The sequence below is a fragment of the Sturnus vulgaris genome, chromosome Z (genome assembly GCF_052056855.1).
Source record: "Sturnus vulgaris isolate bStuVul1 chromosome Z, bStuVul1.hap1, whole genome shotgun sequence".
NCBI lineage: Eukaryota > Metazoa > Chordata > Aves > Passeriformes > Sturnidae > Sturnus > Sturnus vulgaris.
The window spans coordinates 57,594,485-57,656,219 of NC_142283.1; the positions used below are offsets into that span (position 1 = coordinate 57,594,485).

The 61,735-nt window shown below is 39.6% G+C and overlaps 3 protein-coding genes across 3 annotated transcripts; 2 read left to right on the plus strand and 1 right to left on the minus strand.

Moving 5' to 3' along the window:
• The first annotated feature begins 16,401 nt into the window (after positions 1-16,401).
• Positions 16,402-33,473, plus strand: HEXB (hexosaminidase subunit beta). Its single transcript, XM_014886143.2, has 14 exons — positions 16,402-16,793; positions 16,887-17,044; positions 20,355-20,420; positions 21,186-21,232; positions 21,428-21,538; positions 24,071-24,172; positions 25,759-25,888; positions 26,559-26,739; positions 27,752-27,838; positions 28,419-28,491; positions 29,087-29,261; positions 30,052-30,142; positions 30,366-30,470; positions 33,287-33,473. The coding sequence occupies exons 1-14, from the start codon at positions 16,501-16,503 to the stop codon at positions 33,348-33,350; spliced, it is 1,683 nt and encodes a 560-aa protein (XP_014741629.2). The 5' UTR covers positions 16,402-16,500; the 3' UTR covers positions 33,351-33,473.
• A 143-nt stretch (positions 33,474-33,616) lies between these two features.
• On the minus strand, positions 33,617-51,884 carry GFM2 (GTP dependent ribosome recycling factor mitochondrial 2). Its single transcript, XM_014886016.2, has 22 exons — positions 51,375-51,884; positions 51,069-51,160; positions 50,693-50,782; positions 50,090-50,174; positions 49,056-49,101; positions 48,008-48,105; positions 46,874-46,999; positions 46,380-46,468; positions 43,988-44,076; positions 43,687-43,747; positions 43,404-43,589; positions 41,528-41,608; positions 40,622-40,770; positions 39,969-40,109; positions 39,789-39,888; positions 39,076-39,265; positions 37,928-38,004; positions 37,289-37,427; positions 36,983-37,168; positions 35,396-35,511; positions 34,971-35,153; positions 33,617-34,503 (listed from the first exon to the last, which is right to left on the minus strand). The coding sequence occupies exons 3-22, from the start codon at positions 50,753-50,755 to the stop codon at positions 34,375-34,377; spliced, it is 2,334 nt and encodes a 777-aa protein (XP_014741502.1). The 5' UTR covers positions 50,756-50,782; positions 51,069-51,160; positions 51,375-51,884; the 3' UTR covers positions 33,617-34,374.
• Positions 51,885-51,900: 16 nt separating this feature from the next.
• On the plus strand, positions 51,901-57,519 carry NSA2 (NSA2 ribosome biogenesis factor). Its single transcript, XM_014886634.2, has 6 exons — positions 51,901-51,970; positions 52,177-52,364; positions 53,936-54,086; positions 54,423-54,602; positions 55,651-55,843; positions 57,251-57,519. Exons 1-6 carry the CDS (start codon positions 51,968-51,970, stop codon positions 57,316-57,318), a joined length of 783 nt encoding a protein of 260 aa, XP_014742120.1. The 5' UTR covers positions 51,901-51,967; the 3' UTR covers positions 57,319-57,519.
• Positions 57,520-61,735: the final 4,216 nt, after the last annotated feature.

Here is a 61,735-nt window from a genome sequence, read left to right on the forward strand (position 1 = left end):
AGGGTTATTTTTGCAGTTATAACAGGCTGCCTACAGCCCTTTTGAAAACAAATTTTGAAATATTTTCAAGAATGGAGAATATTAACTTCCCTTCACCCACTGGTGGTGTTGTTTATACCACTCAGGATGCCTTTCACCATCATTGCTGTGAGGTCATGCTGCTGATCAAGTTCAACCTGCTGTTCACCAAGAGGACCAGTCCTTTTCTACAAAGCTGATCTGACAGTCAGTGCTCAGCTTGTACCAGTGCATGGGGATTTTCTGCCTCAAGTGCAGACCTTTACACTTGTTGAACTTGTTTGTGCTTGTTCCATGGTCGCAAAGTTCCATAAGTTTGTGTATTTCCAGCTCATTTAAGTACATTCTAACTTGAGCCTCCTCTGAGCTATTAAAATTGTATACAATAGAACACAATAGAAAAGCCTAATTCTCTTGAAAGGGACCTACAATGCTAATCCAGTCCAACTGCCTAAGGCCAACCAGAAGTGAAAGCATGTTCTTAAGGGCATAGTTCAGATGCGTCTTAAACACTGTGACAGGCTCAGGGCATTGACCACCTCTCCAGGAAGCCCATTCCTGTGTCTGTTTGCCTTCTCAGTAAAGAAATGCTTCCTCATGTCCAGTTTGACCCTCCCTTGGCACAGCTTTGTACCATTCCCACACATTCCATTACTGGGAGAAGGGAGAAGAGATGGATATCTCCTCTCACTCCCCATGCTCAGGAAGTTGTACAGAGCAAAGAGGTCACCTCTCAGCCTCCCTTTCTCCAAACTAGAGAAGCCCACAGTCCTTAGTGACTTCTTCCAGAACTCTCAGCAGCTTTGTTGCCCTCCTTGGAGCACATTCAAGAACTGTCACATCCTTCTTCTCTGATTCTAAGATTTTTAAATCACAGGGCCTAGAACTACACTCAACACTCCAGAAGAGGCTGCACCAATGCTGAATACAGCAATAATTACCTCTCTTGCACTGGAAGTGCAGTGTTTGATGTATCCTGGGATCCTGTTTGCCTGCCGGGCTGTCAGGGCTCACTGCTGACTCACACTGAGCTGCTGCTCTCCCATGACTTATTTTCCAATTTGTACTTGTGTCCAATCTTATCCTGTCCCAGGAACAGAACCCAGCATTTGTTCTTGAATTTTATGTCCTTGATGTTTGCCTAATGCTCTAATTAGATACCTCTGCATGGCCTCTCATCACTTAAGAGAGTCAAAAGCACCTCCCAGTTCAGTATCATCAACATAATAATAGTACATTCATCTCTTGCATCCAGATCACTGATAAAAAGATCGAACAGAACTGTCAGAACCTGGAAAGCTTAGCAAGAGATTCTGTTAGTAAAGACTGAAAAAAGTGAAGCATTAGGTACATCAGCATCTTTCATGCCCTTCATTAGTAGATCACCTACCTGATTCACCACCAGGTCTCTGATTTCCCTGGTCTTCTTTCTGCTACCAATATACCTGCAGAAGCCCTTCTTGTTGCACTTCACATACCTTGTATGTTTCAACACAAGCCAAACTTTGGTATTGCTAATTTCATCCTTGCATCCCTGTGGGGGCCCAGTCGGGTCGGCAAAGTGGCTAAATAAGTAATAAAGGGACAGGAACGACTAAAGGGCTAGAAACTGCAAGCTTTAATATAAGGAGAAATAAAAAGAGGGTACAAGGGCACAACATCAAGCATAAACCAAAACGCCTGCTCATAGCTACCTCTAAGAAATAAAGTCCTTGCTCCCTAGAAGTCTGATGTTTGCAGGTTATGTAGCTTCCTTAGAAGACCTCGAAATAGGGTTGATCACACAGTTATATAGGCTATGATGGAATGTCATGGCGGGCTCTGGAGCAGTGGTGGAGTGCCGCAATCTTCTAGAGAAGCATCCTGGGGAGGATGCGTCCTGGGGAGGACGTCCTAGAGGCACAGACACATCCTCCATGCTCGCTCCTGGGAAGAGAGTGATTTCAGCTCTTTTGTGAGTTCTCTGCTTTGGCCAGTGCAGGAGGAAGAGACAGGAGCCGCATGTGGTGCTCCAAGGTAAAGCTTTATTCTTCTTTCCTTGAAGGGGTCCAGGCACGAACTGGCTCAAGGGGTCTGAGGGAGCAGGGTTAATATAGGAAAGCCAGGGAGCAGGGTTGAGCATTAAACCAATCATCTGAAGGCCCAGGGGCAGTACAAAGGGGGAAGGGCCAATGGGGTACAGCCAATTTACATGAAACAGGGAGGCATGTTGGGAGTAACTTTATTGTAACCATTAAGAGAGGGAGTGCCTAAGGGCATTACCTTCAGGGGAGAGAGGAAGACTCTTTTGCTGAGAGGCTTTCAGTCTCCACAGTGGAATGTTCTAGAAAGCTTCCAATCAATCACAGACCGTTGTGTAGTCTCTATTTGCAAGGTCACTTCCAGTCATTCCTATAATCCTTTTCTTCTTGACTTCTTGCCATAGCTTGACTGTGTGTTACCTATCTTGGCTTCTCAGTGTCCAGGGTCCAATGTTGTTACTTGCTGTATGGCTGGTTCACAGTCTGTTCTAGGATGGCCTGCTACATACATATCACCATATGGTGTTTCTACTCTTGATGTTGTATCCTATCTTCTGTTTTCCAAGTACTGCTTTCTTGTGTTTGAGCTCAGTCAGATGGTTTCTGTTTGACCACACTGTTTCCTGTGGTGCCTGCTGTATGTATTGAATATTGAGATAATATCAGTAGCCAATAAAGAGTGAGTCAAAGCACGTTGTGTCTACAGGGATGGACAAATTTCTAACAAATTGTTCATATTTGGACTTTGGGAACATTCTAATATTTTGACTTAGAATTATTTTTTCCTGATGAAACCACATGATGTCCCTCATATCTGAATTACACACTAAGGCTGAAATGTGCTATCCCTCTCTGTCAGGGCTATAGACTATGAATAAATCCATATGTGATGGTTTTAATGAAAGGTTGACAGGAACACTGGATCCTGAGCTTGAATGTAAGGCCTTTTTCTTTACAGCATAGTTTTCTTTTGCCTTCATCAATCTTGTTACTGAATGAAGCATGTATACCCACTCTGTTCATCACAGACTCTAAAGTGGAAAATGAAATACAAATCCAGTGAGAATTCTAAAAAGCAGGAATTTAATGCTGAACCTGAATTCAAAGACTGAGGGGACAGATGGATAATATACATGAAAAAGTAATCTAAGCATAGAATTTTGTGTCTCTTGAAGCCTAAAATGATAGGTATTTAGAAGAACTATTTTAAAAAGAGCTGAATAAATTGAGAGAAGAAATTATTCAAGAATTAATAAGAATTTCAGTAGAGCCACAACTGAATCAAGGAAGAAGCCTGGCAGTGCTGTAGGGATTGGGAAATGTCAGTGACACAAAACCAACCTCTATATGGAGGATAGAAATAGATCATGGGAAAGAGGATAGAAGGTTTAGAAATTAGGTCAGACTCAAGGATGGCTTCAAGATTTCTGGTCTCCACTACTACAAAAGATAATTAGGCAAACTATTGCAATAGCTGGAGTCCTTTATAAAGTTTTAAAAACTGGAACATATTTCACAGTTGCCAAACCAGCATCCCTGTGGATTTTTGCTCCCTTTCAATAAAAGTTAATGGAAGGAGGGATGCACTAGTAGAGTTCTGACCCTGACACCTGTCAAGGCTGGCCTTATTGCACTTGCTTTTAAATAACCTGTAACATATTTGGAAATACACATATAGAGGATTTACGTGTTTGAGGAGATTTTGCAGAGTAAAAAGAAAAAAAACAAACTAAAGAAACTGAAAGAGATTGACATTGACAGCTCTTGTACAGATAATAAACATGTAAAAAGACATGGAATAAAGGATTATAGCGAATGTGGAATCTCATGTAAACAAAGCTCAATGTGCTCAACAGCAATGGCAATGGTAAATGAAAGAAAGCTCCAAGTACTGTTTTTGAAAAACAGTGATGTTTCAGAATGAAAATAGTAAAAACCTTAGACAAAGAAAAGATGTAGAGGAGAGAACAGCTCAGTTACCTGCTTTTCAGAGTTGTTTGGAAATTAACAATGGAAAATCAAGGTGGGCATGATTCAGTGGAATCTCTTTTCCACTTGATAGAAGGTCAGTTCACCTTACTTGAAAATGTCATGCAAGATTGTAAAAATGGAGACTTTGCAGCTGGCTTTTATGCAAAGCTGTTGTCCTAATAAGAAAATGTGAAAGGCTGAAAAACAGTAATTTCATAGACCTGTAAATCTAACAGAACACAGTCCTAGAGAAGAAATAAACAACTCTTAGATCAAAGGCTTCATAGATCACCTTCACTGGAGGAATAAGTAGAAATTTATTAGTCGCTTTTTTTGGGGGGGGGGAAGCCAGCTCACGATAAGTATACAGTTTAATGTCAAGTTAAATTACATCTACGGTTTTTTGACAGATTCATTTGCTTTTTGAGGTTTATGTCTAACACACTGACAGTTTCTAATCAATAGGAGACAATTCCCTTTGAGAGTTATTAAAATATACCTTGCATTTAAATGCAATAAAAAGCATGACTGAACATGCCTCTGTTCCTCATAACACATAAATACCACATCTGGCCCATAAAAAACATGCATTATACAAAGGTTGTATGAATGCCAGACACATATTATTGCATGGAACTGTTTTATCCATCTAGCCTAATTTCCAGATGTTTTATTACTTGTAGACAAGAGTATTGTCAAAACTGTTGTTCGAAGTCCATTTATTTCAAGAGGGCAAGGGACAGGAATAGCAAGTTAAGCTACAGGAAATGTTTGTGATACAGTTAATGGCAAATCATGTGACTGAATCATCAGTGCTATCATGTTTAAAGAGATGCACTTAAAAATTCAATTTCAGATTAAGATTTCACTTGCTTACATTTTAAATATGTACTTATTCTTCCAGCACTAAATGGCACATAATTGTAGGTAATATTTACAAAAAACAGAGCAAGCAACTAATGAAAATTAAATGGAAACCATTAGTACAAAAATTGCTGGTAACTGTAACTATATCTGAAAATATATCAAGCAGTTAGCTAAAAATTTTGAAGACATTGAAAACTAATATCCTTTAACTTCTCCAGTTTGAAATTGGGTTGTGGGATTCTTCTTGGGTTTGGAGGGGTTTTTTGTTCATTTGTTGGTTTGTTTTCTGTTTTTTTTTTAATCTCTAAGGAACAGAAATGTGTTTTCAAATATATTTGAAATTAGAGTGGCAGTTCTCAAAGAACCATATGGCATCTGAAAAGCTTGTTTGGGTCCCTCACAAAAGCCAGGTTTCTAGTGCAATAGTAAAAGTATGAGGTAGAGGAGGAGATGAAAAGGCATGTAGGTGAGCACATAAAAGAAAGGAAAAGCAGCAGACGCTATGTCATGAAAATGGTGTTTCACCAAGATGTCTGAAGAGACAGGACATAGAAGACTTTAAGCATAGAAAAGTAGAAATGAAGAATTGTAAGAATGCCAGTAAAAAAAGAGGTACTAAAATAGGGGTTGGGCAGTAACCACTAGTTTTCCTTACAATGAAAGTACATTTTGTTAAATGCAGTGTTTGGTTTAATGAAATACAAGATAGATATACAGATATATGTGACAGATGCAGATATACAAGATACATGTGAAGGTTACCAAGTGAAAACACATTTTTAGTATAATTGATGTATCAGTGTGACACTTCTGATTTTATTCTTGAAAATAAACAAGCAAACTAAAAAGCAACAATCTTAGAATGACTATAGCAAATATACTTCACAATCCTATTCAAAATGGTATCATAACATGATCTCATAACTTCGGTTTCTAAAAAGTAACATTAACCCAGGGTCTTTTCTACCCTGTAGTATTTCCTATACTGGCATTGAAAATGTAAAAGTTCCTCTGCTCAATTCATTGTGAGTCCTGTTTCAAATTACATACTACTTCTCACACCATGACTTTTTTTTTTAGTAAGTCCCAAGCAGGAGACAGCCATTTTAAAAACAATTATTTCAGGTGAAGGGAAGCAGACCTTATAAGGTCTCAGAGAAACCTGAAGGTAACAGTCTAGGATTGACTTCATAGTTAATTATTAATTTGTTTACCTCTCTTCAAATTTACTAAACACAAATATTTAAAACAGGGCTACTCCATACCCGCTAAAAACATTTTAAAAACCAACTTTTTTCAAATACATGATGACTGGGAGAGTATAATTAATTTCAGTCCTGTGAATACCCTGACCCTGTAAATTGCATTTACCTGAAACCCAACAAAGACTACAAAAATGTCCCAAGGTTTTGGACAGGACTTAAAAGATAGGAAAACATGCATCATTCTGTCCATGACAGATCCACCATCACTGATAATTCCTCAGAAGTTGAGCTAAGATGATGATCAATAATTTACCCTACTTCTCAAGGTCAGACCTGTCCTGCTGCAGCCATAATTTCTCTTCTCTAAATACAGCCCCAATGACTGTCTGATTGGTTAGCATTTCAGCAAGCCCCCTAAACCAGTCAGAAAGCTTGGGGCTTAATGTACTGCCAACTACAAGACAAGGACATTTAGAGTTACAGATTGAGTAGCACAGCACAGCAGATTATCCTTAGTAAACATAAAGCTGGCTATTCACTTGCCTTGCTGTGAACAGCCAGCTGAATGGCTTTTCAGTGTGGTTTCAGATCAAAGCCAAAAGACTTCTTTAGACATCCCATGTCTAAAGGTTTTTGTATTATGATTGAGATAGCTGTGACAAGATTAAGGAGGTAATTAATATTTCTCACTGTATGCATTAGCCTAATTGACATTGCATTCCTCTTAGAAACTTTTTTTATTTTATTGTAAACAGGAAGCTATCTGGACCAAGAGCATACCTGATTCTGCTTATACAATGGATTGCTCAAGGAGGACAGTCTACACAGAAATATTATGTGCACAACCAGCAAGAAGAGAGAAACAATGCACTTGTGCAATGCTGGAAGGAAAATAACTTCTACGTTCCCTATGATGTTTCTGAGTTGGATACATAAGTGAATTATTCCTCTTTGGATCTCACAAAGATAGCCTGTTTAGATCAATCTTGAGGCTCTGCATGACTTCTGCTATTGAAAATAAAAACTACTTAGACTATCTGCACTGCTAAATATCTTGTCACCTCTAGGGATCAAATCTGTCATTTAGAATATGTCTATAATGTATCCAACAGAATGAAATTAAAATTTACTGATTACAGCAGTATAAACACATAACAAAAATAAATTCAAAACAAGCAGCTTGTTACACGCATCATAAGATTTACACATTTATCCTCAAATGATTGTTTTCTCCAAAGCTAAGAACACAAAGATAATAAATACTATTAGTAGTATTTATGTTAGGAGATCTCCAAACACTTTGCAAAGGAGACACTGCTCTCTAAATGTAGCCAAACATGCTAGCCCAAACCATGCTAACCAAGCCAGAGACAGAACAATAACAAGCTAAATCAGAACAGATGCAAATTATATGGCAGGTAGAACTGGCCTCATCCTCACTCTTTAGAGTAATGTATTCACCTGTATTCTACTATCAGTTTTTATTGAAAGCATCTGCAAGCTCTCACTGCAACACCCTATTGTCCAGGAGAAAGACAAATGTTGTTAAAAACAAAACAGTATCCTCAAAGTCTTCCTCTCTGGAGATTTTTTAATATACTGTTACCTATATTATTGTCTAAAACAGGGTATTCCTTTCACAGTTCTCATGAAGTCCAAGGGAAAAATGGATATAGATTTATCTTTGATTTTCTAGTCCAGAAAATGCATCTGCCTTGTATGTACTCTGGGTCTTGTTTGCATACATGTTGTAATCCTAACACATGTTCTTGTTTCATTTTATAAGGACCAGTGGAAGAGTTTGTATGCACTGGCTTCTTTAGTGCTCCATAAAGCATAACTCTTGTGTAACCAAAGTTCATGTTAAAAATTAAATGAGTCTAAGGAGGATAATTTATATCTCCTTCCTCCATACTCCCTCATCCATGCCATCCTGCATCAAGAAGACTGTACTTGACACTGCAAAAAAAAAGGGTTATTTTCTTCTTAACAGACTGGATGCAGCTGGTGGCTTTTGGGGATCATAATGCTGTATGAAAATAATTTTTAAAAAAGTAACAAGTTGCCAGCAGTGAACAATGCACCAGATCTAGTTTGGCAATATAGTAGAACGCATTACTGGTCAGCAACTCTATCTGACCTTTTTGGGCCTAAAGATCCCGAATGACAGAATCATAGAATGTTTTGGGCTGAAAGGGGCCTCAAAGATCAACTAGTTCCACCCACTCTGCAACAGGCAGGGACACCTACCACTAGACCAAGTTGCCCAGAGCTCCATCCAATCTGGCCTTGAACACTTCCAGAGATGAGGCATCAACTTGTCCATCAACCTGTTCTAGTGTCTCAGCACCTTTATAGTGAAGGATTTATTTCTAATGTCTAATCTAAACCTAGCCTCTGTCATCTTTCAGCTATTCCCTCTTATCCTATGCCCTTGTAAAAAGTCCCTCTCTGTCTCTCTTGCAGGCCCCCTTTATGTTCTGGATGGCATTCTAAGAGCCTTCTCTTTCCTTCTCTTTTCCAGACTGAATAACCTCAATTCTCTCAGTTTGTCTTCATAGGAGAGGTTCCTGCCTTGTGATCATCTCCATGGCCCTCATCTGGACTAACTCCAACAAGCCCATGCCTTTTTTATGTTGGAGGCCCCAGTGCTCCAGGTGGGGTCTCAACAGAGCAGAGCAGAGGGGCAGAATCCCCATCCTGTTTGGATACAGCCCAGGACAGTTTGGCTCTCTGGGCTATGAGTGCCCGTAGCTGGCTCATGTCCAGCCTCTCAGCCACCAGCACCCCCGAGTCTTTTGACTCAAATCTATTATCAATTATTCTCTAAGCACCCCACCTCCTCCCCCCGCCCAGACTTGTGCTTGGGATTATGAGATGTAGGACCTTGCATTGTTGAACTTTATGAGATTTACACAGACCCAGTTCTCAAGACTAACAAGGTCCCTCTGGATGGCATCCCTGCCCTGCAATACATCAGCTGCCCCACACAGCTTGGTGTTGTTGGCAGCCTTGCTGAGATTGCACTAAATCCTACTGTCTGTGTCACCAACAAATACTTTAAACAGGGACAGTTACAATACTAACCCCTGAGGAATTCCATGCATCACTGGGCCTCCACTTGGACATTGAACCATAGGCTGCAACCCTTTGAGTGTGACCATCCAGCCAATTCTTTATCCACCAAGTGATCCACCCACTCAATCCATGTCTCCCCAGTTTAGAGACAAAGATGTCATGCAGGACAGAGTCCTTTACAACAGAAAGAGCAACACAAGCACCCCATTTTTGGAGCACCTCTTACCTTTTACTAACCCTTTTCTTGCTAGGTCTTACTACCCTTGGGCCAGAACTTGATGTATGCGACTTTATAGAAAAACTCGAGCACTGAGTGACACATGCACTCTTTTTTGTTCTTCTCTTTTGCTCTCCTACAAAACTTACTTTTCTTCCAGGACCACATAATTGCAGTCATAGCTGTGTTCCATGTCCAGATCAGCTTTAATAAACCTTTCCTACCCCAGCACACAACAGTGAAGCTGTAGGGTCCCTCTGTTCAGCTGCAGCAGAGAGAGGCGCAGCATAGCCAGGTGACATAGAGCAGGTGAACCTGGCTTAGAGTATCCAAGGTGAAAAGAAGACAATATCATTAGGTTACTGTTCCTAGAAACATTTATGTCATACAAATTTCCCACATTAATCTGTGTATATTCTTAGGTATAGTGTGTAACATAGATTTACTGCAGCTTGCACTAAGGCAAAGCACCATGGCGGAAGGAATACTAGCAAGAACAGACTTCTGCATAAAATGGTTTAACAGCAACACCAGATGAGGTCAGCTTCAGCCTTACCTGGCCAAGCTCAAATGCCCTATGGATGAAACACCATAGCCTCCCCAGAGAGCTTGTTTCAGTACTGCACTGAAGAAGTTACCAACCAGCCTGTTCTGAAATGCAGGGCACTGAAGTTAATGAGCTTTCTGTTAGTCCAATCCTTAAGTTCCTCAAAGTCTCTCTGAGGTCATGCAGGCATGTCATCCTCTCTGACTAAATTGTACTGTCCATAAATTGGATATTTCAGCACAACAGACCAATGGGTCTCCACTTGAAAACACTGTATGTGTTTGTTTAATGGGGACTTAGTTTTCAGAGCAAAATTAGGAGAAAGAGATGAAAACTTTTCCAAGACCACAAAAATTTAATTCATCTTAAGTTTAACATTTTCAGTGACAGCAAGGAAGGAGGCAGAAATAAAACAAGATCTACTCTGGTTCTGAGAAATAATAATTTTAATTTTTGCCTCTCTAAACATAGATAATTGAGCTTTTTTTTTTGCCACTGGAAAATTCTTCTAGTGTCCCAAACGAGGACACAGACTTATTCCTGTACATTGGGGTTCCTATTATCCTGTAATTTTTAATCACTAGATTTGAATGTTAACTACACAGAATACAAATAGTCATTAAGTAGGCGCCTGATTTGCATGGATTTCTTCATTGACAAAATGCAGTAATATTTATTTTGCTGAATAAGCACAGCACGGAGAAACTCAGCAAAAAACTATGCGCATGGAATGCTGGGATGGTTTGTAATCAGCTAAGATGTACAGAAGAGACTAACTGTTGTTGCCATCACGCCTTCAGTTAGACTTTCAGGGTAAAGTCCCCAGGAATGAGACAGTGATGCAGTGAGAGCATAGCACCATCTGCTGGTGAAGACGTGGCTTCAGAAGGGAGGAAAAGATTTTGTCATCTTTCCCCATAATAGTTAGATATAAATAAACAAATCAATAAAATCTCTCTGTATAGACTTTTTCATCATTGATTATTAAAGAAATCTCCAACATATCAAACTTGCAAGGGCTCTGCACCTTAGACATTGTGTGGACACTCCTAGTGTTTTGTTATAAAAGACAAAAAAAAAAAGAGTGTCTATTAGAGAGGGCGCATAGAGTAGGCTATTCAGGTACCTTCGAAGTACCTCAGCCAATGGGGAAAGGAAGAGGGTGATGTGGCCAGAAACTCAGGATAAAAAGAGGGCTGTGTCTCCCAACAGTTTGAGAGATCCTAGGGGAATGCCCCATGGTGTCTCCTTTTATATAAAGTTATATAAAGTGAATAAAGTTACTGGACTAGTCTGTTTCCTTTCTGGACACAAACCTCTGGTGTTGTGAATTTTTCCACATATTTCTAATCCAGGCCAGCACTCCTATGTCCTACTTGACAAACTTTGTCTGCAGTGATGACCAAAGCACTCTGAGAAATCAGCAGTTAATGAACAGGCATAAATCATTACTCAAAAAACTGTATGACTGTAAAAAAGGCTTTACTTAGCCTTTTTCTCCCTCTGATACCTCATTGCAATTGCTGCAGACCAAAGAACCAGTGCTGATGAAACCAAAGACCCCAGAGCAATCTATTTGTGAGCATCATATCTCTATCAGAATAGGAGGCTCCACGAGTCTGAAGTCCCCAAGCCCAGAGGCAGAGGCAGCACTGCTCCAAGCCTCACTTTCATAGAATTCCCAGACAGCTGTGAAATAAAAAAGACAAATCAGCAAAAGACCATGAAGAGTTTTATAGCCACCCAATAGCCTGGAACCTTTGTGGATCTAGCATATGTTAGCACTTTACCCAACATGTGTTTCACACCTTCTAGGGGTTTAGGCATTGAAGCCACAGACCTATTCAATTGAATTGAATAATTCAAATTTCTTTCTATCCAAACAACATAATAAATACTAAAAGTAGTCAGACAGTAGCATACAATGAGGCTGGCAGCCTAAACCACAGTTCCCTTTACAAAAGAACGTGTGTGTATTATATATGCTGTGTCCACAGTTTGCTTTCTAGCTGGTTCACCTATTTACACTAATCACGCACCTGGCATGTGTATCCATTCATATGTCCTTGCTATTGTTTGAAACATTTTCAGCCTGTGAGTTTCCTTGAAGTTACATCATTTAAACATCCTGTTTTCATCAGTTCTTACCCCTAATTATGTATGTCAACATCAATGCCAACATTCTCAGAGAGTAGCTCACAGACAGCTCATATATTATCTTCCATTTGGAAAGTCTCTTCAGCCAACAAACATACTTAAAGTCAGTTCTAAACCCATCATTCAAATACTCATTGGTCACACACAGGATTTCTAGGCTGTGAGGGTATCCAGCCTTCTAGATGTAATCACTGCCTGGATACTCCTGATATACAAAAGACATCCATTAAAAGATATCTAAAAGGCCAGGATAAAAAAGAACATATATTTGGAAAAATGTGGACATCCAATAACCATACTGTGAGCAAGATAGGTTAGGAACTTACAGTGCAGCAAGTGACTCCCTGCTAGAAGTTTATTACATTTCCAAGCTCCAGCCCCCGATATAAGTTTATTTCATTTCCAAACTGCAGAATCTTCACAATCTTGCCCTATACAAAATTATTGTCAGCAGCTATATGTCGTGTGAAATGATCATCCTACTTCATTCAGTCACAACACTCCCTTGGAGGCAAGACCTTTATCTGAGGTACCCTATGCCATAGCAGGTACCAAACAAGTAATCAGCTGCAAGGAAAAATTCAGTCCCATCTGCAAAGGATATATACTACTTATATGTTCCACTATTCAGATAGTGGAACAGCAAAACTTACTACAACCATGGTAGAAAACATTTACGTGCGATCTGTCATTTACAGGTAACTTAAGAATTTAGCTTAGCTTGGCAATGCAGCAAATAAAGTATCACCTGGTTTCCAAATAACAGGGAAACACTTCTTCATACTTTTCACTAACAGTGATGAATTTCTTTCAAAATTTAATGGATGAACCTTTAACATACTCAAAAAATGTATTTGTGAGACACTACTGTGCAATTCCCAGTCTTGTCTCAATTCACACCCTGGTCTACTGGATAGTAACATTCTCATATGTTGACCAGACTACAGTGGCCACAAAATATTAGTTAGTGGTAGTAAGTCACTGTTTATGTTGCTTTGTTGTTTCTCACATAAGAAGTCAACAGCAGAGACTATATGGAATATTTCTTTACTGGAGTCAACAGCAGAGAACATATGGAACATTTCTTGGCACGCTAGGAAACACTGCTGAGAGATCTCCTATAACTTTGAAATGACTGCTGTAGCTACAGAACAACTGCAAGAACTGAGAGCTACACAAATGGAAGACCTTCATCCTGCAAAAGTTACTGGTGTGTAGCCCAGTTCCACCATTTTGGTTAGCAAGGTGAACTTTTGAGATTCCTAATGTCCAAAACTTCTTCTTCTTCTTCTTCTTCTTCTTCTTCTTCTTCTTCTTCTTCTTCCTATTATTATTATTATTATTATTCCTATTTGACACAGGAATACGTGTGAATAAATATGTGCAATTCTGTTGTAGGAGTCAAGCTCAGCTATATTTACCATGTTTTTCTAATATAGCAATTTTTTTCCCCTTTTCAGAAAGGATTAATCTGCAACTAAATGATGCATAACTTTTACCTTGGGGAAGAGAAAAGCCGTCTCTGGTAGAACCAGAGGATTCAAGTTCCTGATCTGAATAATTCATGATTGCACTTTTCAATTTTTCCACAACAGTGCAAAAGAGCACTTTAGTACTCATTCAATGGGCACGTATAACCTATAAAACCATATAAGTCTTTACAATCTTTACAAGCCTAGATAGGAGTACATTCCCATTCTAACAGTTTACAATCTAGGCCACGTCAACAATAAAGATCAAAATCCATTCCTCTCAGAAGCACAATATCAAACTTACAGAACAGACTAAGGATAAAGTATGGCAAATTTCTTTTAAGATTTTGAGTTGATATTGGTGGGGTTTTTTTGGTTTTTTTTTTAGAAGACCATAGAGCACACCGATGCCTTCTTTGATTGTGCACAATGCTGGAAACAATTACAGTCCTAGCTCTGCAGTTTCATCATTCTGCTGTGTTTGGTGGAAATCCCACTAAAATCACCCGGCCCCTGAAGAGAACAATTACAGCCTGCACTCCAATACTCTTCAATTCTATGCATCCTGCTTATCCTCTACTGTGAGCTTAGAAGCAGTCCTAAGATGCAACATAAAACTGGGTTGCATCATAACACTTCAAGCCTAAGTGTCTAAAAATGCCAATGCAGACTTAGATTGTGGTAATCAAAGACACTACAGCACGGTTTAAGTAGAAAATGAGAATAGCATGTTTATGTCTGAGTACTCTGCCAATAATTGTTAAATCCCAGGGGCCATATTGAAGCAAAACTGGTAGATATATAAATATCTCAAAGATAACCAGTTTCTACAATTTTGTCCAGTGTACCAATGGGAAAAAGAAAAAACTATATTCATGACTTACACAAGGAAAGACTACCTGAGCTTTTTATCGATTATCAGAAAAATACCCAGAGAAGACAAAAAAGCAAAATTAATTATTATTTTGTGCACAGAATAAGTATTTTAAAGCATTACAAAAAAAAGTAATTAGGTGAATATTTATTAGATGACTAACGAATTAGGCACGCTTCATTGGCATAAAACAGACTTTCTCTACAGAAGATACAGCCAACTGAATGAAAAAATTCTCAGAGTGTCTGAGGATTACCTTAGGGGCGGCCAGGCTGGTTAACATTTACCAGTAAACAGAAGATTTAGTTTAGTATCTTACAGTCCCCCCTGCAACTGCAGCTACTTATCCTTACCCTCTCCTTCCCTGAGAGCTTACTGATTTCTCAGATATGTCAAAGAAACCTATGAAATAATCCATAATTTCTAAGTATGTCTAAAAAGATGAACAGAGGTAGGCAGCAGGAAGAGTTGAATCAACACAGTTGAGGAGACAATCACACCAGGCAAAGGAAAGATACGTAAGGTATATGAAACAGGCAGCTGGAAACTTCTGCCACAGCTTGAAGAGTAGAGTGTTACAGTTGCCTCTGAGAGCACCAGAAAAGACAGCACTGCCATTTCCATGTGTCTTCTGGCATGCAGGGGCAGGAGGGTAGCCTTGCAGGTGTCATGTCCTGTTGTGCCTCTTTGATATCACCTAATAAAGAATTCCTTTTACTTATAGCATTACAAGATTAAATAACATTCTGCTATGGACAGCCTGCATCAAATATTTTCTGTTAAGCTTTTGCACTCCACTTGCATAGCTGGGCAGAGAACTAGGATGTTTTGTGATCCATCCCCTTCAGGATGGCTGACCAGCTCCTCAGTTAGTCTGCAGTAGCAGAGTGCAAGTGTCAGCTCCCCCCATCATTGCTGTGGGTTTAGCTGGTGTATCAGCCAAAGCAACAATGGTGACACTTCAGCGTTTGCATTAACCATTCAATTAGAAGTGGCATGAAGACTGAACTCCTCCCCACTGTGACATTAGTCTTGAAACGTTTGATTGACCGTCTTCACAGACACTTCAGAACAACTTTCCCAATCTTGCATTGACTGGCCAAAACACCGGGTTTGTTTCGTTAGAGGCTAAAACACTTCACTGCAACTCAGACTCCTGCTTATTCACTGTATAGCTTGTAACACATTCTGTAGAAAGCCTGTGAAAAAGTAATTTCTGCTGAGACTGAAATTGTTTTGTAGCAGTACAAGAGATGCAGAGTTTCCTTCATGAAAGTGTGGCCTGCATCACACTCTTTCCAAAGAGAAATTAAGCTGGCCCAGCCATGCTCCCTTATTCTGTAGAGTGGTGCCATGTGCAGGACCTCGTGGTGTCAGCTGATGGAAAAAGTCATGGAATATGCTGAGCTGGAAGGGACCCATCAGGATCATTGAAGTACAGCTCCTAGCTCTTAACAGGATAGTCCCAAGAATCATACCATGTGCCTGAAAACATTGTTCAAATGCCTCTTGAAATCTGTGAGGCTTGGTGCCGTGACCACTTACCTGGGGAGCCTGTTCCAGCCCCCAACTACCCTCTGTGTGAAGAACCTTTTCCTGATAATAAAGTGAAGTTCTCCTAACTCAGCCGTGTACTGTTACCTCAAGTCCTGTCACTAGTTACCCGAGTGAAGAGATCGGGACCTGCCCTTCTGCTTCCCCTCACGAGGTTGAAAACCACCATGACGTCTCCCCTCAGTGTCTTCCAGGCTGAACCGACCAAGTGACCTCAGCCGTCCCTCATACGGCTTCCCGCCCAGGTCCTTCACCATCCTCGTGGGTCTCCTTTGGACGCTAACAATATATTTTTTTATGTGAGAAAACCCCTCAGAGGAGCGTGAAGAACCCATTCGCTCCAGCGAAGTTCCCCTCTGGCCCCTCCCCCTGCCGCGCTCCGGCCGAGGGGCCGCCGGCCGGGCGGTGCCGCGGGCGGGCACTGAGGCTCCGAGCCCGCCCTGACCGGCGCCGTGGCGCCAGAGGCGGAGTCGGGCTGCCCTGCGAGTAGAACGGGCGGGCTGAGGCAGCTGCCCCACTATGGGCAGAGCCATGGGGCTGGCTGGGCTGCTGCTGGGGCTCGTCGCGGTGCCCGCCGTGCTGGTGAGCACCAGCCTCCGCCACGGCGCCCCGCGGACCGAGGCCGAGCCGGAGCCGTCCGGCTGGGAGCTGGCGGCAGACGCCGTCCCGGAGGACTCGCTGTGGCCGCTGCCGCAGTGGGTCCGCACGTACCCTCGCCAGCTGCAGCTAGCGCCCAGCCGCTTCCAGCTGGTGCACGGCGCCGGCTCCTCGGCGGGGCCGGGCTGCGGGCTGCTGCAGAACGCCTTCCGCAGGTGAGCGGCGGCGGGGCCGGGGTGCTGCAGCGGCGGCCCGGGGATTGGAGCAGCCTCCTCAGGGCCCCGCCGGCGCCTCTGCTTCCCCGGCAGGTACTACGAGTACATATTCGGGCATTCCCGGCGGCGGACGCGGGGCCGCAGGCCGCTGGCTGCCCGAGGGGAGCCCGAGCTGTTCCAGCTGCAGGTGGTGATCGAGGCGGGGGACCCTGGCTGTGACAGGCACCCGCACCTCACCTCCAGCGAGGCCTGTGAGTACCGCTCGGCCGCCCACCGCGCTCCTCCTTCCCCGGCTTAGGCGGCACCGTTACGCGCTTGTTTTCCGATCACGTGCCCGGTGTAGAAGTCAGCAGGTTTTTGGGTGGTTTTTTTTAAGGAACTGGAAAGCAAGGGCTCTCGGAAGTGCACAAAAACATTTCACAACATTGGCGACCAGAAGATAATTCTTGCTCTTGATGCTGTGGGAAATCTCAGCCCACAGTGAATCATGAAGCTCGTCACCTGTCGCCTGTGATTTTTGCAGGTCAGCTATCATACAGCTCGCTTACCTGCTACTGTCCTTTCTGGCAGCTAGCATTAGGAATCAGAGATACCACAGTGTGCAATAGCCAGTTTTCTGTGATGGGATCTGTGCATACTCAGGAGATGATCCTTTTCAGTACAGGGTATTTACTGAGTGAAGTCTGTCACTGCTTACCCATCTCCTAAGAAATGACTGCATTCGAATTGAAGCTACTTACACTGAGATAAGTGCATGGTATTTCCTGTTTTTCCAGGAAAACCAGAAAGTGCTTGTTGAACTTGTTATTCATCTTGCAGTCCTATAAGTCTACTTCCTTTCTCTCTGTAGATACAAGAAAGGATTTTAAAACATGATGTTTATATTAGATTTATTTTTCTGTGCTTCTTTAGTTCTAGGACTGAAGTCCAAAGTGGAGGAATACTCTATGTAAAGTACTAATCACCAGAGAATTTCCTTAACAGAAATAAGGCTGAGCAATAATACTGCTTTTTGTCTGGGCAGGCTAACACAAAAATCAACATACTCAGTTAATCTAGTCTTGTTTTGAGATAATCTGTTGTTTGGTATCCAGGATACAGATCCTTAGAAAAAAGATCCTTTTAATCTCAAGTCATACATCGGCAGCAGGATTAATGCCACCTGACTTGTGACAGAATGTACTGATACTAAATTTACTTAATCCCTTTTGGGACATATAGCCAAAGAGTTCAGTTTTTATGTGCGAGTTTTTAATACATTTCAATGCAAATGAAATCTAGCAGCAAAAATGCTAATGCTTTTAACATTGTTCTGCCAGTCGGGTTATTGTGCTGCTTTATTATTTTTTGCACTTTGAACTGGTTTGTGAAGCTTTAGATTTTAACCAAAGCTAGTTCTAGTCTTATGTCACGGAATCTGTCAGAGCATGTGATTTTTTAGGTTGCATTCTTTAGAACAGGCAGTTTTTTTCCTTCTGCTTTAAGAAATAAGTTTTCTTTTACAAATAACATGTTTTCATCATGTAATAAGCTGAGCTTTCCAGACTTCAGCAAGTTTTGATTTTCTTGTTTTTAATGGGCTATCTTTTTAAGGGTACAGATTCTGAAAAATTCTGTTATTGGTGACTTGCTGGTTTGGGTGGTCTGGCTTGTTAATAAAGATAGTATGGAGCAGTCAGTGACTATCCTTTAGAAGAGTATTGGATATGTAATCAAACTACAGGTTATCTGCCCTCCTGCCTGCTGAGTTCTTACCTGTTCGTGTAAAATGTTTCAACTAGCTTATTATAAGATTTTTCAAGTTCATTTAAGGTATGATACTTGTTCAGAAAAAACAAAACCCTGCTGTCTGGGAATTAAATCCTTGACAATTTATTGCATTTTCCCTACAGTTTACCTGTGAAGAATGCAGTAGTCTTTTAAATTCTTTTTCTTACCCCAAACTTCCAGTATGTGTAATCAGTGCTTAGGTTAACATGGAAGCTTGAGGTACTTTCTTCATGTCACTGAATGGCTTTTCTTTGGTAGTTTAGATAAATGTTTGAACTGTGTTAATTGTAGCCAACCATTCTTTCATACTGACACAGATCAAATAAGTCATTGTACGGTAATTGAACCCTTTGATTTTTTTCTCTGCTGTTTCAGATGTGCAATTATTGCTTTGATGTTTGAATAATAATATAAATCTATAGATTTATAGATGCAGTATATTTTTATGCATATATGTGTATGTGATTTTTAAAAATACTTAAAATACATTTGTTTCTTCTCTAAAATTTACTGAATCACCTTAAATTCAAAACCAAAATTATTTAGCTTTTTTTTTCACTGGTACTTTGTACTGTACTTCACTACTCAAACTTAAGGGAGGATTGTTACAGATTCCTTCAGGTACCATTATTCATTTTATTTACCATACTTCATCTCCCCATACTGGTCAAGAGGGTGACCTGGCACCCTGTTGGTGCATCTGGCACAGCATCACCAGCCAGGCAAGGGAGGGATTGTCCCGCTCTGCTCTGCACTGGGGCAGCCTCACCTCGAGTGCTGGGGACAGTTCTGGCTGCCACAATATAAGAGAGATAGAAAGCTACTGGAGAGTGTCCAAAGCAAGACCACAAACATGGTGCAGGGTCTGGAGGGGAAGCTCTATGAGGAGCAGCTGAGGTCACTTGGTTTGTTCAGCCTGGAGCAGAGGAAACTGAGGAGAAACCTCACTGCAGTCTGCAGCAGCGTCAGAGGGGAAGCAGAGGGGCGGGCCTTGATCTCTTCACTCTCATGACCAGTGACAGGACTTGAGGTACCAGCACGAAGCTGAGTCAGGGAAGGTTTAGGCTGGATGCCAGGAAAAGGTTCTTCACCTAAGCTGTGGTGGTTGGACACTGGAACAGGCTCCCCAGGGAAGTGGTCACAGCAGCAGCCTGACAGAGTTCAAGAGGCATTGGAACAATGCTTTCAGGCACTTGGTGTGACTCTTGGGGATGTCCTGTGCAGGGCCAAGAGCTGGACTTAATAGTCCATCTCAGCATATTCTGTGATTCTATATTTTGAATAGTACCTTTTTTTCTTTGTAATAAGACCTTAGTAGTAAGCACCTGACAATATTATACGACAAGTTATATCTCTAAAAAAATATGTAACCGTAAACTATACAAAAGGAAGGTAGAAGGAGAAGTGAACTTTTCATGACTTAGGTTTGGTTTAGCCGCCCTTATCACATATGTCTTAAATGCAAAAATATAATGTGTTAGATTTTAAGTCAATTGGTTTACACGTTGCTGGAATTTTGGCTCATGTGCAATATTTTAACATTGCCCTTACTAAGCACCTTACTTCTTTTACCTTCTTTCTGATTAGCTGTTGACTCTCTGAATAGTAGTTTTCTTTATATAAAAGAACAGGTGAAAAATAATTGTATGCTGTCACCATTGAGAGCAGGATTGGTTGGAATTTAATACACAAAGGGAGATGTGGCACTTGAAGAATCTTTTTAATGCCTTTTGGCATTATCCTGTCAATTCATTCTTTCTTGATTAGTAAGCATTTTTTTCTTTTCTTTAGACCATTTAACTGTAACTGAGCCTGTGGCTGTACTGAAAGCTTCTGAGGTATGGGGTGCTTTAAGAGGTAAGCTGATGCTTTTCACATTGACTGTTTGTTTAGGGCATATATAAAGCATGGCAAACCAAGAACCAGCTGGCCATTGAGCCTTGCCCTCATTCAGTACTTCATTGGAAGTATGCTTAGTCAGGCAAGAAGGATACTCAGATGTGTATCCTTGATCCAGACGCTCAGCATCTCAGACCCAGTGGCACACTGTAAGTACATTCTTGCTGTGACTGAAATAAGCCAGACCAAGCAAAAAGCTTTTTAAACTACAGTGTGAACAGATTATTTTCTGACTGCACCTATAGAGTGGAAATGCTGAACACATCACAAAGAATAATAATCCTGACATTTCAGTATGCTGTTCTTACTGGAATGTTTAGTCTATATATTAGTAACCTATAAATGAACAGATTTTTCATGCTGAATTAGGAACTTCACCAGTTCCAGAAATTACAGGAATAGATGTACAACAAGACCAGAAATTCCCACCTTCCTCTCAGTAACTTTTTTACTATTTGGGGATCAATCTGCTACAGCTGAGTGGTAGCACAAGTATTCAGTATCTGTTCATAATAGAGAATTTGAATGGCGCTCTCCAGATTTTTTTTAATGGTGGTGCTTGAGCAATTAAAGGAACTGTGCTAAAGAGAAAGAAACTCATCTACAAAGCATTCTTTCTAGTTATGTGAATGCCTGTAAATAGTTATGGTGTTGTTTGTAACTAAAATTTTAAGGGCAAGTACTGGGTTGTAATTGAGATCCCTTTCTTGGATATTTTTCCAGGTTTGGAAACTTTCAGCCAGTTGGTTCATGAAGATGACTATGGAAGTGTAAGTATGGCTATTAACTAAATCCACTGTCTGGTAACTGGGTGTTTTTCTATAAAGAGCAGACCTACCAGTTTCATTCAGCAACGCTTCAGTTTGTTACGTATTTCCAATAACCATTTTCTGAAAAAGAAAAATTATTTCCTGTTTGAAATAATATTAAAATAAAATTCTAATTTTTAAATTTTGTTCTCATAGTTTCTCATCAATGAATCTGAAATCAATGACTTCCCAAGATTTGCTCATAGAGGAGTCTTATTAGATACTTCAAGGCATTATTTGCCATTGAAATCTATTCTTACAAACCTGGTAAGTATGCAGTTTTGTATCGTTAATAATGAAGGCTTTTTGTTGTTGTGTTTTGGCCCCTGAAGTAGGAAGCAACTGGAGCTGGTATGAAAGAAGAACCCATATCCTCTGTCCGACTTTAAAGAGACAGAGTGAATTTTGCTAAGCAAAGGTCAGAACATAGACTGGAATGAACATAGAGAGGAATTGAGTGGGCAGACACAATGGTTATTGAATCTGTAAAGGGGCTGGTGTTTGTAGTACCTCAGATTTTCTGTATTTTCTGGTGCCTAAACCAGCTTAAGGCATTATTTCTTGGAAGCATGTTTTGAGACATCTGACTGTCATCAAGCAATACAAGAGATGCTTTGCAAATTCTGGCTTCAGTGCCAGTGATTTCAGGAAAACTCCAGTCTTTTGGAGCAGACTTTGGTAGTCCAACAGCAGGCTCTGGTAGTCCTTCCTTAAGCTGCTAAATACAAGCCAGTAATTAAGTATTACAGAACAAGGGAGGAAATTCGAAGTGTTCACTGGAAGCTACTGAAAAATAAGCCCAGACTAACCAATAAAACCAAACAAAATTTCTTCCAAAAAGCTTCAGTAAGCACATTAAGAGTTAATGTGCTTCAGCCATGATGGAAAGATGATGTATTTGTCTAAGTTCAGCAGCCAAACTTGGGGATTTTACTGTTCTGCACTCCCCAGTCTTTTTATTGAAGTCCTTGTAGGAGGGATTATTTAGTTAGTTGAAGTGGAGGAACAGTTTCCTGTCTTGTCTCTGTCTTGCTTCTCCAAGATGAAGTAATCTTTGAAATTTCCCTGCCATGTTGCAGGACTTTGAAAAACAGTTTAAGATAGGCAAAGAGTGCAGACAAAAACAGTTTTTAATTTCTGAGGTCATTCTTGAACTATGCTCAGAACTTGTCCTTTTGGTATTTACCTTGTTTTCACATTCAAGGTCAGTGCCTGTTCAGCAAGTAATGCTTGTGGTAGTGTTACACTTGCAACAGAGGGTGCTTCAAAGTCTCACGTATTTGTGTCAATATTTTTTGTCATGTCTAAAAGAGATGTCCAAAGAGACTTGCATTTCTAACTATTTTTGTATTTCTGTAACTGTTGCTATTCTTCTTTCTTTCCTTAAATTGCGTGTCTGTCTCTAATAGATTATCAGAGCTACAGTTCATGCTGTTTGCTGCTTTAAGAACAAGTATGCCTCTTTTCCCACCTCTGTGCCTGCTTGAATCCAGACTAACAAAAAGCATCAGTAGTTTCTTCTCTGATGTGTGGTGATTAGATACTTAGGGCAGCAGTTCAAGTACGTTTCTTGTTTGTGTTCAACTGCTGCACTGTATTCCAGGAAGGGCATTCTCCTTGAGGAAGGAATAGGTGAACTGAAGGTCCAGAGGTAATTTTCTGTGTAGAAGGATGGTATTTGTAAATAATGCATGAAGACATGGCAATTAAAACTTCTGCAGTGTCATGAAACAGATGAGATAAATTTGGGGAGTGGACAAGATATAAACTTTCCTGTGTATTTGGTGATGAAGAGATTTTATCACCTCTTTAAATGCACCTAAGGGATAAAAAAAAGGGAGGAGTGAGTGGTGAAAACAATTGTATTGTTGCAAGGGATTGGGAGCAGCTGTGTTGCAGTCAGTCATGAATGATGTAAACACTTATTTGGTCTGCTCACAGCACACCCTTCTAGTGACTAAAAAGCCAGCATAACTCAAGGTATATGTTTAACTGTCCAGCTGTTAAAATTGATTATCTTCGAGATCAAAAAAAAGGGAAGTACTGACACTGTTATGAATGAAAACATAAAAGAAACACTGTCTTTTGCAGGAAAAATGCATAGTTTATTTTATATACGTTTGAAATGGATTCTGCAGAAGTCACTAGCAAGAAGCAATGTACTATGTAGCAGGAAACTCTCATGCTGTTCTCTCTTTGAGTACAAGGTATTTAGTTATAAAAGTATGAGCTTTTCAGTAAGCTGAAATAACTTAGGATGCATAGAGAATTACTCACAGAACCGTCTGTGTTGGAAGGGACTCAGAAGGATCGAGCCCAGCTCTTAAGTGAGTGGCCCATATGGGGGTCAAACTTGCAACCTTGGTATTAGGAGCACTGTGCTGTAAGCACCTGAGCTAATCTCAGGGTATGTGTTCTGAAGTGGAAGAAATTCGTAAGTGTTCATAACAGTTCATACTACACAGGCTGGTAGAATGGGGGTCAGATCAAGAGTTTGTTGACAGCAGTGATGAAAATAAAATTGCAGAGGGGTGGAGCAGTAGAGGTATGTGCTTCTAGGTTTTAGTGAAACAGAATGCTTTTTTGGTTTGTTGGTGGGGGAAGGGGTGGGGTTTTATTGGGTTTTGGGGTGATTTGGTTTGGTTGAGGTTTCTTTTCATTTTTAGTTGTTGCTCTAGGCATCCAGGATATGCTGGGACAAGACCACTTTTTTGCATGGATTTTCTATGAGAATGAAGTGTTAGTTAAACTAACTCTATTGACTAAGACTCTAAGACTCTATTGCATTATTTTTTACAGGATGCCATGGCTTTTAATAAGTTCAATGTTCTCCACTGGCATATAGTAGATGATCAGTCCTTCCCTTACCAGAGCATTTATTTCCCTGAATTAAGTGACAAGGTGAGTGAACATCATTGGAGCAGGGTGGAAGGGCTGAAATCTGGCACACATTTCATGAAAATAAAATGCGGAGTTTACCAGTGCTTGAGTACATCTGCTTTGGCTGATTGTAAAACAGTACCATGGCACCAGTAGCCAGCATGTCCACATTTAGGATGATGCCTGAGTTTCTGTGTGGACAATTTTTAAGTCTTCTTTTGGATGCATGATAAATGACCTTTACTCTTTTGTTCAAATTTTCTGTATGATCCTCAGTGTTTGCAGGCTTTTGAACACTAATGGTATGCAAATAAGTAGTGAACACTGCTTGGATTTCTGTTGATGGGTTTCTTTAACTGGTTGACTTCTGCCACTCAAACAAATCTAAGAGATTTTCCTGACAGCTCTTGGCACCACTGCAGTAGTATTTCTGCCCTGTCTGATACCTAGTTAGCTTTACAAAACACACCATGTAAGAGATCCAAAAGTGGAAGGTTGTTTCCTGAAACAAATACAGTGGAATGTGTTTCTTATTCCTAGACACATAGTAAGCCTTGTTACATTAGTGAGAGCCGTCATGAGGTTCTTGCTCAGTCAGATGCAGTAGGAGCCAAATCAAGATTAGTTAAAAACAGTTAAGATAGCTAAGAACAGTTAAATAGACTAAGCCTAAGTACAAGGTTTGTGATTCGTTTTAAAATGCTTGCTAGAATCTGACCCTCATGAAAATTACACTGGCAGTGCTTGAGCAGATGCTATGAAAAATTTTGTAATTCAGAAATTGCATATAATTCAGAAATTCAGATGTTGCATAGTGCAGTCAGATTATTTTGTCTAGTAAAGGCAAACTCTAGTAGAGTTCTGTCATATATATCCCACTGACAGCTAGAGAGAGGGACATGGTCTTTGTCTCAATAAGCTTCTCTTTTAAAGGCTTCTTGTCTACTGTTTTCTTTTTTAAGTAACTCGACTGTGGAAACTGTTTTCAGATAAACAGAAGCTTAAGGTGGTATTAATCATGAAGAGTCATTAGGTATTCTTACATAGTTTGGCTCTTTGGCAAGCATCTGTTTCACCAAAATGTAACCTGGTCATTGTCACATTTGTTGACTGTGTGAGAGTGGAATTATGCTCAAATTTAGTGTCACAAAAAAACACGTCCTGATGCTAAATTGGTCACTGTATCAAAACTAAGTAGAGATGTTGGAACTTTTTGCTTTTTCCATTAGTCTTGTATGTTATGTAGCAAGAGCCCTATGTTTCAGAGCTAATGGGCAAAAATAACTTGCTTCTGTACAGAAGAATGGAAAAGTGTATCTTTCAAAATCCTGAAGGAAAAGAAACTAGCTTTTCTGCCTTTTTCAGCAACTGTGAGCTAAGAAGGATTGGAAGGTCTCCTCAAGGAGATCTGTCTCAGTGTTGAGAGTTTGTTGTTTTGGTGTGGTTTTTTTTCCTCTCCACAAGTTAAGTGAAAAGTTCTGTCTGTGCAGTTGATAAACCACAGCCAACTTGTAAAACTGCTCTCCAGTCTAAATTAAAATACTTCTGTCCAAAATTTTGTGATCTACTGGTATAGTGTGTTGTCCCTAAATGTGAATATTTTACAGGGGGCATACTCCTCTAATCTCATCTATACTCCTACTGATGTCCGTGTGGTGATTGAGTATGCCCGGTTAAGAGGCATCAGAGTTATCCCGGAGTTTGATACACCAGGACATACACAGTCTTGGGGAAAAGGTATGCCCAAGAAAATATTAATTGTTAAGAGATTGTGGTAAGTAGTAGCAAGAAAATTAATTTTTTTAAGAAGTAACCAATAAAGTGCTTTGGAAGACCTTTGATAAGAGGTAAGGAAGAGGCACTAAGTGATGTCATGACCTTTATAGGTTTCAGGAAATAAAATGAAGAAAGTTGATGTGTTCTATGCTAGATGTGTGTGCAAGGGTACAGATATATTCTCCTTTAGACTTCATTCTACCTTGAGCTATGTACCTCATACTGGCTTAGGCGTTAAAAAAGCAGAGTAATAAAAAGTGAAAAGAAGCCTCTAAAGCACATTCATAATGTTTGGTTTTCTTCTAACTGGCTTCCTTCTGATATTCATTAAAACTTTTTTTGTTCAGGTAGTTATCCAAATGCTATTTTCCAGCTATTGTGACATGTTATATATAGTAATGTGTGTTAAATCACAGATCTGAAAGTCAGAGTCCTGATTGCCGGTTAGAGGGTTCTTCAACCTTTTACAAGTGGTCTTACTTCATCCTGCCTCTATTTGATTATACTTAAAATAGGTGAGCACTTAGGTCATGAATATTTATCTTTATAAAATGACTAACTGCTTTTTCCTTCTAGCAAAGTTAGCATTGCAACATGAAACTGAATATCATCTATTAATTGTTTTTATTAGGTCAAAAAGATCTTCTCACTCCTTGTTACGACAGAGGACAGCCAACTGGGTCCTTTGGACCTGTAAATCCTATTTGGAATACAACTTACGACTTCATGGCTAAGTTCTTTAAAGAGATCAGTAGTGTATTTCCTGATGAATTCATTCATTTGGGAGGAGATGAAGTGGACTTCAGTTGTTGGTATGGCAACTATTCAAGGAACAAATATCTAGTGCCTCCTAAACCTGTCCACCTTCATCAATTATGGAACTCAGTTGCATAAGACAGTTTTCACTGCATAACCAAAAGATCTCCCCTCCTACCTCTCTAACTGTTTACAGGTAGATCATTTGTGATCCTCAAAAAAGCAACTGATGTGCAGAATTTTGCTCTGACTCATAGTTTCATAAATATTCAGGTATTCTAAAGAATTTCTTTATGAAAATTACCCTGACAGGCCAGAGAACTAGTATGTTAGAGAAGTACTAGACAGGAAAATTAACATTTAAATGGTTTATGTTAAAGTAGATGTTTACACTGAGTTCTGCCCACCAGAAAATCTGGTAACAGTAAGAATTACCAAATAGACTCATGTGTGTTTGTATTAGAAGTACAGCATTTATTAATAGTGTTTTTAATTCGGTTGTGGATGTTGAATATTTTGGAGTCTCTCTGCTGGAGAGACTACGTAATAATAAAGAATTTGGAATATTTTAATGAGTATTCAAATTGATCTAGTTAGTATTTCTACATTCTTCTTAAAGATCAAATCCAAACACTCAAGACATGATTTAATTTTTATACAGAAGTAAAACCTCTTGGAAATGCTTTAACACAAAAACGTTGGTTTGATTTTTTGTGGTAGAAACACAAAATTGTTGAGTTCTCAGTTCTCTGCTGATAACCTTGGCACAAACTGGCTGAGATACCAGGAACCCCAGTGCTCTTAAGAGTCTGAGGCAGCCGGCTAGAGACTGCTTCAGAACAGTGGCTCCAGCAGTTTTACCAGAGAATTAGGTCTATTGGCTCTGTTTCAAATCAGGAGGAAACTCAAAATATCTAAGTCATGTTAACCACCTGCTCTGCAGTGAGTTCCAGGCTGTGGCATGCGTAAGGCATAATAAGTGTGCTGTGCATGAAAATGATTGGGAAATCTGGTTTAAAATGTAACAAAAATAATCTTTTTTAACTTGTTTTCTTGCTATAATTTAAGGAAATCTAACCCTGAAGTGAAAGAGTTCATGAAGAAGCAAGGTTTTGGCACTGACTATGCTAAACTGGAATCTTACTATGTTGAGAAGTACGTTGTTTTTTTAATTCTTGTTCAATTTTTCACAGCCATTGTTTGAGGGTAGTATTGAAATTCAGATACAGAAGCTGACTTAGTGATCTACATTATTTTGAAAAATTGCCACATGTTTGGGACTGTCCACTTTATTTTAATATACCAGGTCTGAAGTTCATAGCTTTAAATGTGGGGCACAGCACAGATGTGTAAGCTAGTTTTACACACACTGTGAATGTATTGGGTATCTTAAACTAGGTATCTGCAGTAGTGTCAGCACACAGGGTGGAGAGGAAGTTTTTGCAGGCATTTCTTTCTCTCCTTAAATAACATGGATTTAGTCACCCTGTATGAGTTGCTGGTAGTTCTGAACAGCAGTTTGTGTTAATGTACGTGCACATTGTTCTACATGGTAGAACATGCTCTGCAAGACAGAGCACTGAAGGCCAAAACCAGAACAACCTGCTTTTTCTTGGTCCCCTGTGCAGTGGTGGGGAAGGTCTGATGTGCCTTGGGGTAGAAAATGTTGCTGCTTTTGAATGTATGTACTTGTCTCATTAAAGTTCATAAACCTGGTTTTATTTCTAAATTCTAGCATTTTGGACATTGTTTCCTCCTACAACAAAGGACAAATGGTCTGGCAAGAAGTTTTTGATCACAAAGCGCAGGTAAGATGGGAAAAATAGTAAGGTGCTCTTGCATAACAGCACAATATTGCGTGAGGGTTCCAAAGCAGACTATTAAGTAGATCTGGCTTTGTCTCTTAAGAGTTAAAGCAAGACTGCTGACATTAGTAAGTCTCTCCATATGTGGGTCATTTCAATCCCTTGAAATTATCATCTGTTGAATGTGTAATAGGTGAAACAGGAACACCAGCATTGAAGTGCTTTCTAAAGGTGAACACAGTTACTGTAATACGCTTTAAAACATCAGAGTAAAAAGTAGAGGAGTTTTCTTTCTTTTTTTTTTCTCAAGTTAACTGTGTGTCTGGTCTAGTAACACCAAATGCTCAGCTTTTACGAGCTGGTCAGATATATGGTGCATGTAGGAATCCTTTTAGAGCATTTAACTGTCTATAGTATAACCTAGACTTCACTCTAGTTGAGTGTTTAAAACCAGCAAAAAGCTAATCAGCTTTTGACTTGGGGGGAATAGAGAGTTTTGAAATCATGATCCTTTTCCTTGATAACAGCTATTAGGATTCTCATAAATGTTTTTGGGTTAAGTTGGTTAATTTGTTTATTTTGTCTTTTCCTCTTTTAGCTGAAACCAGACACTGTAGTTCAAGTGTGGATGGCAAATAACTACGCTCATGAACTGAGCAGTGTCACTGGAGCTGGGTTCGCTGCTGTCCTGTCAGCACCCTGGTACTTAGACTACATTAGTTATGGACAAGACTGGAAGAAATACTACAGTGTCGAACCACTTAAATTCCCTGGTTTGTTACTTTTTTTATATGCAAGTTCTGTGCATGAAACTCCTTGGTTTATAGTACAGTGAAAATGGAAAGAATAGGGCTGTTTATAGTGGTCATCCATCACTGTGATTATAGTATCATCAAGGGAATTATGGTCAGCTAGAACTCTGGAAAACTCTTAAATTATAAAAAAAGAACTTTGCGTTTCTCAGTGGGAAAGGTTTTACCTTCCTCAAGCATCTGATACGGGTGTTTGCGTAAGACAGAATGCTGGACTAGGTGGGCAGATGCTTTAGGAGCAGAGCTGCACAAAATGGCTGTTTGCAGACAGACACTGAATTTATGTTACCAAGCTTCTTGAGTGTTAAACTAGTCTAGAAAAAGACATGTTCTCTCCCTCTATCTAAAGTTGATACAAACATCTTATGCTTTCCATGGGGCTTTGATTTTGTGCAAGGGATCTCTCAGAGCTCATTAAGGAAAATACCTAAGTAATTTTTTCAAGGAATGTTCTGCATGTGATAGAATTAATAGTTTCCACCAGGATTTAAATCTCTCAGGAATGTCAAAAAGCTGAGGAATCTCATCAGAGCATAAAAGGTAAAATCCCTTCTGACAGAGCAGAGAAATGGCTTCTCTGGGCAAATGGCTTGGTGGTTCTCACATTCAATAACAAGACTACCAAAATCTAAGTTAATGTTTAGGATGAGTATTTTATAGGAGAAAAACAGAACATCAGTCCTATCTAAATTGTTGATATATGCCCATCTTCTGGACAGAGAGAAATGCTGACTTTCTGCTTTGAATTCAGGATCTGAAAAACAGAAGAAACTTTTAATAGGTGGAGAAGCCTGCCTGTGGGGGGAATTCGTGGATGCAACTAACCTGACACCAAGATTATGGTATGGACTGCTTTGTCATTAGCTTTTAAAAAGCCAGTTAAAAGCATTAATTAATCCCACAGGACGGTATGCTAGTGGTAACAGCTCTGTACTGAACCTAAGCAGCTATGAAAATTAATGTTTCTGAATATTAAAGTATTATATTAGATGTGGTATTAAAAAAAAATTAATCCATTCTTGGTTATAGACCATACTTACCCTAAAACTTAGTATACCTTTACAGGCCTCGAGCAAGTGCTGTTGGGGAAAGACTCTGGAGCAGCAGCAACGTGACCAACTTGCAGGATGCCTACAAAAGGCTAACTAATCATCGATGCCGCATGCTCAGGTAAGATTGAGTAGCTACAGTGTATCTTGGTTCTCAAGTTTTATTACCAAGAGAATAACGGTACAGGCATAAACTGCTGGCCTGGAGATGCAGGAAGAGAGCTAGCAGTTTAACTTGACTGTAAATGCAATCCCATTTGGTTTTGTATCCACAGAAGAGGAAGACAGATGCATTAAGACAGCAGGTCTGGAGTTTTAGTTCTGCAACTAAAATTTTCAGAACTCATTTTTTTCAATGAAATACTAGGACTCATTGTGTTTCTCTTTCCTGTAAAGGAAAAACGAACACCATGATTGACTTATTTCAGACAAAAATTATATTAAAGAGTATGTGGGAGGAGTACACTGACAGAAGAGCAGACTTCTAAAAAAAAAGGTGGTGTTATTTATTTATTATGAATAATTATTAAAGACCTGTAGCAGGTAATCAATTGGAGCTGTTTGCATGAGAGTTGAGTTTGGGCAACCTATTCTTTCATGTACTGCCTTACTTCAGGGGCTGAAAGGAGTGGATAAGCAGTCCATGACAAATTTTAATTCATTTGTGAACTGACTTTGTTTACAGTGGTTAGAACATATTCTTCTCCCACTTCTTTGCTAAAAAGTTCCTAGACAAGTTATTGGTTATTTCTTGCTATTGTTCTTTTTGTACATTCACAGATATGAGTGATTTCTAGGTTTTAAGTCCAAGTTTGACTTCACTTTTGAAGTATAAAGTCAGAGAGCTGAATAGTTGAACTGCAGCAAGCATGAAACATACCATTTTGTTTCTCTACAGAAGTTTATGACAACTCATTGAAAATTTCAGCTTTGTGTAGTAGTAATTCAAGGTAGATACAAATGAAATTTTTAAAGAACAGGATGCAACAGCAGTTATAGGTAGCACTTGAAACTCAAGCTCTCTGCTCGTGTTCATGAAGATGTCTTAGCATGATTATCTGTTGGAATCACTTTAGAGTATATAGTGTATGTTTAGCTTACTGTCACTCTTTAATCAAGAGTGACTGAAGGACTTGTAAATTTTGACTTGCATTATTGACTTGGTTGCATTATTTCAAACTGGCTTAAAATCATGATGTAAGAAAACAGGTATATGTAAGTTGTGCTGTCTCCCTCAGTCATGAGAAAAATAGATACCTTAAGAGAGAGCTGACAATATATGTTAAAAACAAGATCAAAGGTATTTCAAAACTTACGTACTATTACTTAGCCAGGTGGTGCATCTCTTGGTGGGGCTCAGGAAAACACTGCTACAACTGAACAGTTAAGTGTACAGTGGCTGTACCACTAGGATTAGGGTTTTTCAGTGAACGATGCTGTTCCTCGACCTGGTTTACTCCACTGCTTCCTCTGCACCTTCTTCCTTAACTCTGGTACTTCCGTTGCTGTATAGGGAACTGGTCCAGATGACAGCAGCTGCTCTGGTAGTGCTGGCATGAGAGATGCTGGGGCAGACTAAGGACTACGCCCTGTATTACTTGTTGCATATAATTAGCAACAGAAAGTAGTCTAAGGAAAAACTGTTTTGCTGGCTTAGGATGAACAGTTCCTGTTAGAAAGTAACTACCGTAATAAAAATATATGTTGCCCTGAAATGATTCTTTTTATACAGGCTTTGAAAACACTAGAGAAACCATTCCCTTTCTATTGAGGAAATGAACGTTCCATGGGGCTGCAGTTGTTGTGTTTCATGGGGCTTCCTTAAAGACTGACCTGACTTAGTATCAGGCTGCTGTAGTCTTAGCATGTACACAAGGACACTGTTCCTACTAATGTTTTTATTCATCACGTATGCACAGACTGTGGCAGTTGTAGCAGGACAAAGGGCTTTTCCAAGAGAACAAACAGCTCTGGCTTGCTCTGCAGCTGGTTACTAGGGAGCAAGGGGAATCGGTAGGTGGCACATTGTAACAGCTAGATCCTGGTCACTGGAAGAGCAGTAACTCTGCCTATTGAAGATCAAGACCACTGCTCCTGAAATAGTACCGTGAATGCAGTAGGTACTATTCAGATCTCAACTCAGCTTCTTCTAGGATACAGCAGCCCAGATTGCAGAGAAATGGTGATGGGAGGAAGGAAACAAGAAGATGGACATATATTCCAGAGACCTAGACACCAAGCCTTGTCCTTACTAAGAGTATGTCCTGCTTAGGGGCAGCAGTCATTCAGCTGATCTATTACTCAGTTTCTTCCACTGCACCACTTTTAAACATTAGCAGCAGTAGTATCTATGTCTTAAACATTTGAGAAATAGAGTGTTGTTTACAACTACTTTAATTCTGAAACATGTTTTTTATACTGTCTTGCTGCACCATCATAAGCCACATGGGGTGGTTTGTTTTTAATGCCACATGAGAACAGAATAATTTATGATAGTGTAAGCTGAAATAAACCCTGAATCCTCCCCCCAGAGTGATGAAAATTATGGAATTAGACCTGCATTTGAAGGAAACATTGAGGTTGGGAGAGGGAAGAATGTGTAAATGTCAGTTGATTCATGTTTGCCTTTCTTATGACCTTCTTTTCATTAAAAGCAGTAGATTTTGTGGAACATCAAAAGAACTAGCCCCTGAATTTAAGCTTTTCAACATGTCTGCTAACAGCTTGGTGCCTCTGATTGAAACAGAGGTTCAATCAAAAGTACAATCAAAAGTAGAATTGGGCCCTTTCTCACTCCCTAAATAGGCCATCTGTTGTTTCTTAGAAATAGTTTTGTTTATATAGTTATTAAAATAGATTTCCAGTATCTCTCTTCCTACCTACATAAGCAGCCAGTTGTTCAATTATGGTCATATCCATTCTGCTTTATTTTAACAGCCGTGGCATAGCAGCCGAACCAGTATTTGTTGGATACTGCGCCCATGAAGCAAGAGGGCCATAACTGCTGCAAAGACTTTTTGTCAACAGCCTGAAGTGCCTCTGGGGATGAATATGTACATGTGGTTTCCTATCTGAATCAAGACTTAAAATTTTCACTTTTAAAATAAAATTATTTGACAGCCTTGTTGGAGTAAAAATGATTGTTTTTAACCTTTCAAAAATAGGGACTCTTCACTGTGAAATGATGAAACTTGATAGCATAGTTATTAATTCCAGTTTCCTTACACTCCAAGTTTGAAGAAAAATAAAGCTAAGACGCTATTTAAGTTAGGAGTAAACTTTCTCTTTTATTTCAAAGTATCACTTGCCACTTTTCTAGGTAACCAGGTAATTGCAACCCATAGCTTAATTCACTAATTCCTAAAGGTAAACAAACAAATCCTTTCTCAACACATTGCAGGGTGTAGGTAGGAATTACTGTCCTGTAAAAACTGCCTTTCTTGTAATTTTTTTTGCAGATATCTTACTTGATTTGCAGAAGTATTCATTTCACTTACTCGCTGAACTCAGGTAGAAATTATGCCAAGTCCTGAACTCTGGTTCATAACTGGTTCCTACCAGTAAAAGTAATACCTGGAAGTTGTACAGTGTAAAGAGCTTATTAACCATATCCTTTCATATAGCTGAAAACAAGATACAGAGTGCCAAAACTGTAAAGTTGTTTCAGTGATAGACAAAAATTTCACAAGCCTTATTTACTAGAAAACAGTCCCAGTGGGACAGTAAGGTGGAGTTAGTGCTCATTTCTATGAAGACGATTTGCATCACTTCTCATTACAGATGGCTGCAAGATAAGAATCTGCAAAGCAACAATTTGTGGTTGCATCTCTGCTTTGCAATCACCAGGTTATACCAGCAGAGCGGAGTCTCTTGAACCTTCCTCCGTGGACAGTTACAAGCAATCTGTTCATACAGCTGCTAACTCATTATTTGCCATCACCAGTTGGTCCTAGACGAACACACGGGTATACATATGAAAATATTTAACATGAGGATAGGAAAATACTGTTCCTAGAGAGTAAAGATCACGCCAACCCCATCCTTCTCTGAAGAAGTGCACTTTGCTCTTGACTGCTCAGGGCTTGATAACTGGCAAGTTCCAATGTGAAGGTTGCTGAGCCTGATGTTAGAGAACGCAAAACTGTTGAGTAGCCCTGGACAAAATGGAGAACGCACATCACTCAAGTTAGGATAAGAGGAAGATAAGTTAGCACAGAAAGCTGCTTAGACTACAGAGAGAGAAAGTGTCAGAAGTATACTGCAGTATACTAGCAGTGTACTAGCAACTTAACTTCCCAATACTACTGTATTAGAATTACAATACATGCATGAGTCAATATAAATATTTTTTAAAAACTTTTCTCCATAAAGCCTATTTTAATAGTGTTTACTACTTCTCTAACTTACAGCTGAACACATGCTGGTTTAGCAATCTGAATTGGACATAAAAAAGCTACTCACTTCATAGGGAACTTCCTTCCGACCTTCAATAATTAAAATACAATATTTAAAATTCCATTCTAAATTTACTTATCCCTAACAAAGGAAAAGTAAACTGAAGCCAAATATTTTAAAGCTCATAAAAAAGATCAGTTTTACCATTGGTAAGGTAATCACATACCATCATTTCTGCTAGTGGAACAGCAGCAACCACAACTCTGTTATCGTGACGAGACTGGATTTCCTGAATATTACCTCTCCGCTGTGCAAGATCAGCAAGTGCTGCACTGAGGTGATCTTCACTTACTGTGATTTCTAGGTTCATCAGGGGCTCCAGTATTTGTATACCAGCTTTTTTCAAAGCCTATATAGAAAGGAAGGAAGTTATACTGATATACTCTTACAGGCTTTTTCAAATAAAACTTACGTAAGTACTTACATCACTGAAGCTGACTCAAACTCAGAACTTGAAAAAGTTATACATTCCCCAGCAAGGGCATTACAAGGGCATGCAAAGAGGAACAATGACCAGATATTGACACACATCTATTTTCCCAGCAGCAGATCATGCTACTGTGTTTACAGCAGCTTACAGTTCCACTGTACCTTTTGCACGCAACGGGAGACACAGGCTGATACCATTGTGTGCGAGGTGTCTGGGTGCACTGTCAGTGATTGCACTGTAACATCTATATCTTGAACTGGGAATCCAAGCAGAGGTCCTGGGCAAGGCCATGGAGAAGAGATAAAGGGGGAAAAAATAACTCATTTGTCTTTCAGAAACTATTAAGACACAGGCAAAATTTTTCAGAATTAACTTGAAGTTCCTCACTTTCCTCTTTGCTCTTTCCTTCCCTGTCCTCCCCCCAAGGCTGCTGGTCATGTTCCTCATTTTGAGGTTCTGTCATTACTTTACTTTGCCAAAAGAGACAGAGGAAGGGCAAAAGGAATGCAGACTCATACTTCCTTATTCTTTTTATCAAAAGCACAGATAAATTTTCAGAACTGGAAGCTCTAGAATATACTCATCCAGATAACCACTACCAAAAAGTTATTTTTAAATACATTATATTATCTAAAACTAGTCTCTTGAACAAGATATCATTGCAAAACTAGGGAAAACTTTTGTTTTTAACAAGAAGCCAGAATATTCTCTGTGTTTTCCTTTTGAACACAATATAATCACAGCAATGCCTGATACTAACACATAAACAAAACTCAATTCCATAGAGGATAAACTAGCGTCCTAGGCAGATTACCTCCCTCCAACCCAAGACTCTCAACCAGACCAAACTCTTTTAGACTAGATGTGAGGCCTGAACCATGTGAGAAAAAAAACCACTTTTTTTTTTTTTTTTAACAGAGAACATAGACAGGTACTTTTATTTTTTTAAAGTACTTAATGGCATCAATTTTTGGCTGGAGACAGTTCCGAAGTTTCTTCAAGAAGCATAAAGAAAGCACATGTTTAAGAGATTCCACAGCCAAAGATGGGAGATGTTTTTGAATTCCACAAAACAACTTTGAAAAATCACTTCATGCTGGTTCTTAAAGAGAAATTCTCCTTTGTTAAACCACTAACTATTGATTTTACTGTAAAGCAGTTTTTTTGCCCACAGGTTACTTAAGACTTCCTATTTTTAATCAAAAGTCAAGGACACTTTTAGTTCTTTAGAAAACACAGACTTAGCAATTAGGTAGAGCTTTTTACTGAAAACTCATGGATTTAGCATATTTGAAAATCAAAAAAATGCATTAGTAACAGTAATAGAGTGTAATACATGCTGGCCGATGAAACCATTTCTGTTATATCACTATGCTTTACATGATGTCATCAAGTAAATGCCTTATCTCTTACATCACAGATATAAAAAAATATATATATTTAAAATATATATATATATAAAAAATAAACCAAAAGAATTCCAAGCTTACTGTTGAGTGACTGAGAAGACATCAAACTTAAAAGCAAACCAAAGAGATGCTGACCTCCCCTGGCATACAGAAAAAGGTGTTTGGCAATTTTTGTAGTTGAAGACATTTTGTAATTTTCCTTTGTACCTTACATATTTATGTTAGTCATTTGCATATGTACTGTATTTTAGTTTTCAAGCTACCAAGCCGTTTTTCCTTCTAGAAATTGCTTCTTACAAAAATATTAGACCAATATAGCTAACATAGCATTTCCTTTACCTTGAATGCATGAATTTGTGATTCCGTTTTCTATAGCTCCTAGGAGTTCTTTGGGCAGTACTTCACTGACATTATCAGCATAGATGATGATGGGTTTTGTTGTTGCTCCTTCTCCAGACCTGGGCCTCACCTCTACCTCTGCAGTTACACAGTGTCGTTTATCACCTACTGTTTTGTCCAATATATCTGCAGGGGGAGGAAAAAAAAAAAAACATAAAATTCATCTGAAAGTTACTCATATATTGTTTAAAGTTAATCAAGCTACAAAACCAGAAACAAGATACTCCTTCCATTCACTCATTTTACCTTTAGCTTGGGCAGCATTTAGGATGGTTTCTCTATATGCTATTTGAAGAGGTCCCAAATAAGTCTCAATTCCGTATTCACGTTTGATTCTGTCATGAATGATTTCTATGTGTAGTTCTCCCATGCCACAGAGGATAGTCTGGTAAGAAGATAATTAAGAGAGAAGTGGAAAAACATACAAAACTCAGGTTTTAACACAAATTCTTCAAGCAAGGACTTGCATGCTTCAAATTGTCTCATACAACTGCTTCTAATTCTAACGGCCATAATACTTCTAAGGACCTTAGGGAAACATATGGCTTTAAGTCATCTGACATAAAAATCATTTAAGTGAGAGAGTTGTTATCAGTACTGTGAATGCCATAAAAAAAAGATCATCTTACCTAACCTTAAAAACTACGTAATTAAAATATTTTTAAATACAGAATTGTTAAAAACATGCAGAGTCAACATACGTTGACTTCCTCTGCTCTGTAAAGCACAAGTGTCCAAGACACGGAACCTAGTACATGTATCATAGGAACATTCAGAGAGTCCTTTTTATTAAAGAAAATCTCAGTATGCAAATGAACTAACTGAAGTGTGGTCTTAGTGTTCTAAAATAATGTTTTAAGATGAACAATAGAAGATTCATCTTACTTGTCCTGTGTCAGGATCTGGCTTCACTTTTAAACTTGGATCTTCACGCTGAAGGCAGCTCAATGCATTATCTAAGTCTGTATAGAAATATCAAACATTATATCTGAAGTGAATGCAATAATTTGAAGATCAGAGTAATTGCCTAAATATCACTTTCCTCAAAACAATCAAAAGAATCCTAGAGGAGCATAGATTTTGGCAAAGTCAGGTCAAATTACTAGTAACCAGCAACTTCTGATTTTATCCCCCAAATTAACTGTGCTTGAATTTAATTATTATACATACTATTCTCAGAGTGATATTCTGTGCTTCTATGAAGACAGACTGGAATAATTCATGAAGTTAGTAAATAACTGATAAGAAAAATGTCAACTGTTACATGATTTATTTAAGTATTTCAAGAAGAGTTTGACATGAAATGGTCCAAATGAAAATGTTCTTCGTTTTTTTAATAGGGTTTTGGTTTTTTTTCTGATTCCTCATTATCTTAACTGCTGAGGAAGGCAGCAGAATGATGAACTAAAAGTCGAGACTGCATTCATCATACCTTACAGTCTTTGGGGGAAAAAAGCAACAAAAGCAAACAAACAAAAGCAAACTAAAACATCCAAACGCCACAAAATCAGTAACACCCAGTGGTTCACAGTACACTGGCACTTATCCCTCCTTCTTTTCACCTTCATACAAGCTCATCTTTGTTAGAACAAAGACACAGAATTTAAAGGGTATTTCCAAAAAGAGTCAAATTACCAAGCCATCTGATACAGGTACTGTTGGGAAGGAGTAAGATTACAGGACTGTAAGGATGCAAGGATGAACCCCAACTAGACACAGAGAAGTCTTGTTATAGAAACACTTTACAGAGTAAAACTGCGAGTGCTAAATGAAAAAAAACAACAACATTTCAAAGTTATTTGTACTCGGGACAGCAGCAAAACTCAGAATGAGTACCTCCATCCCTCCATTTCTAAATGACGAACTACTACTTTTCTAGACACAAAAACTACTGCTTGACCCAGTAATAGCAAAAGATACGGGCAATCATGATCTGAAGTATACCATCAGTATAAAAAACATCAGAAAGAACCACATTAGATCACTGGCCATTAAGTTTGTGCAACTCATCCAAGTAGGTGGCTGCATTGTACCTTGTTGTCTGGCCATTGAAGGTGGTTCAATGGTACAGAAGAAGACAGGCTCAGGGATCTCAACACCTGCCAGCAGAAGACTGTCTACATCACTCACAGACCTCTTCTTTTCCCCAGCATCCCTTCCAGCTCGGCGTGCTGCAGCGATGGCTGAAGCCTTGGATGACACTATGGTATCTCCAGTGGCACTCTACAGATCAACATGGAAGTTAGGTAAAAAAAAATAAAACCCAAAAACCCCGAACTCAAAATGTATGTCAAAACTGGTTACATTTTAGAAAATCTGTGCAAGTGAGATTCATGCAGCCTATTCAGACAGTAAGAAATTATTAAACTAATAGAAGCAAGCATTAAACACATTTATTTGAACTTGAAACTGTTGCTTTTAGGTAACTGATTTGGAACATCATTCCTTCCCCAAAGGAGGTTTCTGTGACATTACACTGTACTTTAAGAGTTACAGTACTAAAACAAGCTCAAACAAAATAAACCTTCAGCTTTCAGTCCTTTCCAATCAGCACTACAGTTTCCAATTACTGATATTTGTATACTGTGGTATTTAATTTTAGGAGGAAGTACATCTAAATGTACTTCAAATAAAGCAAGTTTACATATGTCACCATAATCAAGAACACATCTGAGATAGAGTATCATAGAAGCAGAAAGCACACTAGTGCAATAAGCTCCTTTACAGGATCAGTATTTTTCATTACCTGCTTTAACCCAACAGTCAGGGCAATGTTGCCAGGCATTAGTGATGGAATTTCAATTTGCTGATCAGCAAAAGGCAGGAGCAGCCGGCTCATTCTCTCTCTGAAAATTAAATCCTCTGTTACTCAGGACTTTAACAGGCATTCCAATGCTACATTGAACCACGCCTCTATCTTACTCACGTGCAACTTTTGTTAATATTATATACAGCTGACTGTGGTTTCAATGAACCTGAGTAAACACGAACAAAAACTAGTGGTCCACGACATTTATCATGAAGAACTTTGAATGCCAAGGCACACAGGTCATCCTTGTACCACTGTCTGCAAAAAAAAAGCATAACAAAAAGCATACTTCTAGGATTAATCCATTCATACTCACATTTACCTAGATTTTCACTTATTTAAGAGGTGATATATTTCTTTCTGCAATGTTAATGGAGGCAGATTTTCAAAAACTGTAATTCGTACCAAAAAATAATAATCTAAACAGTTCCAGCCCCAATAGGATATGTAAGATGTGATTCAGACAATATTAAACAGGATTCTTAGATCATATTTTTCTAAAATGAGGATGTCCTCAGAGTAACAAAAGACTTAAGGACTTCAAAGTGCAAATTTGACAATTGGAGATGAATGCATTCAATTCCAGTAGAACTGACCAAAGCAGGTTCAGTACTCAAGTGTATTTTTCTGTCCATAAATCTACTACTATTTAATACATAAAGAGGGTCATTATTTTTAAAGAATATGAATGCTTTGTTAATATATTTAATTTTCTCCTTTTGTGTTTTCCTGCTGATTTTTCCTGAATCTCCTTTTTAACCTGTACTTACAGAAACTCGTATGAACGCTCATTAGGTGCAGGCAAGTACAGAGTAATAGCATCCAGTAATGGCTGCACCCCTTTGTTCTTCAGTGCACTGCCACAGAGGACAGGGACGGCCTTCTGAGCTAGTGTGATTCTACGGATAGCAGACTGCAACTGCAAAAAAGGAATTATTTTCTGTTAATGCATGATCTACAATTTAGCCTTAGGTTGCACTCCAACTATCAGATACTGCTAACCAATCCCCAAAAAGCTAAAAAGTATGTTTATAAATACAGCACTCATCCAAACTCTTTTCACTGCTTTTAACATGCTCCAAACCATAAACTCAAACATTTAGATGCTAAAACAGAAGACACTGGTTTTAAGATTTCTAAACATTTCATACAGATCTGCTGCTGTTCTTGTTATAACAGCCCTTTTAATTCAGTATGTTGTAACTCACTCCTTTCAACATGCAGTGTCTAAATATCCAGCCATTTAAAAGTAGCTGAGATCCTATTTTTGTCACAAACTGCACTGAGTCTACTTGAAAGTTCCATTCACCTTTCCCTAAACTCTTTTGCAGCAGTCTAACGCTCAAAAAAAGAGAAAACCCCATCTTCCTGAATAAATGTACCTAAATTTTAAAATTATGCCCGGCATAATGGCATGCCTAAGAATCATAGCGCATCTTTATAAAATTCCTACTAAGTCTGAATATATTCTGTTCTAAATTCATACAATTACATTTTACATATTACATACATATTTTAATTGTATTTCAATTATATTTAATATGTAATTTTAATTACATGTTACATACAATTTTTAATTGAAAAATCTGCAAAATCTTAATTTGCAGGTGTCAAAGGAAAAATAACCCAAACCCTTGCAATATGAGCTAGTAAACACTTGTAAATGTAAAAAATACCTTGTCAGCTGGTATTAAGTCAAAATTTTCACTATTTTCTCCTAGAACCAGTTCAGCAAATTCATCATCCAGATCTGCAACCTTCAACAGAACAGTTCTTTATTATCTGGCATACTGCAGTTTCACAAAAAAAGTTACATATCTTGCTTAGGATATAAAACTTTACAGAGCAGGAACAAAGCCTTTAAAGACATCAGCAATTATAAACTCAAATCATATAAAATTACGGAAATGAAGGCTTCAAGAAAGGATAGGGGAAAATATAAACACTTAAAAAGCTGCTCTCAAGACATCAGTGGGAGAAAGAATGCTTATATTTCTCCTTGAAATGGAAAAAAAAATTCCAGCCATACAGTGACAGCCATAAACGGTTTAACTGATGTACTTCAGTCCTGCAAATATGGTGAAGTCTGAAGTAAGCAGCATGCAACCTTTGCAAGCCAATAGATACTGAGCTGGAAAAAACAGACAAGCATAAGGGCATTTGGCCTTCATGTCAAGAATTTGTAGGTCCAAGAGCATGTCTCTGTTTGCAAATTGTAGCAGTGAGCTTGATGTGTAGTTTCACTCCTGAAACATCTCACATATATCCCTGCACTGCCACAGACTCAGAACATCCAAACACATGAAAGCACTTTGCCCCCTCCTACTGGCTACAATACCAATTGGCAAAATTCTGAAATAAACCCTTGATAAGCAATTAGAAGTCTTATCAAGTTAATAGTTAAAACATGAGAGATAAAGGAAATAGTTCAGTTAATTAAGTGAAAGTTAAGTGTGAAAAAGGGCCAGTATTCAAAATGCTACGTTTTACAGGGTTTCTGATAAGGAATATTAACAGCATAGAGAGCATTTCAAAATATATTTTATAAAAACAAGGTTATCTCAATTATCACACTACTGGTCCACCCCTTCCTCTTTCAGGAAGGGCCCAGAAAACAAAGATGAAAACCAACACTGTTCTTACAAACCTTTCTAACTGACAATACATTTCTTAAGATAAAGGCTGCGTATTAACACTGCCATTTAAAACCTACTAAGTTTGAAAACCAGATTGTGTATATGTTCTACTGAACTCAAGAGCAATATAAAACACATCTCTCAAATTTCAAAGGAAATGGAAAGCTAGCATCATCTGTTCATGAACTTGCACAATGTTATTCAAACTTGTGTGGAAGGCAGCCCTTCCAACAAAAAGGATCATTTATGATTGGATTGAGCTGCTTCTAACACAATATTTAGTGCCATTTTGACCAGGCTGCAACATCCCATTCAGCTTCTAGCTGTCACTTCAGAAGAGCATGGATACCCTGCAGGTTTCAAGTCACATCTGTCAGGTTTTGTGTGAATGTACCAAATATATTTTGGCATCTAAGACAGTAGACGCTGTCTGCTTTTAGCTTCCCCAGTACAAGAGAGACTGAAAAATTGTGGGAACTCCATTGGAAAACCACTAATAGGGCTGGAGAGCAGCTGGAGGCCCAGAGAGATGGGTTTTTCTGGCTTGAAGAGGCTAAAGCAGGATGCAAATACTTTCTCTTACTATTTGAAATAGTGGTAGTGGGCCTGCTTTGGGGAAAACAAAATCAGATTCTCCTCAGAGATACATAAGGAAAGCACCAGCATGGTTGTTTCAGCTTGCAACACAGTAAATCCCCATTGGACATTAAGAAATTATGATCAAGCACTGGGACACGAGAATCATCATCCTTTGACTTGAAAACTCAACTGAATAAGTCTGAACAAGTAGACCTAGTGTTGAAGTCACCCCTGCTTTAAGCAGTTCACTTAACCAGACACCTCCAGAAGTCCCTTTTCTTCCTACTGCTCTAAGTAATGGTTTTAAATGTATTATGTATTTACTTTAGAACTTTACTTGTTCTATTAAGGTATTTCTTGCATCCTGGACTTCTTGGAATAGGTTTGGATCATCAGTCTCCAGCAGCAGCTTTTGCTCAAAATTTTTGCCATCATCCAAATCAGAAGTAGGTTTCCAAATTATTTGCTCCTTAGTCACAACATCAACCAGTCCTCTGAAGGTCTTGGCTTCCCCAATGGGCAACTGCAAATAGAACAGAGACTTCAGACAGCTGCAAAAAAAAGTAAGAAAGGAGTTCCATTCAAAAGAAAGGAAAAAAGCATTTAATTTCTAAGCTTACCTGCAATAGTAAAGGTTTTGTCTTCAACTTTTGTTTGATGCTCTCAACAGCATATGTAAAACTACAGAAAAAGAGCAGATACTAAGTTAAACAAAACTTGGTATTATGTATGATATTAGTAACATAGGCTCACCATTCACTATTTACTGCAAAAATTACTCCTAGAATTACAAAAAAATGTATTTGCATAACCAAAGAAGTATACAATATTAACATAGTTGGGTTGCTGTATGCTTAACAGGAAAATGCTAGACATTCTCTTACAAGCTTTTTAGATTGATTAAAGTAACTGCCTAAATACCTTGCCCTGTTTTTGTCCATCTTGTTTAAAAAGCAAATTCGTGGTATCTGGTGCTTGTCTGCTTGTCTCCAGACTGTAAGAGTCTGTGCCTAAAGCAAAAGACAAAATTGAAACATTAGTGACAACAGCTGAACTACATGCTCCCCAACTGAAGGTCGCTGAATGTCTGAGTTCCAAGTAGAGAAGGGAACTGTGCTGTGTATTGTGACAATCTTGCACCTAGCATCACAGATGAACTCCACAAGCAGCTTTGTCTTATCTTGTCTCTCAGCTGCTGTCATTCCCTTTTCTCCTCTAAGGGCATGCAGGCATGGTGGCAAGGGAACATGAAGAGAAACTAAGCATATGTGGGGGAAACTCTGTAATGTAGCAACTTTGTGCTTTATCTTTATGCTTTATTGCCAAATTACTTAGGCACACACAGGCAAGCATTTCTGTGGCTACACATACAATACTAAAAATTACTGTAGTTTTAATAGCAATTTATGTACTGCTGAGCACTTTATCTTAATCTTTATCACTCCATTTTAATTTGAAAATTAAAGCAGGCATATAGAAAAATCAGTTCAGATTCAGTAATAGCCTCTTACCACTACATGAATTAATGCAAGAATTTGCTACAGAGTTTTCAAAAAACAAGCAGATCTAATTGTTTTGTTGTTGAGGGTGGAAGCTATTACTCAGTTCAGGTTCATATTTAATGGCACCTAAATGTTTTCCAGTAGCAAGTCAAAGAACGTGACTTACAGTGATTAAGAGTTCTCTCATCCCTCATCCAGGAAAAGGTATGTCCCTTGCAAGCGGGATTTCACATGTAATTTTTCTACAGAATTGAACTATTGAAACATCTCATGCTATAAAAAGTCCAGTTCTAGCTTGCCTCCACTTTTTCTCCACTATGTTAAAAAGACCACTGGGTAAGGAGAAAACTTGCCTGAAAACTACCTATTTTCTACATGAAACTGGAAAATAAGAAATTGACAGATATTTATTTCATTCCATTTGTGGAGCTAGTCAGAAGCATTCATCTCAATCAACATTTTTAAAAGACAGCAACAAAACAACAAAAACATCCCAAACTTATAATGGTAATCACACTTATTTGCTGCTTATTTCCATGGAAATTCCTGTGCACTACAGGATTTAAAATAAAATGCTCAGCTTCCTGAAACTGAATTCTGGTAAAAGCATTGAGAGAGATAATACAGAGAAAAGTCTCTGTACATTATTTCAGCCTGATTTATTAAGTCATTAAATGTTGTGGGAAAATAACTGAAAGTGACTGGAGGTAAAATCAGAGAAAACTGGGAAGGTACCTTCACCATCTAATGGAATTTGTAACTGTAGAAATTACAGGGTGAAAAGCAGTTGCTACTCCCCAGATAAGATGTGGTCAGCATGCCCGACTTCCCACACACAATACACGCTGGGGAGAGCAGAGGAGCAAATGGGGGCTGGAGCAGAGTGGAGACACTGTGTCCAGGCTCTGTTGAAATCTTTGCAAGAAAGGGAACTCAATGGTACCTTTTAGCTGATAAGCCACAGAGCAGCTCTCAACCAAGGGATAAAAAATAAGATTTCTTGCTGTTGAACCAGGAACAGTGGCAAGATCACAGACATCTACCTTCATCTTAAAGGTGACCTCAGATGTAACACTGATATTACCCACCTACGACCATCCCCCACTGAATATGAGTCACTCAAGCTCCACCTAAATACAAAAATAGCATAAAAGTAAATTAAAAATGGGGAGAGGTCAGAGACTTCTGGGAACTTCTGGGATCAGACAACAGGCTGAACTTGTCTTCATTCCCACAGCGACATCTACTGAGTAAGAACTGTACTCTATCCATGGTGAATGACTACATCATGCTATCTTAGTTAAGGATTACAGCTGGCTACCATATTGCTTTGAAGACATTTTTGCAGCCAGATTCTATTACCAGAAATCTTCAAACTTTAACATCACGTTTACGTTAATGAGTAATGTTATTCTATAAACTGTTAAGTCTGAGTCCCTTAAAGGGTGCTAACAGTTATCTGCTGGCAGCAGATAACATACTGTGCTGTGGAGGCCCAGGGTCTCTCTTATGCTGTTGGCATGTGTCCCTGGACCTTTCTGAGGCACCAACAGACCAATTAAGGACCCCTCAGAAGAGTGTTGTTCGGTACCCTGAACAAGGCAGTTGAACCACACTGATCCAGTGGACTGCTCAGTGAAGGGTTCCTGGGTCCCCATAATGGGATGCTGACAGACTGAACTGGGCACAAGGGTCCCATCTTTCCTGGGGAACTGAGAGATTAATCAAACACAAAGTCTGAGAAAATGTCTCCTCTTTCCCATGACAGACTGTACACAGACACAAAAAAAACTCTTAACAGTTTATTTTACCTCAACACCAGCTGAAGCATCAAATACTGCTACTGCTCCATCCAGGACTCTCAAACAACGCTCAACTTCCACTGTAAAGTCCACATGGCCTAAAAAACAATCTTCCTTTTATAGCATCATAATTCAACCAGACAACATCAACAGGTCATTACACATTTAAACAATTTTTTTTTATTTCAAGTAACGTCAAAACAACTTTTTCTTTACTTGCAGGGAAATACACCTATCAGTCTTTGAAATAAACAAGATTATTATAATGCATTCCTAGAACTGAGAAGAATTTAATGTGGAAACATCTGAGCTCTCTTTATGTAAGCCAGATTTGTAATCAGCTAACAATAATTATCCAAAGCTCAACAGACCTTAGTATAGGCATTTTTACTGATGCAATTAAACCAGTTAAATTTTGCACCATATTTAAGACAAAGACACTCTGTGACAATCTACCTCACCCTCTCTCCCTTAACACCATGAGTTCAACTAAAGAGCAGTACCTGGGGTGTCAATCAAATTGATTCTGTAGTCCTTCCAGTCAAATGTAACAGCAGCAGACTGAATGGTAATACCACGTTCCCGCTCTTGTGCCATAAAATCTGTCACCGTGTCTCCATCATCAACATCTGCAAACAGGAAGCAGGATTGGGTAGGCAGTCAATTCAGAATCTGAAATCACCTTTGAATACAGATGTCAAGATAGAGTTGGAAATAGTCCCTTTTACATATATATATACATATAAGCTATGAAAATTAGTCTTTTTAAAAACATTAAAATGCCAGTAATTTACCCAGCCTCCTTTTCCTAGGAATAAACGCCCTGCAAGTCAAAGACAAGCAATTCCAACAATCTTTTTGTTGTTCTTAATCCTAGTAACACCAGCAACATCTTAAAAACTAAATAAAGTCCAAAACCATGAACAAACTACAGCTTTAAAAACCCTGGCTGCACTCACTGTGTGGAATGTGACTGACATTTTGAAATTTGGTAATCAAAAGGTAATTAAATAAAAAGTAAAGTATAAACAAACAAACCAACAAGTAAGACATTGGGTTTTGCTTACTTTTTAATAACACGAGAAGCTGTTCAAATTTTTAAATAAGCAGAAACCCAAGTTCAACCACTTCACAAGCCTAACATCTTCTATCTGTCATATACAGTAGAGAACACAGCATAAAATTTAAAAGGTCGTAAAGAAACACAGAGAAGCTGCTGTGGCCATTTCAATCTTGAAGAATCCTATTAAACTCGGTGTAACAAGGAATTCTTCCTGTGCCATGGCTTTCAAAAGAAATGGATACTTTTTGTTACTCTGGTTTCTTCACAGGTCAAAAGAACTGAACAAACTGTTCTACCAGAATGGCCAATGAGCAACCAGTAAAATAACGAGATTCTCTAACTAGATGTTAAACAAAATATAATGTGCTGAAAGTAAAAGAAAAATATCAACCTGTGATATCTGAAAGCAAAACCGCTTTAGTACACAAAGAAACATGCACTAAAATTCCATTAAACTGCAGCACAACTTTGGAACAACTGCCTGAGGCATTCCAACTGTACTGTAACTGTACTGCATGTAATTGTACACTATTAAATTTCTTAAACCTACTAAAATACAAAAAGTACTTCTAACCTCCAAGCGCTCTTATATACCCAGAATAATACAGCATTCTCTCTGTTGTCGTAGTTTTGCCTGCATCAATGTGGGCCATAATGCCAATGTTTCGGATTCTGCATAAAGTGAAAACATTGTGGTTAGTGCAGTAATTTTTAAATCTTGTGATAATTCTTATTTGCATAAACAGTTAATATTCCCCAAGAATAGCACACCAGATTAATAGCATTGCTCCTCTGCTGCATATCTGATACAGTGTATATTTTAACACTGAAGAACGTCAGTATTGATATGATGGATTTTCTTCAACGCTTATTGAACAGTGTTGCAACAGGTTTCCAAGCTCCTTCTTGTGCTCATGCTCATCCATCTGCCCTCCCTACAGCCCCTCCCATCTCTTGTCTATCCCAATCCCTGATACCTGGTGCCCTCAACAACCTACTGCATATATATCCTTTACGCCCCAAATACAGAACATCCAAGGTCCCATGAAGCTGTCCTTGATCTGGTTCAGCCTACTCTTCCTTCCTGAAGTACCTCACCAGTAGCTTCCAGAACTGCTTCCCTTGCTCTGCGCAGCACAGGCTTACGATCTGCCCCCACGTTCACCAGTAATGCTGGCTTGACCTCCCCCTCGGGGACACCCTCCCCTCAGCAGCCTTCCAAGGGAACTTCAGCCCTAAGGCACTTCTTTGGCAGCTTGTCCCCTAATTGCCTTGCCCTCATCTAACATGGCACAGTGCTCCCAGGAGCACAAAGCACACACCCTTGCCCACTGTGGACGTCTAGTTGCCAAGACATCCTTCCCCATTCTTCAGCTCCCAACAACACCATGGATTTGGACCTTCCCTAACAGCCTGCTCTTGGTTATGATGGTGCAAGCAAGAGACAGCACAGGACCACTCTGCCACCAGCAAGCACTCTATATAGAAACGGTAAAGGTAAGCAAGTACTGACTTTACATTAAACATGCACATGAGACAGGTGTGGCAACAACCTACAATTCTTTATCACATCAACTGCTCTGACTGAAGTTACATCCCAACAATAAACTAGCTTGATGTACCTGGATATATGAGGATTAATGACAGAATGCAGAGACTTAACATCTCCTGGAAACAAACAAAATGAAACAACTTTTCAGACAGAACCAAGTGTAGAAATATATTTAAGAAAACTTACAAAAATCTTATTTAATAAAAAAGATTTAGAGCCATAAGTCATGACAATTTGTAATCTGTACCACCTCAGTTTTTTAAAGACAGGTACTTACTTTTAAATAAACCTCTCCCCACCTCAAAAAAAAAAAAAAAAGCTTGCAAAAACAGCTGTATTTTAGAAACAACAGGGAAAAGCCAACACAGGAAAGTATCCTCTTACTCTGCAGAAGCATACCTCAGTTCAAGACAACTGTAATGCTGACATTCATCTGAACTGGTAATTAGACAATAAATTTGAAAAGGTATTTCTCCTTTAAGCCTTAAAGCTATACAGCGTAATTCTCAGGGACAAAAGGCAAGCTGACCTGTGTGGAAAAAATATGGGACTAGGAAGTCTTAAATGCTATTTTCTTGCAAGATATATTCTTTCTCACACAGTTCAGCTGGAAAATAAAGTGTCACAGTATTTTTTTTTATGAAACTAATCCAAATTCAGTTATTCAAGTTTTTGAAGTTGTGTTTCAGGAACACTCATAGTACTACAGTTCATCTTTGATAGGCCACACAGAATTCAACAATATTTAAGCTAACATTCCTTCACCACCTACAGACCATCAGTCTGATACAGAGACACACTAAAGTAGCATCTTACAGGGACCATTAATGAGGGGTTCCAGCACACTTCACAACTGACATTTTATAACATGTACCTATTACTGTTTTCTAAAGGCTTTATACTGTGAATCTACTGAGAAAAGAGCAGCAACACAAAACTCTTCAGTCTCTGAGCCGTTTAAGCACTACCTATGTTTCATGCACTAAATGTTATAAAGAATGACCAAAAGAATACAATAAAACATAAAGTATACAGAAAGTACTTTTTATTCTTACTCAATTTTAAATTAATCCTTATTATAAAGAAAACAACATAAACTTATACCTGGTGGAGAACTGTAGTTTCTCAGACTGCAGTTTTGCTGTGGTGCAGTCATGACTCTCATTTTTGTATTTCTGAAATACATGTACTAGAAAGAAAAAAGAATAATATAGAATGTTTATTGTTACAACTAGCTACTTTGTAGCTACATTTTTGGCGGTTGTAGAAAAGTAAACTAAAAAAATCTACAGGAACAGATATCGTTGTCAGGTATTTCTATAAGGTGGAAATACCAACTACTTAAAAGCAGATACTTGAAGATGATGCCCACACTGAGGTTGGAACCAAATTTGATCCCATTAATATTTGGGATATTCTGCAAAAGTTTGTGGCACCATCAAAATATTTTTCAATAGCAAAAAAAATTTAATATATCTAATTATTTGTGTAAATAATTTAACAATGACAAGAGTTAAGCAGTTCAAAAAATTTACAATTTCAATTCCCAATTCTGAAGCCCCATTCCAACATGAAAGTACACATTGTCTAGAGGCCAACTGTTAAAGACAAAAAAACCCAAACAAAAACCAACATCCCAGTTTAAAAAGTTTACCCAGAATAACCCCTTCCTCACAGAGGAAGTATCAGAATTGGGGAAAAGCTTACCTTATTGCACAAACTTGATGACTTCAACACATACTCTGAAAATTTCCCCATAATTCTCAACATTCTGGCTCCTGTCTCTAAAGGTGTTCCCTGGCAAGGTAAGTAAATGTTACACAAAATGTTTGTGGCAGGAAACAGTCTAACTATGTTCCTTTGACATTACTTAATCACAAAACTTCATTCTTTTTGATGGGAATTCGGGTTAGTATTTTTCAGGTTATTACTCTGAAAGTTAAATCAGTGTCAGATCTGTAATAATAATGCTACATAACAATGCGGCATAAATGCACAAACACCAAATATATTTCTCATGGAAATAATATATTTCTCAAGGAAACATTAAAGCAGAATAATGAAAATCAGAGTTTACACTCACTTTCAGATAAGCTCCAGAGCATCGATTACTGGTGAGTAAAGTGCAAATAGCTTTTCTAGTCTTGAAGAAGAAAAGATTGCAAGGCGAAGTACCTATTTAGGTCGGAAACAATAGAAAATATTAAGTACTATGACCTTATAAGCATAGCCAAAAACCACTGCAACAAAAAACCCAAGTGCAGCAGCATCAAAAGCATTCCTAGATGACTGCTGGTTATTTGAGGAGATGTCACTGTCCAGCTTCCGTGACTTTATGCTTTGTAGTAGTTTCACAGTAAAGAGTAGGCGGCTCAGCGCACACGCTCACCTCCACTCCCTCATCCTGCGAGCCGCACGTCTCCTGACGGCGCCGGCGCGCTTCGCTGACCGAGGGAGCGGGACGGGACGGGCGCGGTGTCTTCACGCTGCCCGTGACGAGTCCTCAAGCCGAGCGCCGCCAGGGGCCGATCCCCGGTGGCTCTCTGGAAAGCAACACGGCCTTCTTCGCCGCGTTACGAACCTCTGGGGCGTTTCAGCGCCGACTCCGGGCCAGCTTCTGTCCCCCGGACCTCCCACACGGCCTAGGCCGGCACCGCGCGGGCGCTGCCCCTGTCAGCACAGCCGCCGGAAGGCAACCTGCTTTTTCCTTCCCCCGCTACGTCGCCTCCCTCCCGCTCTCCGCTCTCCCGCCACAACCTGACAGACCAAGCAGCAAAAAGCGCCTCTTCTTTCTCTCTCGTTCCGTTTCTCCCTCTCTCTTCGACCCCGCCAAGCCCGGCACAAAGCAAAGCCCTCGGACGATGCGGACCGCCGCCTCTCCGCCGGGAGGAACCAAAGCGGCATGGGGCAGCGTTTCCAGCCGGGGCCGCTTCCCAAGCGACCCGCCCTTTCCGCCGCGGAGGAGGCCGCGGGGCTGCCGACATGGTGGGAGCCGGGGACACGGGAGCGGGGCTGGGGCGGCGGGACGCAAACGGCTGTGCAGGGGAGGGATGGAAAGGCTGCGGGAGGCAGGGTGGGCCCTGCAGTGAGGATGCCGCCGTCGGGCCGCCGCCTCCCCGCGTGTGGCGGAGGCACCGTCCCTGCCCCGCGGGCGCCCGTGCCTGTTAACCTTGCTGCCTTTGTGCCCACAGCCGCAGAACGAGCACATCGAGCTCCACCGCAAACGCTATGGCTACCGGCTGGACTACCACGAGAAACGGAGGAAGAAGGAGGGCCGAGAGGCGCACGAGCGATCCCGTAAGGCCAAGAAGATGATCGGCCTGAAGGCGAAGCTGTACCATAAACAGCGGCATGCCGAAAAGATACAGATGAAAAAGACGTAAGTGCCCGCCTCCTCTCTGATACCGTCCCGTCATCCTGAGTCTTGAAGGATGAGACGAAACGTTGATACTGTTACAAAGAGCTCACCATTGCTTGGGTCACATGTTATGGTCTTAAATAGCGATCAGGCTGCAGAAGGAAAAGGGGGCCTTGCCGCAGCAAATACATTTCAGAGTCCCTCTCTTTTAAATGGATGTTAACAATTCCGCTGCTAGAATTACTCCCTGAGAGAAGTGTTGATGAGCAGTAACCATGACTAGTGTAATCATGACAAAAAAAGGGAATGCATTTCCTTGGAGCTTTTATATCAGCTGCTGTGTTAGTGTGGCAAGAGGCACCACGCTTTTTTAAATGGTTAATAGACAATATACAGTAGCATATGCAGTATTTAAGCAGAAGACCTGTCTTCAAGGATAAACAGTGTCAATCATAGACAAATAAAAGCATTTTTCTGTAAATTTTGTCTGTTATCCAGAACTTGAAATCAAAGCTGTTAATGATGCCTGAAAACTAGGCAAGAAAACAGTACTCCATAGTATAAGGCCTATAGAGCAGGTATTGTTTATTTGATGCTAGAAGTGAGGGGAATAGCTCTGCCACAAACTCACTTGTCCATTCTTTGCACAATACTAGCTTTTATACTTTTCTTACTTAATGTGCACATTATACTTTCCTAACCTTCAAATTGCAACGTATTTTCTGATTACCTTATTATGTAAGCACTTGTAGCACATGCATGGTTTCTGCACCAAGTGGTCGTCAGCCTCCTGGTGGTTGTTTCTGATGAAGGCTCATAAGTCTTCCTCGGGCTTGAACTTTTCATCCCTGCTTCCTGTGCTTGCTCTGTAAGATTGTCAGCTCAAATAGCCAGTGGTTAGCTTTTTGCAGTTAGCTTGTTCTGATAAATTTGCCTATTTCTAAAATGCACTTTGTTCATATACCCTGTTACAAAGTAACTACTTCTTTCTGTATATCTCCAGCTTTTTGTGTAGCTCAAGCATTATATTTTGCCTAGGCATCATTAACAGTCTTATTAATTGCTAATGAGACTTGTGTTGTTTTTGCTGGTTTCAAAGAGTAGATAGCTGTTTTCCTCTGCTATTTTTAAAGATAATGAGTTTTCTAACCCGTTATTAGTTTGTAGGTCTTTTCTTCCCCCCAGTAAATGACCTCAAAATTAAGATTTGGCTCCTTTTACAAACACACATTTGTCACATATGTGAGCATTGCCATCAAATCTCAAAAGAGGAGTAGAATGGTTTTTTTGTCATCAGAGAGGAAGGCTGCCATCTCTCAAAGTGCTTGGCTGTTTGCTTTAGCTCATTCAGAAATTCCTTAAAGATGTGCATGTCTCTCTTGTGTTCCTGTACTGGTAGGAAGTGACAAGATTAAGTGAAGTGAGTAGTGTACTAACTTGAAAATTACTTAGTATTATTCCTTAAATATAAATAATACTTCACAAATATCTCTTAAAGAAAAATTTGAGCAGGCATAGGCTAAGTTGAGATGGTGCATCTAAAAATAAGTATTTTTTCTTGTGCTGTTAATATTGGTTTTCTTTTTTTGCAGCATTAAAATGCATGAGAAGAGAAATACCAAGCAAAAGAGTGATGAAAAAACACCCAAAGGAGCTGTACCAGCATACCTGCTGGACAGAGAGGGCCAGTCCCGGGCCAAGGTCCTCTCTAACATGATCAAACAAAAAAGAAAAGAAAAAGCTGTAAGTAAATGTATCAAATACCGACAATTAACGTGTTACAATGACCACTTTGTATTGCTGGTGCTCAGATTACTTAACAGCCTTCAAGCAAACGCTAATTAAAGCATGAAACTTTGAGTAACTGAACAGTTTAGAACAATGTGAGCATATGCAGTATCTTGATTTTTGGAACTTTTAAGTGCTAATTAAAATAAGTGGGCTATGAGTTGCATAACAACTGTGATCTACCTCTGTGCTTTACAGAAATTTGATTTTATGCTTTGGTTTTTCCCCCTTTTCATTTAACAATGTGACATGTAAGACTAATGACCTTTTTTTGTTTTACCCTCCTTTCAGGGAAAGTGGGAGGTTCCTGTGCCAAAGGTTCGTGCACAAGGAGAAACAGAAGTTTTAAAGGTGATTCGTACAGGAAAGAGAAAGAAGAAGGCATGGAAGAGGATGGTTACAAAAGTTTGTTTTGTTGGAGATGGCTTTACTAGGAAGCCTCCTAAGTACGAGCGATTCATTCGACCAATGGTAATGTTTTAGAGCCTTAAAGAACATTTAAGTAATTATTCTTTTGATTTACTGCTTTGATTTTCTGTGGTGAATAGGCTTTCTTGTATGATAATGCACTTAATCATTACTCATGTAGAACATTCCTGTTAGTTTCCTTGCAAAAATATAAACCTCTAATAGCATGGGGAGATGCCTCTGCAGTCCCAGTCTATGTGAAATACCTGCTTTTACTCCTATAACTCAGATGGTGCCAGCAAGTTAAAGCTACATGCTTTCAAATTAGCATGGGAAAATCTTTATCAAAGGTACTTTGTATAGCTTTTAAGGATGGAGGTGTCATTTTTGCTGTAATTCTCTGAACTGCAGAAGCCCACTCTGAACTTCAGAATTCCATCTTTTTGGCTTAAGTAAGCTTGAAGCACAGTTGTGACTGGATGCAATGGAAAAGCTGTGCCTCCAGCCTGACCTTTAATTACACATCTGCAGGGGCAGTGCCTGGGCTCTATCAGCCTGGCAGCCCATAGGCAGAAAGGCTGGATTCAGTAAGATAGTGTTGTTTTTATACTCATTCCTATTCCCTTGCAGGAATTAACAATCACTGTGCAGACTGCCTGTTGAATTGTACTTCACTACTAGTTTGATGGTCTTACACAGCAGCCCAGGAAAGGTTTTTGACACAGAAAAATTTATGGTACATAATGGTAAAGTACCCTCTATGAAGTGCAGGTAGACAAAAAGTGGTGTAGGAGATGGGTATTTCATGTTTTGCCATGCTTTTTTCATGGAACCGAAATTGTCCAAGGTAACAAGTGTTATTGTTGGGCTACTACTAAAAATTAACATCCTGAAAACATAAATGGAAAGCTTTATCTTGTCATTAGTCGGGTTTTAAAATAAGTCTGGCAATCTACAATAGGCAGATGGCATTCTGTATTCTAAGTTGATTCATTCTTCCCAGTCTCTCTAAACATAAAGATGGGGACATAATTATCAAAGTGTTTAACTAGATCAGTTGTGAGTGTTTAAAGCAAATTAACACTATGCATTTTAACATTTCATGCAACAGGGCTTACGTTTCAAGAAGGCACATGTGACACACCCTGAACTTAAAGCTACTTTTTGCCTACCTATCCTTGGTGTGAAAAAGAATCCATCATCTCCTTTGTATACACAACTGGGAGTAATTACTAAGGGTACCGTCATTGAGGTGAACGTGAGTGAGCTTGGCCTTGTGACACAAGGGGGCAAAGTTATCTGGGGTAAGTAAGTTTAACTAGTTATACTGCAGAACTACTTTTAAAAGTTTTTAGTCTTCATTGCATCATATATTGTTAAGACCTCATCCTCTAGTCATAATTGATCCATTTTTAAAAGTTAGGTTTGGGCTGTAGCAGAAGCAACTAATAGCAACTCTAAAAATACAGGCTTTAAGTGTCAGGCTTTCTATTCACACTTCCAAAATCAAATTAGATAAAATACAGAACGAAGACTCAGCTTTCTTGCCTGTTTGCCATATTGAGCAATGCCACCAGTCTGTAACCATATGAATCATGAACAATTGAATTACATTTGCAGTGGAAGTTCTATGTAGGAGCCTCATCAACAGATTCTGCACCTGGGGTGGGGCAGTCATGGTTGTGTATATGGACTGGGTGGGGTGGAATAGGCTGGAAAGCAGTGCCATGGAAGAAATCTGGGGGCCCTGGTTGATGGCAAGTTGAACATGAGTCAGTAGTGCCCTGTCAGTCAGGAGGGCCACCTGTGTCCTGGGGGACATCAGGCACAGCATCACCAGCCAGGCAAAGGAGGGATTGTCCCGCTCTGCTCTGCACTGGGGCAGCCTCACCTCGAGTGCTGGGGACAGTTCTGGCTGCCACAGTATAAGAGAGATAGAAAGCTACTGGAGAGTGTCCAAAGCAAGACCACAAACATGGTGCAGGGTCTGGAGGGGAAGCTCTATGAGGAGCAGCTGAGGTCACTTGGTTTGTTCAGCCTGGAGCAGAGGAAACTGAGGAGAAACCTCACTGCAGTCTGCAGCAGCGTCAGAGGGGAAGCAGAGGGGCGGGCCTTGATCTCTTCACTCTCATGACCAGTGACAGGACTTGAGGTACCAGCACGAAGCTGAGTCAGGGAAGGTTTAGGCTGGATATCGGAAAAAGATTCTTCACCTAGGCTGTGGTGGTTGGACACTGGAACAGGCTCCCCAGGGAAGTGGTCACAGCAGCAGCCTGACAGAGTTCAAGAGGCATTGGAACAATGCTTTCAGGCACTTGGTGTGACTCTTGGGGATGTCCTGTGCAGGGCCAAGAGTTGGACTCAATAGTCCAGATGCATCCCTTCCATCTCAGCATATTCTGTGATTCTGTGATCTTCATAGGATCAGACTGACTTCGTTTAAGAGAGGTGTTCACTTGGACAGCAAGAAACCTAAGAATTTTTTTTTTATTATATCAGAACTCTAAATGATCTATTTATAAAACGGAGCTTGAATATAATGTTTTGTGAACTTAAGTTTACACCTCAGTAGAAGGTAGATTTAGATTTCAGAATGCATTTGATTTCCTGTACTTTAGCGACTTGTTGATTGAATTTGCAAACATAGAAACATCTAATCCATATTAATTACTTCCAGTTTTTGTACACATGTAATTCTCTTTTCTCTCTAGGGAAATATGCCCAAGTAACTAACAATCCAGAAAATGATGGCTGTATTAATGCAATTCTGCTTGTTTAAATTGGATACCAAGCATGGGATATAGGCACCTACAAAACAAGTGGACTTTACCGAAATTTACAAAATCTTTGGAACCTTCAGCCATTCCAGAACAGTGGCCCCACAAGCCGATGAGGAACTTCAACCAGAAACAACTGCTCACATTTTTATATTTATGTTTGCTCAGCTGAACATTGTCCAAATAAAGAGATTTAATTTTTATGCTTTGCTCATGTGGTATGGATTTGATCTATACCTTCTTGGTGTTTTTACAGTAGCAGTTTCCTTGCTTAGGTATGTTGTACCTAATTCAGGTCACATTCCCATAGGGGAAATTTCCCATATGGGAAATACAGCCATTGTCTCAATATTGTGCTGTAATAACTAAAAGTACAGAGGAGCATGCTAATTTGTATTCGACTTCTGGAAAAGCAGAAGAGCTGGGAGGCTGCAGCTGGAATCTTCCTGCAGACTGACATTAGAAATTAAGCACTAAGTTTGATACTTGCTCCTGCAGAATCATGGTCTTGGGAAAACATGGGGAGAATGGGGGATATGTTTTACAAATGAGTGTTTGAAATTGCTTTAAAAATCACTGGCAAGGGCACCAGAAAAAAACATTTAATATTAAGCAACAGCCCAACAAAGTTTATTGGCGAGATTCGCTCTACTTCTACAAGACAGTTAAGGCACACTAAGGACAAAGCAATGCAACAAAGCAAGAAACAAAATCAAGTAAATCACGTGTGACAAAAGGATAGAAAGGGCAAGGATAAAAAGGAAAACAGCCTAAAAGCCCAACAGCACTCAAACTTAACCATACTTAACTTATACCTTAAACTTTACTCATAATTTAACTTACAACTTAACATTTTAGCAGAGGAATAACACTTAAAAGGACTTAACCTAACTTACTTATTACTTCATGACTTAGCAGAAGAAAACACTTGACAACATTTAACTTAGCTTATCTTTACATTATAGGCCTAATTTAGTTAGATATCTAAGATATTTAGGTATCTAAGAAAGCAGCATTTCTCCCAGATTTGCTGTAGCATATGTGCACATGCATGCACACAGACACAGAATCAGTGCAAAGTACCTGTGAAACATTCCCCTCCAAGGTCGTGAAACGCTCACTCTGGATGCAGAGTATGCTGGTTCAGCAATCCTGTGAATACAGCAAACAAGAGTTAGCTGGTTCTGAGAGGCCCCACTCGGAAGTTGCTGGTTGCAGCTGCTGCAGCTCAGGAGAGCTCAGGAAATCTTATTTTTGATCTCCGGTTATGGGCTGCTAGAGAGTGGGTTTAGTTGTAACAATGTTTCATCCTGGCCACAGTTTGGGTTGCCACTGTCTTTGAAAGATGTTACATCAGTCAGGCAAGAGAAACAGTTTCCAAAGCTGTTCATTACAAAACAGGAGCTTGTTCGTGGGAGTGGACAGTTCCTGATGGGCCCAAGAGGAGCGGGGCTTTGGTGCTGTTCAGTCACGGCTGTGGCCCAACAAGCACTTGTCAGCTCGCAGCGCTGCCTGGCTAAAAAGGAGCAGGGATGCTCCACCACAGAGCAGGATGAAAGATAACCAGAAGGGCAGCTGCTCTCCACCCGCCCCCTTACTTCTTGCCTTTCTCCCCTTCGTTTCCACGACTGCATTATTGGAATGAATGAAAGTAGGAGAGTGTAGCACTGTAGTTTCAAGCAAGAGAACAGTTTCAGAAATTTAAATGTATGAATTTAAAAGGGTTTAAAGATGAGAACTTTGAAAATGGTCTGGCAGTCCTGATACTACAACTATTTGTAGCTATTTTGGTGGCTTTGAGAAATACTGAAGAGAAACTAAAGGTCACAAGCCTCAGCTGATCAATGTATATTTAGTTTGCATTCTTGAAATAAAAGAATCAAAAGCTACTTCTAAACCGGAAGCCTTCAGCACTGTTGTGCATAAATAAATTGGTAACCTTCCAGTCATGGATTTAGTGGTAAACAGAAGTATTTTATCACTATAAATAACCACACTCACCACTTTATACTCTTACTCTTAAACAGTACTTCACTTACAGCCCAGGAGCTTTTAGCACAAATTACTAGCCAAGCCCTAATAAATTTCCTCCAGTTTATGCAGCCAGCAGTCATCTACAGCAGATTTGAGTATGTCTGTGTGTGGCAATTCCACCACCTCTCTGAGCAACCTGATCCAGCATTTGATTACTTCTAGTTTAAATTGTTTTTTGTTTAAATAGAATTGACTATATTCCAGGTTTTGCTCAACTGGGCACCACTGAATCTTAATCCATCTTTATATCCTGCAGTGATACATGGCTTCCGCCTCCTCCACAGGCTGCTCTACGATCTCATTAGGTATTTGCCCAGATTAATGATTCCTCCACAGTTAAACTCCCCTTGAGCTTACCAGAAACACTCCATAAATGGGAATTTCTGATGCCTAACTAAGGATGGGCACAAGAGATTATTAGCCACCTCAATAAGCTCCAAATATTGCTTTCCCGAATCATAGCCAGGGGAACACTATTATTATTACTGGATTTTTGAAGAATTCTGGTAATTACTTAGAGCCAGGATGAAGATTAACTGATGTCTAAAGTCAATCAACTTGCAATGCTATAAACAATGATCTTGAGTGAGGCCCTTTAAACTCTCCTGGGCTTAATGCCCGCAGTGGGCTTTTCTGAGTGGAACAGTTCCCACAGCTCACCAACTCACAACATGACTACAGTTTGTGATACTCAGAGGACCAGTGCCAAAAACTGACAATGGGGCCTGGGCTGATAGTTCCCCCCCACAGTACTTAACCCTCATTCCTTCAGAAATGCAGTGGCATTCGAGTATTTCACTGAAATCAAGGGGAACCTTAGTAGGCATCTTTATCTTTGTACATATACAGACTCACATATCTGTGAATTGATTTAAACACCCTGTAGCAAGTATAAGCATTGCCATCCCAGATCTATAATTAAATTATTGTTGAGTAAATCCTATCGAATCTCTTCATAAATGTTAAACTAGTCGATGATTGAGTGCTGCCAGTGATCGAATGGTTTACAGATAAACTGATGAAGTCCAGAACTAAGACTGGACTCAGTCATGCTCTATCAGGAGTTTGGAAAGCTTTGGTGTCCCATCTGTAGGGAGAAGGAATCATCCAAGATTCATAGGTGCTTGTGGTTGAACAGAATGACAAAAGTCAGAGATCTTCAAAATCCCATACTTAGTATGGAAATTGGTATGCTAGCTCCTGATTTCCCTAGACACACCAGTGGAGTTTGAATAAAGGGTAGGGTAAAAAGGAAGAGAGATAAGGAAAGGGAAGGGGAAAAGGAAAGGGAAGGGAAAAAGGAAAAGTTGATCCAGGTGATGGGGTGTCCAGGTCCTGGGGCACATGTGTACCTAACCTTCATGGAGTCCTCAACCCCACTCCTGTGTCTGCTCTGTACTGTGTTGTGCTTTATTTCCAGAAGCCAGAACAAGGATGTTTGGCTCTGGAGAAGTGCTGCCAACCTTTGTATGCCCCCATCTCAATCCATGTCCTGCTCTTGCTCAGTGTCTAATTATCGACAAACCTCTGTGCTTCTACAAAAGTAAGGGGGTCCTCTTTGAAACTCATGACTCAGCAGGTCTCTCTCACCCTTTTGCATTCTCCATCTCTGTAAACAGTTTTAGATTAATCCTAATTCAATTTTCCTTTGTATACTTCATCTCTCTATTAAGTAAAAGAGCGAATCTTGCCATCAGACTTTTTAAGGTCATGCTTTTGAGAATTTACATTAAACCTACTTTTGTTAATACTTTGACAGTGATTCATTAAGCAACTGTCTTAGGTTGCAATACAGGATGTGACCAAAAGTATGTATTCGATTACCATCTGTTGAAAACAAGTGGGGCAGTGATCCTTATCTCTGTGGGAGATATTCTCTGCTAATGGGCCATCTATTAAAATCATGTGGGGCAGTCATCCTCATCTTTTCTACCACCCATCCTTCCTCCAAGAAGATATCTTCTGTTAATGGGCCGTTGAGTCCCACTGCATGACTGATAAAATTACATCATCCCATTATGAGATGCTCCAGCCAGGGGGAGGAGCCAAACATGTCCTACCTAGATAAAAACTGAGATCTGGAACACCAAGGCAGCCTTTTTCCACTGGATCCCAGAGGAAAACCAGACCTTTCCACATCATCACTGGACCTTTGGAGGAAAACTGCACCCTTCTACAGGACCACTGCTTCAGCTGAACTACATCTGTCATGCAGGAGGACTGCAGCCACCATTTATACGGACTGCTACCAACACCCTGACTGACAGGGTGTCAGGTTGTATTCTGACTCTGTCAGTGTTTTGGGTTTGTAATACTGTATGTCTATTTTAATTTTCCTAGTAAAGAACTGTTATTCCTATTCCCATATCTTTACCTGAGAGCCCC

Bases quoted from the DNA above. Each gene is read 5' to 3' on its own strand.
- HEXB (XM_014886143.2), top strand. From the start codon at position 16,501: ATGGGCAGAGCCATGGGGCTGGCTGGGCTGCTGCTGGGGCTCGTCGCG. The intron at 24,173-25,758 runs GTGAGTGAACAT...AATATTTTACAG, and splicing joins TCCCTGAATTAAGTGACAAG to GGGGCATACTCCTCTAATCT. The intron at 26,740-27,751 runs GTATGGCAACTA...CTATAATTTAAG, and splicing joins GAAGTGGACTTCAGTTGTTG to GAAATCTAACCCTGAAGTGA.
- GFM2 (XM_014886016.2), bottom strand. From the start codon at position 50,755: ATGTTGAGAATTATGGGGAAATTTTCAGAGTATGTGTTGAAGTCATCA. The intron at 41,609-43,403 runs GTAAAGTTCTAA...GTTCTGTTGAAG, and splicing joins GAAATACCTTAATAGAACAA to GTTGCAGATCTGGATGATGA. The intron at 40,771-41,527 runs GTATTTTTTACA...CCTTTTTTGCAG, and splicing joins ACTTAATACCAGCTGACAAG to TTGCAGTCTGCTATCCGTAG.
- NSA2 (XM_014886634.2), top strand. The intron at 54,087-54,422 runs GTAAGTAAATGT...CCCTCCTTTCAG, and splicing joins AAAAAAGAAAAGAAAAAGCT to GGAAAGTGGGAGGTTCCTGT. The intron at 55,844-57,250 runs GTAAGTAAGTTT...TTTTCTCTCTAG, and splicing joins AGGGGGCAAAGTTATCTGGG to GGAAATATGCCCAAGTAACT.